This window comes from Eschscholzia californica, unplaced genomic scaffold (assembly GCF_041429995.1).
Source record: "Eschscholzia californica isolate CP2 unplaced genomic scaffold, dmEscCali1.0.p SCAF_2, whole genome shotgun sequence".
NCBI lineage: Eukaryota > Viridiplantae > Streptophyta > Magnoliopsida > Ranunculales > Papaveraceae > Eschscholzia > Eschscholzia californica.
In genome coordinates, this window is record NW_028238309.1 from 36889941 (window position 1) to 36947139 (window position 57199).

A 57199-nucleotide genomic window follows, 5' to 3' on the forward strand; every position below is an offset into this window, starting at 1 on the left:
ATTATCTTTGGGCGTAATTCGCTTGACACTATCAACACTCTGAAAGATATTCTGAAGACCTTCTGCGATGCGTCAGGACAGGTGATTAACTACAACAAATCCAACATCTTTTACTCTAAGAACTCCAATCCCGAGTTTAAGCGTCTCATCATGAGATCCCTTAAAGTCAAATACGCCTCCACCTCGGAAAAATACCTCGGAGCACAACTCTTCATAGGAGCACAGAAAACCAAAGTTTTTAAACATATACTTCAGCAGATTAAAACTAAACTCGAGAAATGGAACAACACTTTCATCTCTCAAGCAGGGCCACTGTGGTCATCTCGGCTCTCGCAGCGACCGTACCCCGATACCAAATGCAATGCTTCGCCATCCCGAAAGGCATAAGCAAAAGCATTAAGACCATTCAACGGTCTTTTTGGTGGGGTAAGTCCAAAGGTATTTGCACTAAATCGTGGGCGACGATTTGCACCCCCAAGAAAATGGGAGGCCTAGGTATACATCTCCTGGAGCTCGACAACACCGCTATGTTAAGTAAATTGGCGTGGAGAATTAAAACTGAACCAAATGCTTTATGGGTTCAATTTCTCAAAGCAAAATATTACCCTCACTCGCAAAATCCAGGTCCGGCAAAAGCATACCACTCTTGGAACTGGAAAACAATCAGAAAGCACCTTAGTGCAATTGAGGATTTAACGACTTGGGAAGTTCACAATGGCGAAGATATTGACATCTGGAAAGATAACTGGATACCAGACATTCACAATCCTGCAAACAACAGTAATGACTCCAATTACACCAAGGTATCACAACTTATAGATAACAACAGATGGGACGAAGGAAAGCTCGCGTTGACTTTCGACGAAGCGACTATCAACTTAATCAAATCTATACCACTGTCCAACAATGGGAAAGACCAAAGAAAATGGATGCATACTAAGGCGGGTAACTTCACAGTGAAATCTATGTACAATTATCTTAGCAGTAGTATGAACACTCCTCTCCCCACCAATTATGATTGGAATTTCATTTGGCATATTTCGACAGTTCCCTGGATACAGCTTTTCCTTTGGAAAATTTGCTCTAAAGCCCTTCCAGTTAGAGAAAAAATAGGAAAATACATCAATAATAATTTAAACTGCCCTAATTGTAATGATATTGAAACTATAGAACATGCTTTGTTTCACTGCCCTTTGGCAAGAAACATCTGGTTCAATTTTAACATCATAGCCGAGAACATCCCATCCGTGGCGGACTGGATTTTCTCCTGGCAGTCTTCACCAGAACAAAACAAAACAGCAAACAACATACACTTCGCAACCATCTTATGGATTATCTGGAAAATTCGTTGTGACCACTGCTTCCAACATGAAATAAACAACTTAGATACGATTATAAAAATGATATTAACTTATCCGGAAACGAAAAATAACATTATGCAAAACAAACAAAAAAAATATAGAAAAGTGGCAACCGCCAAAACAAAATTTCCTGAAAATAAATGTTGATGCATCCTTTAAAAACAACCAAGGTATAGCTGGAATCAGTCTCATTGTTCACAACTCGGAATCGAAATTTATAGCAGCACATATATCAATCATTAGATGCAGAAATAGTGAAGAATGTGAAACTATAGCAATACTTAATGGCCTCATTTGGGCGGAATCCCAGAAATACCAGAATATAATTCTAGAAAGTGATAATATGAATGTAATAAAAAACATCAAAGACAAAAAAACACGAAATACAATGGCAATCCAAAATCCATATCCAAAAAATAAAGGAAATGAAAAACAGGTTTGAAGCAGTTCAATTCCAACACACAAGCAGAAAACTCAATACACAAGCAGACTTATTAGCAAAATGGGCGCGAAAAAAGAACAAATCCAAGACTTGGCAGAACGTCCCTTACTTTCTTGTAAAGATGTACTGTAATAACATTTTATCTTCTTGTAATGACTCTTAGTTTCTAATACAATAATCAGTTAAAAAAATAAAATAAAGTAACCTATACAGGCAAGAATTGCTCTTCAGCGAGGTGGAGTGAGGAAGAGCTTAATGTGCTACAGACACGGGTTCAACACTCGTCATCCCTCTTATTCTTGAGTTTTTTATGACTAAATTTGTTTGTGCCTATATCTTTTGATTAATTATCGTTTGGGTCACTCTCCTTTTTTAATTTCTTTAAGAAAGTAAAAGTGATATTTAGTAAATGTCCCCCACTTATTTAGCAATATTAGGACGTCACCCCTAAAAACATTATCGTTCAGGCGTTAACCCCCATTGCCCGTTTTCCCGTCAAAATCTCGTTATTTAGTGGGCGTGCGAGTCACGCGCTTGCCATCGGACCAAAATACCCCCATCCTAATTTTTAGTATATGCCCCCCATTAATTTAGCTATATTAGGACTACAACCCCGACCAAAATAGCTTGGTTAGTTGTTGGGCGTGCGAGTCACGTGCTTGAATTCCATATTGAGATTTTCGGACGACATGAAATTTCTTTTTATAGTTAAAAGTACCCCCACAGAATAAAATTTTTTGGTCCGCCATTGATTGAACGGATACCCCTTATTGTCGGCCATCGAAGAACCCCATAAAAGAACCAATGCCGAAGACAGAACCAATTCCCACCATCGACGACTTCATCATCGAAATCAGTCTAATGAGAAAAAGTTATTGCCGTTCTAACCGGCCCATAACTGCAACATTGTTAAATCTAAGAATGATTTGATATAAAGTATTTTTCTTGACCGAAAGTTTGGAATAAAATCCTAATTAGAGTAAACCTGAGAAATGAACAAATTGCTCTACAAAACTGTACTAAAAAATTACTGGCGAATAAGTTTGTGATTAAAGATTTTATGGTTTTGGAGAATGAAATTGAACATTTTATATTTAATTCTTTAAGAATTTGGATCAACTCCTATATTTAATTCTGTAAGAATTTGGATCAAATCCTAGAGTATATGACTTGAAGGTGTTGAATCAAATAACGAAATGGGTGCTAGAAAAACATAATTAATCATCCCAAAGAAAACACTTTGAGCATGCTCAATTAAAGCAGTTGTAAGCAAAATAACTCTACTTAATACGAAGAACTCCCACCCCACAACAAAGCATACATTCCTATCATCTTTTTGCTACTTACCTTTCTTCTTCCCCAGTGCTTGTATGTAATCCTTGAAATAAAACTTGACAGAGAAGGTTAACCAGACCAAGACCTCCTTTATATGCTAACTAATTGCACTCTACCAGGACCAGATTTTGTTTCTTCATGAATACTCTAAAAGGTTTTCGTTCTTGCAGGAGTTCCCAGATTTCTCTTCTATTAGTTCAATTTCCGACTGAACAACCGTGAGGGACATTCTTGGACCGAAAATAGAAGTTGTTAGAACTTAGATTGTCAGACATAAGCTTACTAGTAAGTAAACTTAATTTTCTGTTCTTGAATGATAGCTGTCTGAATCCAAACACCTTGTGGGTTTATGTCACCAAATTTAACTCAAGTAAGTAGTTTAGTTTAGGGGGTTTAATTCAATATGCCCATGTCGATCATGTCTTAATAAATTGGGCCCTAGGGCATCAAAATCCAGTTGCAGTGCCAAAGATAGGCTACTAGACCTGAATTTCGGTATACTCGAACCTAATTTCTCTGACATTTTTAGTCTGGTCTAACTGAAATTCACAATAAAATAATTGGAAAACCAGACCGATAGTCCTTCGTGCTCCACAATTTTTTTCTTCATATAACCAAATTATAATTCATCAAACATGTAATAATGTGTTAGGGAATGTTCATGTATCTTTTTAGATACTGAATTATTTCCATAAATCAATCTTGTAGTCTTTTGATATTTTTCAAAAAATTTGAAACTTCCTTCATTGACAGTGGTCTACAGCAAATAAGACACTTTTACCTCTCAGAGTTCAGGAACAACAACAATCTTAGAGATTTGAGCTTTAGAGAGATTTGAGCTTGAGAGAGATAACTTGCTAATGTTGGTGATAAAAAGTCTGAGTGAATTTACACATATTGCAAAGGGGGGCCTATAGCTGAGTTTGGTCAATTAACATTGACCAAGTCAATGCATTTGCGGGTGGACCCTTTGGCAAAAATTGGGGTACAAAACGCCACTTTATAAATTTAATTGGTATATTTAAATTTGGTCCATGACTTAAAAAAAATACTAAAACTAAAAGGTAAAACTAAGTTTAATCCGGATATATAGAAGAAATTGTCACAAAGACAATAAATACTGGTGGCCAATACGCGGACAACCGTTTTTCTTATATGGACAACTATTTCCGGGCCCGATGCGAGTCAACTATACTTGACTTAGTTGACTTTGATTTAATAAGGGGACAATTCCATAAAGTCTTGAATACTATTAATTAGTAACTTGTGGACTACTAACAAAAATAATAGTTAAAGATTGAAAACCTAAACTGTCTTCTTCTTCCTTCTTCGTAGTCTTATTCTTCTTTCTTCACTTCTACTAAAAGTAAACTGTAGTTTCTACCATTTTTTTTTATCAAACCCTAGATAGATGAAGAAGACAAAATCAGTTCTTAGTCTTATTCTTCTTTCTTCACTTCTACTAAAAGTAAACTGTAGTTTCTAACTTTTTTTTTATCAAACCCTAGATGGATGAAGAAGACAAAATCCCTCAATCTGCACCTGAAGAAGTTTTTCCGGGCGTTTCTATAATAGGCATTAATGACATTGATGAGGTAAAACGTAACATAACTTGCGACGAAAATCTGGCAAAATCGGACAATTTTCCAGATTTTTGTCGCAACTTAGCTTCTGTTATGCCATATTTTCGCAGAAAACCGACGAAAATATTGCATAACAGAAGCTAAGTTGCGACGAAAATCTGGCAAGTTTTCTGATTATGCCAGATTTTCGTCGCAAGTGATGTTCTGTTATGCCATATTTATGTAGAACTCGAATTACCAGATTCATCTTCCTCTTCACCATCGTTTTCAGAGTCGGAACCAACAGATCCATCTTTGTCTTCCACATCTTCTCTGATTTTTTCTGCCATCAGTACCATCTTCTTCTTCATGGTTGATTTTAGAGTTTTAGGGTTCTAACCTTTGTCTTTGGGAAGATTCTACAACAACTCCCTTGCCTTTGTTTGATGCCATAACCACCAATGCTTCTCCAAGGAATTTCTCTCTCTAGAAATTTGGGTGATGATGAAGAACAAGTAATAGAAGAGATGAAGACTAAACTAGTCTAGGGTTTATGGAGAAAGAAGGAGGTCATCAAATAATAGATCTGATTCTAAAAGGACTTAAGTGAAAATAATAGAGAGTTGTCCCCTTAGAAACTGATGTCCATATAAAAATTTAATTTTTTTGCGTTGTCCGCATAAGATAGTTGTCCATATAAGAAAACGGTTGTCCGCGTATTGGTCACCTAAATACTTTGTGCAATGATAATCATTATTTAGGTCGGGTTTCCAAAAAAAATCATTATTTAGGTCACATAAACGTCTTTAGTCTATTCAAATTTGTTTGATCCTTGCATTGCTCATAGTTGGTTTGGTAAGTTATTTTTAAAATTTTATCAACTTCAATAAAATTTTCGATTTTTGGTGCTTCAGTCCATTTATCTCATTACGTATCACAAATTTTCCGTTGATTTTATACTCTTATTTTTTTTTTTTGTATTTGTTTAGGCGTTCATAAATAGTTATAAGCACATGCTTATACTTTCTTCTAGACGTATAAAAGATCATGAAAGAAACTGAAAGACAATGACCCAATAACTTCACTTTTATATATAGATTATCGTATCTACCAAGTTAGAAAATCAATTGTACCAAATCTTTTTAACAATATACCGGTGGTTACACCAGTCTTTTCTCGTAGAATGCTTGCCTTATAGAAAAATATATAAATCAACATGAACTCATATTTAAAACAACAATACCAACACAAGAATTCAAAGACTAGATTTTGAGCCTTGGAATCACAGTAACTCAACCCCACAATCAAACCCATAAAATCACAATAGATCTGCGAGACTAATAAATCTCTAGCATCCTTTCTTCTAGATCGATTGACTATAGTAGATCTACACGTCTGAGGCGATCTTACACAAAGCTTCATCAACAACTCAGACATCAACAACACGGATCTATGGAGATTCTCAGGATCTAAACATCGCAGTGAATCTATCTAACCCTATTTCTCTTGTTGAATTTGTTTTTATGTTCTAGCTCTTATTCAGTTCGATTGGATCTCTAATTTTGATTATGCTTCAGATCTAGATCTATCAGTTTAGACTCTAAGATTGATTTAGTCAGATCAGTTAACTCCACCGATCTTCAGGGAGTTTTTTAAGAATCACCTCTTTTCATGTTGTTTTCTGCATGCATGTGTAATCTTGGGATTTTCTTCTTTAGATCTGTCTAGTTTTATTTTATCTCTGTTTCTAGGTTGTCATGTTTAACCTTTACCTAAATTGCATTCTTCGTTCTTCTCTTCGTTGTGAAGAGTTATTTTACAGTCGGCCTACTTCCTCTCTATCTGACAGGGCTACCTTTCAAGTCGCACCCCTCTTTAACCGGTTTCAGTCGTAGAAAATTAGTTGGTCATTTGCTGACTGCTTTGCCCACTTGATTTAGAACAGTCATACAGAGTATTTACCAAAACCTCCCATTCGACCCAGGAGATCACTATCTTTCTTACATCAATCTGAATGGTAGTCACCCATCTTGTGGTCCTTATCTCCCAGCTTACTTTTTGTATTTTACTGTTGCCGATGGTTACCGTATAGATCTAACTTTCTATCCAAATTCCTTAACATTTTCACCTTCACCCTTACTCGCAATTCATTTGCGATTATTTGTTGGTTTAGCTCGGTATTTATACTCATGCTACGACAGCAATCTCAATTACCAGGTGTCTGATCGTTTCTTATCTCTAGGACTCGAACGGGTATGGTCTCTGTGTTTGGAGAATACTGGCGGGATAACCCGGAATCATTTTGTGATTCCTTCTTACAAACATCTACGGCTCCTTTTGGAACTTTAGGTGTCTGTTTAATCCATTTTCAATGTTACAGGATGCTAGGTACAAGTTACATCTCTCATTCAACCATGCGTGTTTCTAAGATAAAAAAGTATACTTTTTTCAAGAAGAGTTGTTGGATTTGCAAGCTACAGAACGGAGAATGCTGGACGGATCGAAGTTATATTACGCAATTCCTCATTTTTGTAATCTTGATTTTTATTTTGTGTCTTGTAAACAGTTTAGTTGTTTAATGCATTCCATTTCAACAGAAAAAAAAAAACAAAAATTCAAAATTCAAATAATTGGATGATACCATAATGGGTATGTCTTGGCCGTCGGGAAATACCTTTACCATGTTTCGTGTTAACATTTGTTTATGGGGTTTCAACCAAATAGATTAAAATACTATTGCAAATAAGTTAAAAAACATAAAATAAAATCTAATATAAAAACAGGTCAGTCGGTTATTTTAAATAAGTCTGACCGTCCATTTTTGTTAGGAGCTTGATAGAGATCACATCCGACGGGTGGTATAAATCCCTCCTTATGTAAATAAACTCAAAAGGGAGGGGTAATAGTGCCCCCACTTTCTTCTCATTCTACTTTTGCCTCTCACGATTTCTTCAACAAATCTTCCCACTAAATTAGCCAAGAAGGATCTGTCGCGTCTGTAGGACGCGGCGGAAACCTAGTATCTCATAATTATTACTCAGGTACAAAAATACTCTTTTGTGTAACTAATTCCTTAATATTTCTTTAAACTTTAAATACATGTAAATTTTTCATAAAATGTCGTATTTCGACAAAACAAATATTTAGAAATGATTTTTCATTAGCTATCTAACAAGATCCAATTTCAATACATTTTTTTACATGGTGTTTTTTTTTCGTTTTTCTGCAAATTAAGTTTGCAAAATCTAAATTGCAAGCTTTGCGGAATGTAATGTGCAAATCTTGCAAACTCGATTTGAGATCTGGCAAACTCGATTTACAAATTTTGAAAACTCGATTTGCAGATTTTGCAAACTCGATTTGCAGATTTTGCAGACTCGATTTGCAAATATATAAGGTCGCGGTTTTGGGGAATAAAGAAAATTCTCCGGGGAATAAATTCTCAAGGGAATCCAGATTTTTTTGAAAATTCTCCGGGGAATAAATTTTAAGGGGAATACAGAATACAATTTTTTGAAAGTTCTCCTCCACCTCATCTGTTCTCTCTGCCACGTCATCTTCTCCGACGAAAGTCGTCGGCCGGCTAATTTTCCGGCCGACGACTTTCAAACATAAAAAAAAAATTAATTAATTTTCTCTCTCCTCTCTCTCTCTCTCTAAATTTTTTTTTCTTTTCTCTGTCTAGAACAGATCTAGAGAGAGAAAATGTTTGTTCGATATGTTCTCACCAAAAGGTGGTTTGTTCGTGAGATGTAGTATGTATATACCCAAAACTATTTAGATCATCCGTTTATGGACTTCTGTTATTGGAATAGAAGAACAAAGAAATGGGTCATTTTGATTTGTTCTTCTTTTGACTTCTTTCAACCATACTGATCATCACCATACAATATCATGCCTTTAGAACTTCTGCCCAAACCGTACCAACTTATTCTCATCATACATGGTTAGATCTAATTTAGATGCTAACATTACATACCAAACTAATCTCAACATCTTTCTTTCTTCTCTATCTGTCTATCATCCTCATTCAACAGTACAACCATAAAAAATGGGTACAAAAACGACACAGTCGGGTAAAACTCAAATACCATTTAGGGCTCGTTTCAGTGTAGAGGTGATATCACATTAAAGGTACTACATCTCACAAACAGACCACCTGTTCGTGACCTTCTCTCTCTAGATCTGTTCTAGAGAGAGAGAGAAAAGAACAAAAAAAATCTAGAGAGAGAAAAATAATTTTTTTTTTTTTAAGTTTGAAGGTCGCCGGCCGGAAAATTGGCCGGCCGGCGACTTTCGCCGGAGAAGATGATGAGGTGTCGAGAAGATGAAGTGGCAGAGAGAGATGATGAGATGGAGGAACCTTTTTTATAGCATCTTCTAAAATTAGAAGCCCCTTAGCAATAAAAAGAAACATAAAAAGTCAATCTTATTTGACTAGTTTTAAGAAAAATCTTTATTCCCCGGAGAATTTTTTTTATTCCCCAAAGCCGCGGCCATATATAAAAACAAATCAGTCGGTTATTGTGGAAAAGTCTTACCGTCCATTTTTGTTGGAAGCTTGATAGAGATCACATCCGACGGGTGGTATAAATCCTTCTTTATGTAAATAAACTCAAAAGGGAAGGGTAATAGTGCCCCACTTTCTTCTCATTCTACTTTTCTCTCTCACAATTTCGCCAACAAATCTTCCCACTAAATTAGTCTGTTGTTGGAATGTTTCCCACTAAAGAGAATGTTACGGCGTTAGCCAAGAGGAACCTGTCGCGTCCGTAGGACGCGGCGGAAACCTAGTATCTCATAATCATTACTCAGGTACAAAAATACTCTTTTCTGTAATTAATTCCTTAATATTTCTTTAAACTTTAAATACATATAAATTTTTCATAAAATGTCGGATTTCGACAAAACAAATATTTAGAAATGATTTTTCATTAGCTTTCTAACAAGATCCCTTTCAATACATTTTTTTTAGATGGTGTTTTTTTTTTCGTTTTTCTGCAAACTAAGTTTGCAAAATCTTAATTGCAAGCTTTGCTAAATGTAATGTGCAAATCTTGCAAACTCGATTTGAGATCTAGCAAACTCGATTTGCAGATTTTGAAAACTCGATTTGGTGATTTTGCAAACTCGATTTGCAGATTTTGTAGACTCGATTTGCAAATCGAGAACAAAAAAACAGAAGTTTCTTCTTCTTCAAATCTGAAAAATGTCTTCCTTATCAATCAATGGTATGCAATTAGATGGAAAAACCACCTGGATCGATTAAACCTATAGAGAAATAAATCTATAATAAAATGACCAACTACAAATAATTCATAAACAACATCATAAAAAATTAAGAGAAAAAAGATTGAAATCGGGTTTGTTCTTAATTTTTTTCATTCCAATCAAATTTTTGTTTGAAGTTCCACAAAATGTAGATCTGCTAAACATTAATTTTTCTTTCATATTTCGTAAGAAAATCTAATGACTTCATCAAATTCAGAACCCCTTGCAGGAGCACAATCCAGACCGAGCAAACTTAGTAGTCTGATTCCATCAAATTCAGAACCCCAAACAAGAGCACAATCCAGACCCTAGCCAACTTAGTTACCTCCGAGCACCATCAGATCCAATATAGGTCCACCCTAAACCTATTTTTTCTCTCTGACATTTTGTCAAACATCTATACATTACTAAAAAACACAACTAATGGGTACCCCTGATCCAAATATATAATTTCTACTTTTTACCATCTTTTACAGGTTTTGGGATAAAATACAACAAATCTTAGAGCATCCCCAATGCAACACTCAATCTTAGAAACTCTGAGTGCCACCTAGGATTTTTTGAGTTTTTTCTTCAAACTCATCTCCAATGCAACACTCTATTTGCATCTCTAAGATGACGTGTCGAGGGTGGAATAGAGATATCTCAAGAGGACACTCTATTTGGATCTCCAATGCAACGGTATTCAGGGAAAGAAGTTATGTCCAAATTTTTGAGAAAAAGTTAATATCTTGAAGAATTCAAGATAAAACTAGGCAAATAAATGATGATGAACATCATATCAATAAATTAAACTTATTAATTAAAAAATTATGGTAAATAATCAAGGCAAACAGTGAATCGGTCTTGAGGGGTTGATTTTAACCCCAAGACCCTACAACTTTACAGATTCTAAAATTCAAATAACCTCACAACTTAAAGAAGCAAAAGAGATAACTAAAGATGATTCACTTACAATGGAATGTCAAAGTTTCATAGCAAAAATTTCTCTTTCTCTCAACAATAAAAAAAGTTTCATAGTAAAAAAGATAGAACAAGGGAAGGATACTTAATAACCAGACGATGATTTGGAAAGAAAAAGGTTAAGAGATGAGAGAACGGAAGGTGGCAGTTGGAATAGAAGGTGGTGGTATTGCCAGAGTTGGAGTTGATGGTAAGATATTGCCGGAGTTGATGGTGGTGAGAGTGGAAGACTTGAAGATGAAAGAAGATAAACAGAAAAGGTAGTAAGAGGTAAGGTCTTAGGGGTGTGTTTGCAGAGTACCAGAAATAAAAAGGTAGTAAGAGGTAAGGTCTTAGGGGTGTGTTTGCAGAGTACCAGATCTTTTTATTTCTACCCCAGAATTTGTACCTAGAAAATTTCTTTATTTCTCCAAAGCACCGACCAATAACATCAGTTAATTTTGAAAAAGAACTGCAAGAATTTGGGAAAGAAGGACAGACGTTTCTTTGCGATTGGGTTTTCAAATTCGTAAAAACATCCACGTGAGATTTCAGCATTTAACTGGCGAGGCGCCCGATTCATTAGAGCAGGGGTTACCGAGTTCACGCGCATCGCAGTAGAGCTGACCGACATATGAAAGTTGATCAACGCGTACGTCTCTTCATCCGTCATATCTTTGCAAGCCACCCTTTTATCTTGCCTCGCGTCCCATGGAGGAAGTAGCTGCAGAAATACCGGGAAGAACCTGCGCTTGCTAGATAGTATACCGCTCATGCCCTACTTCGCGTCATCCCGGTAGATTTGTGCCACGTGTCCTCTTGTTGATTTGGTCAACTGGTCTTGACTCAAACTTTGACCTGTTCTTGTTTTATTATTCGGAATCCGATAACTTCTTTTTTCGCCTACGGGTTTCGACAACAAGCTTGTTATTGACTCAGTATTTAACAAAGCCTTTAACACTAGGCTGCACTGTTTCTATGTCATCTTCTTCTTCTTCTTGACCACTTTTCGGGGTGGTGGCGTTGGTATTACGGAGTTTCATGGCGACAAATCGCATTTCTTCCGTGGTTCGTACAAGACGAGAACAACATAGAGAACTTTTTTGATATTCAATCTGACTTGGGCGAGTCAAGCTTCTGATACAACCGAAGAAGAAGAAGAAGAAAAAAAACCCTAAACATTTCTTAGTTTTTTTTAGAGAGAGTGAGTATTAATGTGTAAGGTCATTTTGGGAACCAAAAAATAAAAAATAACTGAATGCTAATTACCCATATTATTTTAAATTTTATGCATCATTATCCATGATGGTTTGGCAATTCCTAATTAATAGAAAAAATACTTGTTTTTTTGAATAATTTTTTTGATTCAAACCACCAGTTTCCATATATTTTTCCCAATATTGTAATTCTTTAAAATTTCATTTTTGAATGAAATGTGCGGCTTAGGGAACGTGATGTACATTTCTGTAATTGGAAATTAACTATCATGTTGGAAGGTCGCTGATATTAGAAGGTCGCCGATTTTGGAAGGTCACAAATAAGGGAGAAAAATTTAAAAATACCACAACAAAAGATAACTTTAGGAGGATCTATTATTATCCTATTTAAAAAAAAGGTTATTTCTCTAGTAGCCCCCAACTTTGTGACTGGTTTCCTGCCTAGCCCTTACTTTGTCAAAAATACCCAGATGGCCCCTTTTTTTAAGATTCCGTTATAACACCGTTAACTAGTCATCACCTCTTTCTCTCATCCAACTCATTGCCTCTCTCTACCATCTCATCATCTTCACCGGCGACCTTCAAACATTAAACTTTTTTTTTCTAACTCTCCTCTCTCTCTCTCTCTCTGTAAAAAAAATAATTTAAAACTCACCGCTCTCTCTAGATCTGGTGAACCAGAACAGACCTTCAAAGGTATGTTCGCAAACCAGTGAAGGTCTGCGAACAAACCTTCAAGGTCTGTTCGCAGACATGATCTGGTGAACCAGATTTGTTCTGGTGCACCAGATCTAGAGAGAGGGGTGAGTTTTTAAAAAAAAAAAAATTTAAGAGAGAGAAAGAGAGAGGAAAGTTGAAAAAAAAATTAATGTTTGAAGGTCGCCGGCCGAAAAATTGGTCGGTCGGCAACCTTCGCCGGTGAAGATGATGAGGTGGCGAGAAGATGAGGTGGCAGAGAGAGGCGATGAGTTGGATGAGAGAGATGTGATGACTAGTTAATGGTGTTATAACGGAATCTAAAAAAGGGGGCCATCTGGGTATTTTTACAAAGTAGAGGGCTACGCAGGAAACCGTTCACAAATTTGGGGGCTATTCGGGAAATAACCCAAAAAAAATCGCTTTTTATTTCCGATGAAAAACTAAACCGACTTGGTCTCTATAGTACTATTCGTGCCGGAGACACGGGATATACCCTATTTTTTTATATATATATATTTGGGTTATTTTACGAAAGGAGCGTACATAAGTACCGGATTTTGCGAAAGGAGCATGACTATTTGTTATTCTGCGAAGGGGTCGTGGACTAGCATTGACCGTTAAATAAATGTCAGATTTAACATCATATTACATGAACAGTTAACATCGTTATGTAGATGTAACGGGGTCACCCTAGGTGAATCCTGAAGGAGATGTCCTTTGACCAAAGATACAATGCGAGCAATTTGTCGGATAGGACAATTGATGAAGAAGATCATCAAGTCTGGACGATTTAGGGGTCGTAGTGTTTAGCTAGAAACCAACTACGATCGTCAAATTACGAAGTAATTCGGGCTAACTTCGATCGGATCCTACATTGGGTTACACATAAGAATGTCTATTTGATCGGATGATATGACTAGTGGGATGAGACATATAATCATGGGAAAGTCTCATAAACATGTCTCATAGGCCTAAAAGAAGTTTAGGCAAAGATAGCACAAAAGGCTCGAAAGAAGGGATTTTGGGCCCGGGCACAAAAGAGGTGTTTTCGGGCCCAAAAAGGGACGGCCTTGGAAGGTCGGGTGCCCTTATAGGGCCGGTCAGATCTGCCCAAAGGGACCCTCATATGGTCGGCCAAAGCAAGGGAATTAGAAAATTGAAACTAGTTTCTATTTTCGGGTATTTCCTTAAGCTTATTTAAAAGGGACTTCTTAGGAAACCTAATTAGAGTGGAACTCTAATTAGGGTTCTATATAATGTCTCTTAGGGACTTGAATAAGGTGTGGAATTTTTCAAGAAGCTTACTCACTCTACAACATCAAGTAGAGAGGAGAAAGTAAGCTAATTCCCAAGCTATCTAATTAGTCAATAAAGAAGGTGTTCTTCATATCAAACCACCATTGGAGTTCTAGCTAGATACAAGGTAGGGGATGAAGTTGATCATTCGAGTGTATCTAGTAGAGGAGCAACACGTGGGGCTCTTGGTCTTCGCATTCGATTGGAAAGGTTCGAGGGAAAAACTAGCTATGAAGGTAATTTTAAACTCTTAGTTGATTATTAGCTTGTGCATGATGATCTTGCGACCATACTAGTGTTAGACATGAGATGTTTGAGATTCCGCTTAGAATACTAGGTGACACCACAACCCAACAGTGGCATCAGAGCCTCTTGCAAATAGCTAATTTTTGTTAAGTTTCGGACTAATCCGTGATTGATTAGATAGATAGCCATGTCCAAAAGTGTTTGAGGCTTCAATTAATTTGATGACTTTGAATGTGATTTAAAAGTTTTTAAATTGATTTTCAAAGTTGATGATTGAAAAGAGTTTCAAAAGATTCGATTTTGATTGATTTCAATATTGAAAAGTGTTTTCAAAATAATTGTTCTTCATTGACTTTTAGAAATTGTTGAAAAACAAGTTGTGGGTGTTTTTTAAAACTTTCTAAATACATGGGAATGGCTTCTTGAGAAGCAAAAGAAAAAAAAAGGATCGAATCTCAAAAATAGAAGTTGCCTAAGTTCTGGCGGGACGCGTCTCGATCTTCTGACCGAGTAGCGTCTCGGGTTTTGAGGGTGCGTCTAGCACGCGTCCCAGGTAAACCCGAGTGCGTCTCGGAATAGACCGAGACACAATGGGACTTCACCAGTGCGTACAAAGTAGTTTGGTTCCTAGAGAATGAAGAAAATCTTGAAACTCAAGATTTCAAGAAGGTTAGTGGGAGTAACGCTTTTCAGGTCCGGTGTATACTGTACATACCAGAATTGATAACAACATAGAGATGTCGGAATCAGTTAAGGAAGGACCACTAAGGATGAAATGCTTTGGGCGTCAATGGTTTATGGATATAGATCAGAAGATGATAGGACATAGATAAGAAAAACTTTGGATTCTTAAAAGTCTAAATACGAAAGACTCTAGAAGAGATATTCGACCCAAACGCATGGCGCGTAGCTCGGCAAGACTCAGAGTCGGGGGACCCTGATGAGCAAGCACGCATGAGGAAGATTGTTATGCTAGAAGCATAAGATCAGTCATGTGGGACATGATTTAGCATTTGCCCAAGACATCTCGATGATTTTGAGATGTAAACATCCGAACTCAGATAAAACGATCTGAACCCACAACTAACATCCTAAAAGACTTGTAAAATTGCTAGGATGAGTTAAAGTGGAGAAAGTTGAACATGTTAATGCAAACTTCTAGACATGAAAAGAAAGTAAGCAGAAAGTGTTTCTAGCCGGGAACTGTTGCAGACTCTACAAACGAAAGAATGGAAGCTTTAAATCTAGTAAAGGGTTACTAGAAACTATCAATGTAAAATCAAAAGAATTGACCTTCGATTAGTTGATAATTCGCAAGGTTTAACCAGACTACACCCATAGTTAACTAAACTGTCACCTGAGACAAAGTATGAGAGTCATACATAAGTCTAAGGCATAAGGTAATTTCGAAAATAACATTGACTAGTAAATTTAATATGTAAATGGGGTTTTACGGAAGATACTCAAAATTTACAAACTCTCATTATCGGAAATAAATTAGTTATTTCACAGTCGTCTAAATTTGGTTTAGTATTTAAACGACAGTCCGCGGATAATAAAACATTCCAAATTGGTTTGTCAGATACGTGATCTGATGAATGAAACCTTATTAAGTGAACTTGGAATATTTAATTATCATCTCTCTAGTGCAGGTCCTTACATGGACAACAATGACTCGAGAAGACTAGCACGTGAGTCGAAGGTAGCGTTGTTCATGGGTTATAGGAATAGGAATATTCGAATCGACTACGTGGGTGTACTATTAGGTATATACACTGAATAACCCTCAAATCAGAAGTACATCAATCAAGGTGAACGTCAAAACGCTTCTCATTGACAAGGTTGGAGATTCCTCAAAACACGAATGTTTCACTCATCTTATGTAAGGAATGTCCGACTTTGGTTCCGCCAAACACCGCATCGTGAAAGGAAGTTATAAAAGCGGATACTAGGAAAGACATGATAGCATGAAGCTGGGTGGGAGCACAAAGATGGATTGTGTCATCCTAATTACATTAGGAAAATGTGTCCCAGGACCGCTTGATGAGTAGCAACTGAAAATGCGTGGCCGTGCTCAAATAGATTAAAAGTTAATCATTTGTCTTTGACAATTTTACTCGGTATCAAGAAAGTCTGAAAGATGTGACGTATCAGATAGGATACAAATTGACACGAGAATCGAGCATTGCACTTGTTCTAAGTACAAGTGGGAGTCTGAAGGAGATGTCCTTCGACCAAAGATGTAATTCGAGCAATTTTTCGGATAGGACAATTGACGAATAAGATCATCAAGTCCGGACGATTTAGGGGTCGTAATGTTTACCTAGAAACCAACTACGATCGTCGAATTACGAATTAACTCGCGGCTAACTTCGACCGGATCCTATATCGGGTTACACATAAGAATGTCTATTTGATCGGATGATATGACTAGTGGGATGAGACATATAATCATGGGAGAGTCCCATAAACATGTCTCATAGGCCTAAAAGAAGTTTAGACAAAGATAACACAAAAGGTCAGAAAGAAGGGATTTTGGGCCCGGGCACAAAAGAGGTGTTTTGGAGCCCAAAAGGGGGAAGGTCGGGCGCCCTTATAGGGTCGGTTAGATCTGCCCAAAGGGGTCCTCATATGGCCGACCAATGCAAGAGAATTAGAAAATAGAAACTAGTTTCTTTCCTTAATCTTATTCAAAAGAGACTTTTTGGGAAACCTAATTAGGGTGAGACTCTAACTAGGGTTATATATAATGTCTTTTAGGGTCTTGAATAAGGTGTGGAAATTTCTCAAGAAGTTTTCTTACTCTACAACATCAAGTAGAGAGGAGAAAGTGAGCTAATTCCCAAGCTACCTAACTAGTCAATAAAGAAGAAGGTGTTCTTCGTATCAAACCACCATTGGAGTTATAGCTAGCTACAAGGTGGGAGATTAAGTTGATCATTCGGGTGTCTTGAGTAGAGGAGCAACACATGGGGCTCTTGGTGTTCGCATTCGATTGGAAAGGTTCGAGGGAAAAACTAGCGATTGAGGTAATCCTAAACTCTTAGTTGATTATTAGCTTATGCATGATGATCTTGGGACCATACTAGTGTTAGACATTAGATGTCTCAGATTTCTCTGAGAACACTAGGTGACACCACAACCCAACAAATCCGATGGACACTATTCCTTTACGTTGATGGTTAATATCTATTGATCAAACTTATGTCGTCACATTTTTTGCACAAAGAGAGTCCCTTCAATTCATCTTCTTTCTTTTTTTCTTTCTTCCACCTTCCATTTTCATCAAAAATTAAAGAGGTGTTTCTTGATTGAGTTTTACGAAGAGATTGTGCCGACAAGAGAAGAGCTTAGGTTTTTTTTTTGCCAGCTTTCTGGTCTTTTTCTTTTTTAATTTTTTTTTTACAAATCCTCATCACACCTCTTAAATTCATTTTACCTTCTAACTCTTTAAATTGAGTAGACAGAGTAAAGTTTAGGTTTATCTTCATGTGCTTTTAGGTTTTCTCTCTCGTGTTTATGTCAGAGTTGACATTTTGCTTTCTCTTTTATGTTCCACATTAATATATTTTATTTATATCATTTATTCATTATGTATTAGATTATAAAATTCATTATTTAAATGTGTAATGCTAAAAAAATCTGGAAAAATAATACTTTTCAAGGTGGATGTCTTAATTTTCCACCTTTGCGAATTTAGTGTCAAGATCGTATAAGTTTCTTAAATGTAACAATATATTTCTAAGTAATGGAGTTAGATTAACGGTATTCAAATTTAGCGGTGTTAGAATTTAACTAATCAACAGTAGTCCACGGCCCCTTTGCAAAAAAATAAAAGATCGTGCCCCTTTCGTAAAACCCTGTACTTATGTATGACCCATTTGCAGAATAATCCTATATTTTTTTAATACTTGTCTAGTCTAGTAATGCTAGCAATATTACCGTTAATCTGTTGTTGCTTTTATTTATTCGCATTTTAGTTCCATATTTTAAGCTTTGAATTGAACTAGCTTTAAGTTAGTTACTTATTAGCCTTTATTGTTGGTTTTATTTAACCAGTGACTTAGATCTCTTTGTGTGTTCAATAATTTTGTACAACTGTGGTATTTATTAGCCTTTAATATAGGTCCTCCTAAAGTTATCTTTTATTATGGTATTTGTACGATTTTCTCCCTCATTTGTGACCTTCCAATGTCGATTTTGGTTATTTTGCGAAAGCAAACATAAGTACCGGGTGATGAATTTGGGTCATGAATATGTTCTTTTTTCAGTTTGGGGAAGAACTAACTTTGACTAACTTTATCATCGAAAAAGTAACAACGTCTAAAAACTCTTAATATTAGTTGACTTTTGCGTTGGTTAAAAACGTGAACACTAACTTTATAATTCAAATGCTCCTAACACAAGTTTTGCAATTTTTGAGATATATACAAATTAAAAACAAAATAACCTATTTACATCCATTGACCATATTCACATAAAGCTCCACACTCACATAAATCCATAAACCTCGTGTACGAACTTATATATCACAAAAAGTTTGACTACAAAATTTAATTATATACAATCATCTATTCATTCGCACAAAAATTAATCTAAAAATTAACACATCAATAAATATTCATTTGTTCATTAATATTAAAGTATCTTAATGTCAAAAAATAATCTCTATTAATATTCTAAGTAGCTCAGTGTTGTTATAAAAGAATGTTAAATTTACGACAGTGAATTGGAGAATAATATTTTGTATCAGGATAATCCAAATTTTGGAGTGACAAATCTTAGATGTACCATACCAGCGTGTCTCTCTTTATTTTTCCATTGTTCCGACAAAATAAAGAAGGGTGCCCTTATTGGTAACCGGGTGAAGAGTTTTAAGATTTCAAGTGAAACTCTTCTCATCCACGCAACAATTAGAAGAAATGAACTGATTAGAGAGTTGTGGAGTGACATCGGAAGCTTTAGAGTTTTATATGAGACTCTTTCCCTTCGTCGAGATGAAGGAGGATTCCAGCGAAGGAAATTCTTTCTTCGATGAAACAATGAGTGAGAGAGAAGGAGAAGAATAGAGAGAGGGGGAGGGAGAGAGAAAAAAATGGTGGCTGTCAGCAGAGAGAAATGATGAGTATGCAGGTTTATTGAAATAGATATTTTATAGATGTAATTAGGTTTTTATTTTTTATTTTGAATGTTTCTTAAAAAATTGCAATAACAGTGTTACAGACACTTGAATTTGAAAAATTAATGTTTAGGGCATAAAAAGTTAAATAAAACTAGTTTTTGGGGCATCTCACGTTTTTTGACTAACGAGAGTTAACTAATGTTAATTATTTTTTGATGTCGTTACCTTTTGGATGATAAAGTTAGTCAAAGTTGGTTCATGTTCCAAACTAAAAAAAAAAAAAAAAAAAAATTTCAGGTCCCAAACCTTATTACTCGATACTTATGTATGGCCCTTTTGCAAAATAACTTTTATTTAAGTGGTGATCTAAATCTCATTATGAAAAGTCCATACAATCATGCATTAAATCTAATTTACCTTGTGGTAATTATTTCACTGGGAAACATCCAATATCTCTTGTTAACAATAAGAGGCATGCCATCTAATTATCTCACTGGGAAACATCTAATATTTCTTGACCTCTAGGGTGGAAGAGTAAACCGCTTACCACTCCAACCAAGAGTTGTTGACATTAAATTTCTATCTTTATCGATCGTATTAATAGAGCTGGAGGTTTAGCAAAGTATTCGAAGAAAAAATTGTTGGATATAGTTATCTTCCAAGAAAATAATCTTATTAACGTAATTATTTAATTGTATTACTACAAAAAATTCGCAATCCCTCTTCTTTAATGGCCTTTATGCTACATGTCATAGGACCTCGGGGAAAATGTCGAACACGTGAGTATTTTCTTGGATGGTCCTTGGACAGTTATGGGAGACTTAATTTGCACTCTCCATCCTAATGAAAAAGAGGGGGGAAAATATGTCTCTCCATTTAATTCTTCTAAAATATTATCTTCCTTGTATAAAACATGTCTTAATGACCTAGGTTTTAGTGGATCGCCATACACTTGGTCTAAAAAAACAATTTGGTGGTAACCAGATCAACGAAAGATTGGACAGAGCTCTGGTCAATAACAATTGGATGATTGAATACTCCAACTCATCTCTCTCAATAAGAGAAATATGCTCCGATCACTAACCCATATATCTAAATATGATTAAGGAGACTAATCCTCGACCTAAACCCTTCAGATTCATTATAACTTGGATGATTCATTCAAACTGCCACCATTTCATAGAAGAAAAATGGATGGCCAATGGTGGTTAGATAAATCCTAGCTCTATTCAACATAAACTCAAAATCTTGAGCAGGAAAATCTCGACTTGGAATAAGCAAGGATTTGGCAATATCGCAGAAACAAATAAAAACTATTATTAGTCTTATTCAAATTCCTTCTAATAGAGACAACTTTATTAGCCTTTCTTATCAACTAGAAGGTCTTTATAGGAAACAAGTGAGCATTTGAAAAGAAAAGTCGAGGAATTTGTTCATCAAACTATGAGATAAAAATATGAAATATTTCCATTCACAAGCTATTAAGAGAAATAATAAAAATAAAATTCAATCTTTGAAATAAGAAAATGGAGAATGGACTTCGAAGGAAGGAATAAATTTATAGGATTCTTACTTCTCACTTTTATAATATTTCCACCACTTCTCACCTCACAACCTCTCCTACTATACTTAATCTTTTTAACCTAGCATTACGAATTATCAAAATTTTAGTGTTACTACAATTTCATCAGTAGACGAAATTAACCAGATTGTTCATTGACTAAAACAAGAGGTGCCGCCAGGTCTGGATGGTTATCCAACGAGAGATTTATGAGGTGGTTTGCTAATTCTTTGAAACAACCAACTAATAATAATCACACGCATACTTGACTCGGCGGGTTTAGCCACCCCGATCCTAGGCTGGATTGGGATATATGGCTAAACGGGTAAGTTCGACCCAACCCGATAAGCTCCACTACTCTAAATTTTGAGTGTCTCCTAAAATAAGTTCCTCCATGTCATCACGAAGTTTCTAATAGAGTGTCTTTTTCGAGCATCTCCGCTGAGACACTCAAGAAAAACTCTTGAAGTCCTAGTGTCACAGATCAAAAAAGTTTCGCTTTTCTAAGTGGCAAAATAGAGACACTCTAATCTTTTTGTGTCTTCAGTAAAAATCTGTAAATTGTAAAATTATAAATCCAGCACTATTAGAGATGAATCAAAGGTGTATTATTGATTAATTGTTCATGTAGTTATAGCTTTACAAAGGAAGAAATTAGCATAATGGAACAAACAAGAATTAGGAAATCTAATCACAAATAAAGGAAACTAATATATTTTATTTACAAAGAGGGTTGATGAATTTGGAAGGAGATTTTCCTTGTGCTGGATACGGTTGTTGATGATGGGAGGTGCCATTTGCTATGCGCACCTCCAATATTACTTCATTACCCCCCCGCAAGTTGGAGCTGGGGAAGAAATCTGAGTCAAGCCTAACTTGGAAGTTAACCGGTGAAATTGGTCAGAACCAAGGGGCTTCGTAAGAACATCAGCGACCTGATCTGCAGAGCGGACATGAGATAGCTGGATAAGACCACTTTCAAGTTTCTCACGGACAAAGTGGCAATCGAGTTCAATGTGTTTTGTTCGTTCGTGAAAAACTGGATTAACAGCGATATGCATAGCCGCCTTATTGTCACAGAAAACCTGAAAAGGTTCTGGAATAGAAATCCGAAGGTCCTGAAAAAGGTATTTTAACCATTGGAGCTCGGCTGTAAGGAAGGCAAGAGCACGATATTCTGCCTCAGCAGATGATCGGGAAACAGTCGGTTGTTTCTTGGATTTCCAAGACAACGGACTCGCACCAAGCATTGTGAAGTAGCCGGTGGTGGAACGACGTGTGATGGGGCAGCTAGCCCAATCAGAGTCAGCAAAACCCGAAAGTGTCAAAGAACTAGAAGATGAAAGGAGGATCCCATGATCGAGAGTCCCCTTCAAATATCTGAGCACTCGAGTCGCAGCATCCATATGTGTAGAACGGGGATGCTGCATAAATTGACTTAAATAATTCACCGAAAAAGCGATATCGGGTCTTGTTACAGTGACGTAGAGAAGTCGACCAATGAGACGTCGGAATGAAGTTGGATCGTCTAAAGGTGTACCGTCTGTAGGTAACAATTTCAAATGTTGTTCCATAGGAAATAAACTCGGTTTGGCTCCGAGAAGTCCAGAATCACGGATAATGTCTAAAGTGTATTTCCGTTGACAGAGGAAAATACCCTTCGGGGACCTAGATACTTCTAGACCTAAAAAATATTGAAGTCGTCCGAGATTTTTAAGAGAAAATCGTTTCTCAAGACGTTGTCGAAGGGAGTTAATTTCCTTGTTGTCATTGCCTGTAATGAGGATGTCATCTACGTAGACAAGAATATAGATAACAGTCGGACCATTAAAATAACTGAAAAGAGAATGGTCTGACGAAGATTGAGAAAAACCTTCGGCTTTTAAACCGGATGAAAATTTAGCAAACCATTGCCTAGAAGCTTGTTTCAAACCATATAATGATTTGTTCAAGCGACAAACTCTAGTGTCACCTTTGCTGCTAAAACCTGGAGGAATGGTCATATAGACTTCTTCTTCCAAGTCTCCTTGGAGGAAAGCATTATTGACATCTAATTGATGCAATGGCCATCCTTGGATAGACGCAAGGGATAAGAGGACTCGAACAGTTACCAATTTGGCAACTGGAGCAAAAGTATCATGATAGTCGACACCTTCAACCTGGGTATACCCTTTGGCGACGAGGCGTGCCTTATAACGTTCGATTGATCCATCCGAACGATATTTAATTTTGTAAACCCATTTACAACCAATTGGTTTCTTGCCAGGTGGTAAAGAAGTCATAGACCAAGTATTATTAGTCTCGAGGGCTGAAATCTCTTTAGTCATCGCCTCTCGCCATTCTGGAGAAGCAGAGGCGATTTTGTAAGATTTGGGTTCTTCCGTGGTGATGACGGAAGTGAGAAAAGCCTGATGAGAAGGGCTAAAACGATCGAAACTGATATAGTCGACCAGTGGATAAGGAGTGCGCGAAGATGTCGTTTCTGAACTAGAAAGAATATAGTCAGCCAAATAAGCAGGCGGATTCCTAGTATGAATGGGTCGTGTAGGATTATCAGATTCCTCTGCTAGAGAGTCAAGCGGTGAAGTGTCACTGGTGGCAGAAGGTAGAGGAGAAGCGGAAGCAGGAAAGTCTGGGGAAGATGCGTTATCAGAAGAAGCTATAGGCACCTCTACAGAAGATGGTGAAGATAAATCCTCGTTAGAATCCGAGTGAGTTAGAGGCTCAACCAAAGTAGGAGGTGACGACTCTATAAAAGGCAAACAAGGGGAATCAGCTGAAGACGAGGGCAAAGACTCGACCAAAGGTGAAGGCGGAAAAATATTTGGTCGCGGTGGAGACCGGGAAGTATGGGGAAAAGGCACAGGGTCATCCATAATATTCAAAGGAGTAAAAGTTTGTGAGTCAGAAGAAACGTCAGTAATCGACTCAAAAGGGAATTTATTTTCAAAAAAAGTGACATTTCGAGAGTCATAGAGGGTTTTAGTCTCTAGGTCATAAATGGTGTAACCCTTCTTTCCATAAGGGTATCCGATGAATATCCCTGGTTTAGCTCTCATATCAAATTTAGTGGTAGCTTTGACATTATGAGCAAAGCACAGACACCCGAAAACACGAAGGGTCGAGTAGTCTGGTGGAGTATTATATAAAACCTCATAAGGTGACTTAAGAGATAAGATCGGAGTTGGCATCTGATTAATTAAGAAAGTTGCCGTTTTTAAACATTCACCCCAAAAACTAAGGGGGAGGTTAGCTTGAAATCGCAAGGCACGAGCGACATCCAACAAGTGTCTATGTTTGCGTTCAACGACCCCATTTTGTTGTGGAGTATGAATACAACTGCGTTGGTGGATAATGCCATTAGCATGAAACCAGGACTGTAAGTCCTTAGTGAGAAGTTCAGTTCCGTTGTCAGAACGAAAAGTCTGAAGAGGGCAGGTATAACCTGTTGCCGAATTAGAAGAGATAGACTTAATGGTCTTTTGATATTGTTTAATTGTGAAATTAAAGAAAAATTCCAAATAATTCTTAGTCTCGGACTTCGCGTGCATCAGAAATGTCCAAGTATATCTAGAGTAGTCATCAACTATTGTGAGGAAGTATCGCTTATTTGTAAGCGAAGGAACTGAAAAAGGTCCCCAAATGTCAGCATGAACTAATTGGAAAGGAAAAGTACTAACGGTGGTACTTTTATGAAAAGGTAATTTAGACTGCTTCGCCATAGGACAAATTGTACAGTCATGCGTGGAGTCGAAGCGAATAAAATCGAAGCGTTGAGATAAGTGTTTGAGGCGATTCAAACTTGGATGACCTAGTCGGCGGTGCCAAATGTCAAGCGACTTATGTAGAGTAAGTGCTTTAGAGTTACGACGTAAAATATAGAGGTCGCCAACCTCATCAGCCTGTCCAATCAGGCGGGTTGTCAAAACTTCCGTAAAGACACATTGTGTCGGTGAGAAAGTCGCAAGACAATTTAAAGATTTACATAATTGTCGTACAGAAATCAAGTTAAACTTGAAATTAGGAATGTGATAAACATTTTCGATATGTAAAGAGTCAGAAAAAACTACTTTACCGATATGTTTAACAAGAAAGGTACTCCCATCAGGAATTTGAACGTAAAGTGATGGAGGAACGGGTTCGTACGAGCTAAAACATTGTAAAGAAAAACAGACGTGATTCGAAGCACCACTATCGATAATCCATGAAGCAGGATGAATAGAGAGAATAGTTCCCGAAAAAAGTGTCCTAGTTGTAGGAATAATGTCACCAGGTATTGAACCGGGAAAAAAATCATTCTTAATGAAGGAGAAGGAATAGAAATCAGGGGTTGGCAAAAATTAGTTGAAAAACTCGAGAGAGTAATTTGTAAAAAAATTGTGATGAGATTGCGAGATACTGTAAAAGTGTTCCTAAAAAGAGATTTGAGGTTGGTAAAGCCAAAAAAAACTAAAATTGGATAAAAATTGTGACATCAAAAGTGATGTTGTAGTCATGTTTAACAGGAAATGCATTGTTGAAAACAGATGAAATGAGAAAATACCGAAAAAAAATTGAAGGGACAACTCGGATAATGTTGTCGTTATAGTCGACAAAGAAGTCTTTGTGGAAAATATGTCAAATATTGATTGAATGTGCAACAACAAAAATAATGTTGTTGTTTCGAAAGTCGACAATAAAATCATTGTCGGGATGCTAAAATATTGAATGATAAGTAACAACCACAATGATGGTGTCATAGTGATGGTTGACAAATGATGCATTGTCGGAAAGAATGTGCCAAGAATTCTCACATAAAAGAACAACAAATTTGATGTCCGGAGTATACTTGGAAAGATATTCATTGTCAAATGTTTAATGGATATTAGAGTAATAAACACAACAATGTTGTGCAAAACAGAAACCGTTGCAAATAAGGGAAAATATATTCCCCAACAATAACAACAACGTCGCAAACACACAAAACAGGAACTTAAGAGAAACTGTCACGGATGTTTGCAAGAATATTGTAGTTCAATCGAACTGTCTCTCTCTAAATGGCAATGGAAGTGAAAACAATTGAAACACTGATGAACAATGTAAATATCCTCAAACAAAATATTGTTACATCACTTACAAGATAATGGTGAGAAGTAAGGATTTTAGAGATAGAAAATCAGTAGGTGATGGTGCAATGAGTCTACTAATGGGATTAATCTAGTGAGAGAAAGTGATGTTAATAGTCTAAAACAGGTCAGTCCATGGGCGTGGGAACAGTTGTCGGCACCGAGAGGACAATGAATCGTTGACTGTGTAAACAGTGATTTCAGAAGATGGCGACGAATATTCCGAGATGATGGCCGACCGAGAGGTTCAAACCCTATAGGTTGTGGCAATGTCGTTTCTTCTCTCAGGAAGAAGAAAGAAAGTTGGGTTGTTTAGGCGTGATTGGCCTCACATGTGAAGTAAACAAAGTATAAAGAGATTTAAATGTAAAGGCAGCCTTCTTAATGTATACTGTATTATATTATGAAACAGGATTGGACGATGAAGGCAGGGGAAAAAAATTGTTGTGAGGATCGTGCCTCTCACCTATTGTCAGATCCGAAAAAAAATTCAAATAAGAAAACACAATCTAATCTAACTAACAAATATTGTTCGAACGCTAGACGAAAGGACAACAATAAATCAAAATACTGACCTTTGAGTGCCGAGGGAGAAATGGATAATGGTAATAATAAAGAAGGAGGATCCGCAATAACTTCAAAGATAAAACCTAAGCTGTGATACCATGTAAAATTATAAATCCAGCACTATTAGAGATGAATCAAAGGTGTATTATTGATTAATTGTTCATGTAGTTATAGCTTTACAAAGGAAGAAATTAGCATAATGGAACAAACAAGAATTAGGAAATCTAATCACAAATAAAGGAAACTAATATATTTTATTTACAAAGAGGGTTGATGAATTTGGAAGGAGATTTTCCTTGTGCTGGATACGGTTGTTGATGATGGGAGGTGCCATTTGCTATGCGCACCTCCAATATTACTTCATTATAAATTAACTCTATTTAATGCATATATCACTCTCAATCTTAATAGGAAAAAAGTACTTGAAAAATATATTTTTTTGTATTGGTTTAAATTTTAAAGTTTGATGAGTTGGCTAGAGACACTTAGGAGCATCTTCAACGCAAGACTCAAAAAAAACTGTATAAAATCCTAGGTGTTAAGTGTGAAAGTGAATATCTAAATTGTCTCTTTCTTACTTGGTCATTTACAAATAATCTATCAGTAAAACTTCTTCAATGCAACACTCAAGAAAAACTCTAAGGTTGTGTTTGATAGCAATTTGGGGAAAGAAAAAAAAATAGGGTAAATTTTACTCGGAGAAACTTTTTCTCCGAGAATCAATTTCTCCGTAAATATTTTCATATTTTCCAACGTCTGGTTCGCCAAGGGAATAATTTTTTAAAACTTTCTTTTTGAAGTACCGAACCCAGATTACCAATTATTAAATGAAGTTTTGGTTATAGTGATTAACACCAAAAATCCATTTCAGAAAATTCATAAATAATCAGATTTTACATAAACAAACAAGATTATTATATTTATATCATTCTTGTCGACTAACTTCATTTTTGTTGTTGTTATGGAAAATTTCTATTATAGTAGCCATGAAAGGATGCAATGAAACATGACATAAGAGTCCAGACAGAGAAAGGGAAAGAGAAAAGAATGAATAAGAAGAGGAATACAAGATGAAAGATGGGTACTTAACGGTTCGATTTGATTTATCAGAGATCATAATATCCAATAAAGAATGTTTAGAACCAAGTAGAGATGTTTTTGAAATCCAGGAAGTTTTGTCTTTAAACTAGTTATTTATCTTCTTTGCTCTTTGTTCAAGCAAAACAAGAAAAATCTAGAGAGAGAATAAAAAACAAATGTATGTAGAGAGAGAAATCATCAGTATCTTCATCTGCAAGCATCACCAACTCACAACATATTTCTCTCTCTAACTTTGCTTCTAAATCTAAACTAAGCTGAATAACTAAGGCTACTTCTTTTGAGTCATTGGTTTGATCCATTTTTTTTATAGAGATGAAGATATATGAATTATGTAGATGAAGAAGCTTGAGGTTTTTTTCTTCTTGCAAGAGGAAGCTTGAGGTTGGCCTTTGAAGATAAGCTTTTCAGTTTCTTTTCTCTCTCTCTCTCTAAACTTTTGTTGATACAAGGGGTAGAGAGAGATTTAGAAAGTGTAAAGACTGAGTGAGAGAGAGAGAGATCGTTTTTATCGAGGGGGAAATTTTTACTCTAATAATAGGAGGATCACAGATTCCACCTATTTCAGGGAAAATTGAGAAATATGGGTCACGTGACACAAAAAAAAAAATTCCCCTCTATTTGCCACCAAACACTGGAAAAATTAAGTTTTTGAGTAAATTTTTCTGTTTTCTCCGGAAAAAACAGTTTTCAAACACAACCTAAATCTTATATTTTGACTATAAAATTTACTTAATTGCTTAGGTGACACTTAAAGATCCTCACAAGGACACTCTAAATTTATGTGTTTACTTAAGGATCTCAATAACAAATGCTACCATACTATTTTAGAGACTTAAGCTGAGTTTTGCACTTTTGATAAATTCTCAAGAAACACCATTAAAAATTCCTATTTGGCACTTTAAGTTCTAGGGTTTGGGTTGTGCATTCAAAATACTCTAAGAGTAAATTCTAACTTCAGAGTGGATTTTTAAGAGTCTCTGAAATAATTACTTCCACATCATTACTGAGTGTCTAATAGAATGTTCCATTGGAGATGTATTTTTTACAAAAACTATAAAAATTCTGTGGGAGATTTGCTGTTTGGACCCCCTTTCTTATAATTGACTTGCTGTTTGGACTCCCTTTTTCCAGTGTTGCATTTTGGACTCCCTTTTTAAAAACTAGGTTAAATATAACTACATGAGAGAGGAAAAGACTATTTTACCCTCTACTTAGAGCTAACACATCCTAAACAGTTAACCCCATAGTTTATTCCCAAATTTTCTCTATCTTTCTCTTTACTTATTTTCATTTCATGATTATCCAAGTGTATTATTTTCTTTAGTTTATGACAGAAGGAATAATCTCTCCCTTCACTTTCTCTCTACTCTGTTTCTTCATCTCTCCTTTATTTTCTATCTCTACTCTATTTCTTTACCAAAGTTTACTTGGGTTAATTTATAGGTTTAAACTTTTTTCCTCGTTAGATAAGTTAAAGATAAAATCACAAAATGATATAGGGTAAACAAATGACCTTGTTCAGGATGAGATTCTACATAATCCCCAATTGTCATGCCCATTCTTTTCCGAAAAGCAGCACCTCCTTCACCCAATCCTTCCTTCGTATAATGAAATTGGAATTATAAAATCTTTCCAGGTCAATCCTAAAATAATGAGTACCATATTTCTGTATGCATCTTTTAATAGTAAAGTATCAGCTGGTTCAAGTGAGTAAAGCTTCTTAATTTCTCCTCCATTAATGGCCGATTTGTGTTCTTTGAAGATACCCATTTGTACTAAGCAGTATCTTAAAACTCGATTTTTGATGATATGTGTAATTTCCAAGTTCCTGAAATTAAATACACAAATCTCCTACTTGAGGTCATTTAACTACTTGATTTAAATAAATTAGGGGGGTCCAAACAATATTAATTATGCAAGGATAAAGTGGGATTTCTTTAAAGTATAACTTTAGAAACGGAATATTCTCAGGTGATTCTACCAAAAGGGAGTCCAAAATGCAACACTGAAAAAAAGGAGTCCAAACAGCAAGTCAATTATACGAAAGGGAGTCCAAACAACAAATCTCCCAAATTCTGTGGTAATTTTAAAGTTGAGTGTCCTAAAGCTCTTCCCAGTGCAAACATCAAACACCCTTTCAGCTGGTTTACGGCAGGCTCATATCTAACCAGAAGTGCCGATAAAATTTACCCATTTCTTTTCCCAATATGCGTCTTCGCCGACTCAAATAGATATAGGGCAGGCAGACGGGTTCTTACCCTTCATCTTCTCTCTTCTCTCTTCTCTCTTTATTTTCGTTTCTCTCTCTCCATGTAGTTCTTGTGATCGTGAAGGTCCTGTGATCGTCGAGGTTTTTCCTGTAGGTTTTTCTTCAGTCATAGATTAGGGCACAACAAAATGCCGCTCTTCCTCTCCGATGAGGAGTTCGAGAGGTGTTCTAACAATGGGTCTTTGGTAGCAGAGAAGGCAGATTCCTTCATCAGAGACCTCCATCATCAACTTGAGACTTTTAAAGCTCAAGCTGATGCTTCCTCCATTACTGCTGAACAAACTTGTTCACTTCTTGAACAGAAATATCTTTCTCTTTCTTCTGATTTTGAGAAATTAGAGTCTCAAAATTCTCAGCTTAATGCTACCCTAGAACAACATATTTCTGAACTTGCTCAAGTTCAGTCCGAGAAGCACCAACTTCATCTTAAAGCTGTAAGCATTCCTTTTACTTTTATTTTCGTTAGGGTTTTTTTGTGTGATTTATTTTTTTTGTTGCATTTTCATGATTAAATGCTTTGTAACTTGTTATGTTTTTGGATGATTAGATTGGTAAAGATGGTGAAGTTGAGCGTTTGTCTATTGAAGTTTCTGAGCTTCACAAATCCAAACGACAGTTACTTGAATTGGTGGAACAAAAAGATACAGAAATCAGTGAGAAAAATTCAACTATGAAGACCTATCTCGACAAAATCGTAAGTCACTATCTCTTTAATGACTTGATATTAGTGTTCTGTGCTGTACTTTTGTTTTTTCGTTCATATTTTACTGTCTGAAACTTGCAAAAGTTAGTGTGTACTAGTTTGTTACAAAAGATGAAAGTGGATCATGGCATGTGAATCTGTTAGGTAATGAAAAATACGATATGGGTACCACTAGCAACAGATAGATACGTTAGTATAAATGTTTGACCAAAGGATTTTGATCTATAGAATTGGGATGTGGGACAGGAAATGAGGAATTAGAGTAGGTAAATTGTTGCATGGGCTTACAAAGGAAATTATTAAAAGTAAACTCAAGCTGTTCAACAATAAATTACAAGTTCTTAGTGTTGAGGGAGATGTTCTGATGATGCTGGTGTGAGTCTGATAGATGTAAAATTTTGTATAAGATGTCGTCTCCTGTAATTTCGATTGATCTGATGTGTTGAATGGTTTTGTGGATGTCATAAATTGGTAAAAGAGGAGAAGAAGGCCTCGTTTCAGCCTTTAGGGAGCTTCATGATTAAATGGGGATATATTGTATTTAGGGTACATTGTATTGGGAAGCTTGGGAATAAGTAAGAAAAAAAAATGCTAAGGTGTTATTTTTTGGGCAGCCATCTTGTCCCCTTAATAAAGTGATTTCAAAAGAATATTTTATGATTAAGCAAAGACGGCCTGTTACAAAGACTAACCATCTCAACTCATAATTGCCTAAAGACCGAAGAAAATGTTCTGAATTACTTATTTTCCAATTGATAACCCTCATGAGTCAGAAACTAGGACACATCATCTCTAATATTAGACAAATTAAATTATCTCTTCACGTGGTGTGGACTGCAGAGGCCTCCACCATTCGCATCCTCTGGCCCAGAGAACAAAGTAAAAGGGAGAAGAGGGTGACCTGAATGACGTTGCAGAACCACATATCTACTTACTGTTTTCCTCATAGAAGTGCCATTCAAGCTCTCGTATTATGTTTTTCTACATGATCTGTCTGGTCTAAATATGAATTACCTATCAGTTTATTTACAATGATTTTCTTGTATCACCATGAAGGTTAACCTGACAGACAACTTTGGTCTTAAAGAAGCTCGCTTGCATGATATTGAAGCAGAAATGGCACGTAGTCAAGCTGCATTAGCTCGTATCTCACAGGTCACTTGCTTTCCTTTTGCTGTTTAGTCTCATTTCCAAAGTTGAAATTATGTGGACATACTTTTTCTTTTGTGATGCTAGTTGTAAAGATTATGCGCTTTAGGTGTTTTTGTTCAGTGTGAAAATTTATTTGGACCAACGATATCATAACAGATTAACAAATCAAGCAAAAGATGGACTGTGAAGAAATTTGATATTGTAGTTAAACTAATATTAGGTATCTATGGCGTTATTAATAATGATAATGATGCCGAGTTGTTGACGAATTACGCTTGCAAGGTCTGAAAAAAATGGGAGTTGAAATTATTCTTTGGTAATTAATAAGTTCTATTTTGTTAGAGCAACTGTGATGGTAAAATATGTTAACCTTTTCAAGACATTTGATTGGCTCCTAAAATGGATCTGCAGAAAATATCAAATCATATTACTTGTATATTTTTTTTTGAAAACTTTGAATTAATATAGGAGGGAAAAAGAATACAAAGAACCATACAAGACGAAACAGGTGGACTAAAATGTCCCCCCAATTCGACACAAAATCTAAGAAAGAGTAAGCCCTAGCATATTACTTGTATATCAATTAATCGAAGGCTTCAAATACCCGTTATTGCACATATATTGTATGGAGAAGAGTTTAGCGTGCCTAGTTTTATGAGGTTCACATTTTTGGTCACCTTATGCGAGAAAAATCCTGGGTAACCCAAAGTAAGAAGGATATCTTTTAGAGGGAGTATTGCAGAAGTTTTCTGGATAATATGCAGTGTTGTGATTAAAAATTTAGTAGTAGATTGAGAGGGTTAAATCGTGAAACGATACTGACGTTACTGAATTGCTTACTCAAATGTTTGAGGCATAAATCCGTCAGTGCCATGCAAAAGCTGCTGTGGGTAACTGCTATTTTTTCTTTCAAATGTGTGTAAACCATGAGAGGATTTGCAACCTGTAATCTTCGATTAAAAAGAACTGATGTATTTGCAATTTTGTACATGGTAGATACTTTGAATTGTAAATGCAACACCTCTTTCAGAAACATATGGTTTTTGTTCTTATACTATTTTAGAGTAGAGTAAAATTGTTTCTGCTAGATGGGGTCATGTGTCTGCTTTCACTGTTCTACCAATCATGAAACTGTGGTTGATGCTTTCAGCAAGGTGATTGTTGTTTTAGGGCAACGGGCTCTGACCTTATTTTATGTTGCGCTATAACCATTTCATCTTGTATTGACATATTCCGCATGAGCAGGAGAAAGAACTCATTGAGAGGCATAATGCTTGGCTTAATGATGAGTTAACAACCAAAGTAGCCAGTCTCATAGAGTTACGCAGACAACATACTGAACTGGATGCTGATATGACCGCTAAGGTTGCGGAAGTAAGTGACTTCTCGACTTCTGTAAGAAAACTTGTCAGATAGCTAGTGTTGCCTACATAGTATTCCCTTCCTGTTTCAGGTTCAGAGAGATTTTGATGAATGTTCAAGATCGTTAAAGTGGAACAAAGAAAGAGTTGGCAAGCTGGAAAGTAGTCTAACATCTTTGCAGCAGGTATGTTTATTCCTACATGTTAGTTTTAAATCAATCTCACTCCTTTTGGTGTTATTTGTTCATCACTTCTATTTCCCTTTCTTGTGAAGGAATTATGTTCATTCAAAGAGGCTGCTGCTGCAAGTGAAGAGCGCTACTCTGCTGAAAATTCAACTGTGAGTACAGTGGGATGCATGTCCATGTCTATTGGCCCTACCATGTTTCCTTGATTTATATCGTGTATTTATATGGAAGGTGATTATGGAACTGTATGTTTTCGAAACTGTTGACTTAGCACCTAAAGCTAAATTCTAAAAACCGTGGTACTCTAGGTAAGTAGGCGATCAAGGTGTGCACAACATCGAAGACATAGTTATTCTCTGTTGAATCTTGAATATTGTGTTGTATAATTGAATGTTTTATAAACTAAGTAGATATGGGTATGGAAGTAAAAGTCATTAATATTTAGAAAAGACATGTCACATGTGTGGATCAGTGGATGTAAATGGTTATAGGTTACCCGTCCAAGAACCAACACCAACCGAGGCGAGGCGGTAGACTTGTAGCCTTACTTTGCCTACTAGCCTAGCGCCTAAAACGAGATAAGATCGAACTAGACTACTAGAGTGGGTATTTTTAATTGCAGTGTGCTTCTTTTTATACTTCTTCTGTATGGGTACTGTCATTTCTTTTGTGAAGGCATTGAATTTTCAGTAGTTCTTTGCATTGTGTGGACTGTTAGCAGAGGTGAAAATTGGAGGAAGCAGGAGTATAACATTATTGGGAACTGGGGTTGCACAAAGCCAAGCGTGGATAGTAATATATATATATATATATATATATATATATATATATATTTGAATGATTAGATTTAGAAGCCAAAGCTTAGTTTTGATACGCTCATACGCAAAGAGGCGCTAAACCAGAAAGCCAGAGAGTTAACATATAAACTAGACTTACAGAGACGGTGCGTCAAAGGCGGGGCCTTTGACAACATTGATCTTTAGGCCAGATGAGGAGTCGTGCCAATTTGATCTGAGTATAATATTGCTGAAATATCTCAAGGAGTTGTGGTAGTAGTGGGCATGGGTATATTTTTTTTTTTTTTTGAAACTTTGAATTAATATTAAAAAGGAAAACTATACAAGGGGGGGAGGTTAGTGGATATGTTGACCAATCCACGCCTCCCAATTGAAAACAACATCATTAAAGTGTGCATGGGTATATTGAATAATTAAAGGGAAAACTGAGTCTTCAGGACCAACCTTAGGTCTCAAATAGGAACTAGATGGTGAAAACTTTGACATGCCACCTGAGTATTGAAACCCCATTTGACAAGGATTTGTAGTCTATGCAGCCGAGGGAACCAACCATTAATTATTTTTCTGTAGTAATGCACAGAGAGACGTGAATAAAATTCATTCCTTGATTGAAGGAGTTAGAAGATATCATTTCCGTCGGCTTCGAAAAGAAAATAAACCCCTGAACAAGAGTCCAGACAGACCGCTAGTTTTAGAGTTACAAATACTCATGATATGCGGATACATTGTTTGCTCAGCATTTGGTTGGATTTTAGGGTCTTGATAGAAGTTGTTAATCATGTGATGCAAAATATATTAGTGTCGAGTTACAATGGTGAAGACGAGGTTAGACTTATGAATAACATAACTAAGAAGCAGAAAGTAAACTAGAAAGCAACAAAGAAAATAAAGAATAGAGGTAAACTTAGAAGCATTACTTGTTAATATCCAAATGAAAAGAACTACATGGAAAGGCCTTCTGTTGTGGGCTCAACGTCGTTGATATCTAAGAAGGTTATTAGCTGGTGATGTATTTCAACTTATCGTATTTAATTTTGTTTTATGAAGGTTACTAAGCTTGTTGAGCTGTACAAGGAGAGTTCCGAGGAATGGTCCAAAAAGGCAGGAGAGCTTGAGGGTGTGATAAAGGCATTAGAGGTAATATCTGATTAACTAGTCGCATACTAAATTACTATTAACATTTCTATTTCTAAAATTAGGTTATTCTGCAGACTCATCTCAGCCAAGTGGAAGGTGATTACAAAGAGAAGCTTGAAAAGGAAACAGCTTCAAGAAAAAGTTTCGAAATGGTGCTCATTGCTCTCTCTCTCTCTCTTTGACTTTCTGTCTTTCGTTGTCAAGTCGAACTCAAGCCGCTGGTTTTACCTTACACATGCTCTTCTCTAGGACATCGCTTACGTAATTTTTTCATGGTCATTCTTGCAGTAGATGGGTGCTGTAAAATGTGATCCATTTGGTCTTTTGTTTATAATCATTGACATTCTGACTCTTGTATTTGTAGGAGGCGAAGAACTTGAAAGAGAAACTTGAGAAATGCGAAGCTGAAATAGAGAATAATAGAAAGGCTACTGAATTGAGCCTTCTTCCTCTTAGCAGTTTTACTCAAGAAAGGTACTGTAGATTATGCATAAAGGATTACTCTATCTAGTTGATAGGGTGTTGTTGCATATCTGTGTGGGTTCATGAGACATGCGCTGTGATGAACAATGATAACCTGATATGATATACGACAAGGATATTAGTATGGATATTGTTCAATGCACCAACTATTCCCTTTGGGTGGTGATCGATTTTTCTGTCTAGTTCTTGTGGGATAATTAGCAGTTAAATACTTCGATATCAATATCTAGCTAAATGGTTTTTTGGTTGCTGTACTCTGCTATATAGAGGGTTATCAAAGCCAGGTCCGTTCTTCCCTACCTTCCCCTAGAATGCTCAAAGAGTCTAGGGTATCCTCAGGGATATGTCAAGCATGCCTGATGCCCCTGAGTTGGTCGTTCTGCTTGTTCTTATACTTTTCGCCTGAGTTTCTATTAATTTAAGTGAATGGGGCCATTGAACGTGCCAGTGGGTTGTAGTCAAATCAGTTTAGAGTAATAGTTAATAACTGCGTCAGGCATGGTAAACAAAATATCGTATATTATGTTTTTATGTTTAATTAAACTAAGGTAAAACGCTTATGAACATTGAATAAAACTTGAACCGAACCTCCATGTTCAGCAAAGGACTGTTTGGCCCTTGAGTCACAGGTTTGCCCCTCGTTTAGGATTCAGGTCTCATGTTTGTCCAAATTTAGTTTTTGGCTCGGAATTTAACCGCTGAATGCTGACACTGATAGACTGTGGACTCAGTACTGGTAATGTCTTTGACGTTATTTTGTTGTAAAACCTAGTTGGGCATCTTAACTAACTGTTCCTCATTGATAAAATTTGTGGTTGATCATTGTACTTCATATCCTAGTTTCGAAGGCCAATTGTGTTTTTGGCTCAATCCTTTTGATCTAATGTATTAGTTACTACTAGTTTCTTGCCTAGGAATGCCTGTAAAGTTGATTTCTGGGGTTCTTTTCTATTTTGATTTCATTTGCAGACTGCTTTGCGGACCAGAGGATGAGGACACAAACATGGATAATCGTATGATTATCCCCAAGATCCCAGCTGGTGTTTCAGGCACAGCATTAGCGGCTTCTCTTCTCCGTGATGGATGGAGTGTAATGGATTTCTTTTCTTTTGTACATATAATTTTGATTTGGTTTTATTTAATCTAAAATATCTTTGTCGAATCTATCATACAGTTGGCAAAAATGTACGAGAAATATCACGAAGCCGTTGATGCATTACGCCATGAACGATTAGGCCGAAAGCAATCTGAAGCTATTTTACAGAGGGTGATGCTTAAATCTTTTTCTTATCAAGTCAAGTTTACTCTAATTGTTTGTATTTATCATCTTTTTGGCAATGCATGGTCCATTTGCACTTTAGAGATACATTTGATTTTTGGAAGAGCATAGAGGTGTTTAACAAGGACTCTTGGCTAATGACTTGTTGACCATAATTATGTCTTCTTATTTCTGCTCTGTGAATTGCGGCATAAAATATTTTGTAGTGAACCGTAATTTGTAACATTTCATCCTTCCATTACAGTATGAACCTTGTCAATTTATAATGTAGTTACTTATATTTTTTTTGCTGTTGCAGGTTTTATTTGAAATAGAGGAGAAAGCTGAAGTCATTTTAGATGAACGAGGTACACAATATTCTATAAGAGTGTTAAGAAACTCTGCTTAGATTTAGGGCTCGGGGATCGGCTTCCACCTGATCCCCACCTTGAAACTGCGTAGCTTGGAAACTGGCATGCTTAATAAATGTATAAATTATAAAATTTTGATCTTGTATAATTTATATATATATATATATATATATATATATATATATATATATATATATACATACATAGTTACATACACAATAGTAGTATAAATTTATAATAGTTGTACAGCATATTCGTTTTGTGCGATTTAAATTTTGATCTTGGAATTACAAATGCAATACATACAAATGAGATGGAGTGACATTTTACTTAGATAAGGAATTTTGTGTATAACTGTTGTACTGTTGTTATATGAATATTTTAATGGTCGTTGTGTTAGCTTAAACTTAACTACAAGATATCGTCATTTTGGTATGCTGAAATTTAAAGCGTTTCAGAATATCAGTAGATTGGATTCGTTATCAAGATATAGCTCTCTATTCACTGCTTAAATAAATTCAATCAATAGATAGAAGAAGCCCTTCAACTATTTAACCAATTTTATATAACCTTCTGTGGTCATTCACTTGGTGCTCCTAGTTTTGTAAAGAACTTAGTATCTATCTTTTGCTTACATTTTGTCGAAAGTCACACCTTAGAATATCAGTACTCGAAGTTTCTCTCTGATCAATTCTGAATAGTTGCTGTGGACTTGTGATCTACCTAGAGACTAGTAAGTAACCACATCCATTTTTATCACAGCGGAGCACGAAAGAATGGCTGAAGCGTATTCTCTGATGAATGAAAAGCTACAGGACTCACTCTCAGAGCAGGTTAATTTAGAGAACTGCATCAAGGAATTAAAGGTATGCAACCTTCAAAACATCTGTTTGAAACAGTGTTCATTCGGGGTATACTCAACTTTTTCTCTTGCAGGCCGACTTAAGGAGGCACGAGCGTGAAAATGGGATGGCACAGAAGGATATATCTGACCTCCAGAAGCAGGTAACAACTTTCATTTGTCCCATAATCTTTTCTATGATCTACTGCCTACATACTGAATTTCATTTTATTGCTTGTGTCTCTGTTAGCATGACTAAGGGTGTGGCATACTGACATATACATTATGAATAGTGCATTAGTAGTGGCAGTGCAGAGTAGTTGCCGGCGTATTCTGTGTCAATTACAATAATTCGAAATCTTTTTGTTGCTTATCTAGGTGACTGTTCTTCTTAAGGAATGCCGAGATGTCCAACTTCGTTGTGGAATAATCAGTCATGTAGATCCTGATGAATGTACTTCTAACAAAGCTATTGAGATGACGTATGAGTCTGATGTCGAAAAAGTTATTTCAGAACGCTTGGTGAGGAAAACTTCTATAACATCAAAAAACTCCTATAACCTCTATTTTGTTATTTTTCTTAAATATGCACTATGTGGTACAAGTCCTTGTAATTACCGTCCATTTTCTACTATTGCTGCAGTTAACTTTTAAGGATATAAACGGACTAGTCGAACAAAATGTACAACTCCGAGGTCTTGTGCGCAGCCTGTCTGATCAGAATGACAAAAGAGATGAAGAGTTGAAGGTTACATCCTTTTCCTTAGTTTTCATATCATAAATTTTGTTTTCTTGTTTGACGAGAAATCGGGAATAGTAATACTTCGGTTTCATCAAAGCTTTAATTTAGCTCTAGAGCAATGTCTAGAATCTCCTCTGCTAATGGTAGTTATAGTAACAGTTGAAATTCTAATAAAATGTCAATCCGACAAGTTTTGAAAAACTGAAACGCCCAACGTAAATGTTTTGGTATAAATTTCAGTTCTCTTGGAACCCGAAATATTTCTTGGAGATGTTGTGTGAATGATGAAAATGAATTTTTTCACTTAAAATAAAAGCATACATACTAAAAGAATCGGCAAACAACAAGAGAAGCATAAAAAAATATTGCCAAGTTTTGACAACATACGTGGAGTGTATAAGTAAAAATTAATGGATTTTGTTGGGTGCTCGTGTGGGACTGTAGGAGGTTGCTTAGGAAATACTTCAAGTTTTCTTGCTCTATTCACTTGCAGACTTAATATCATTTTGTTAGCCTCACAAAGAGAAGATCCAAAATTAACTAAATAATATATTCTCCCAATTCTTGGGATTAAAATATGGCCGCTAGAATAAACATCGACTCCACCAAACTATTTACGAACTCGTAGGTTTGGTTCTTTCCGTTTTCTTCTTTTTTTGCGATTTCCTCTGATACGAGTTTATGCCCAATTGAGCAGTGATTTCCACTGAAAGATCACAAAACGCCAGTGGATGCTAGTAAATTGTTTCGATATTTAATACATGAAATGCTTTATTGATGCGCAGAGTGATACCATTACTCTTATTTAGTCGTTAAAAATGAAAAAGAACAACAATTTTTTCTCTTTAGACATGCCTTTGATTTTGCCTTGTCCTTGCAGGAGAGTTTTGAAATGGAGCTACGTCAGCGAACTGATGAGGCTGCTTCAAAGGTTGCAGCTGTTTTAAATAGAGCGGAGGAACAAGCACGCATGATAGAATCACTTCACAGCTCTGTAGGCCTTCTATGAAGCTAATCTTTTCTTCTATATACTTTAAGCAGTATTTGATCTGGTTTAAACATATAATGTTATACACTTTTTCCTTTCCCCCTTTCTGGTAGGTTGCTATGTACAAGAGGTTGTACGAAGAGGAACTTAAACAGCATAACTCGCATTCTGATTCCACCGAATTGGTTCCAGGTATAGTTAACATCTAAAAAAGAAATTCAGCTTTAGGATACTCTGCTTCACATCTTTATCTCTCTATGCAACAATCAGTCTTGGTCCATATATTTTGTTGATATCTGATTCTTCTAGTTGGTTTGTTTTAGCACATGGAAGGAAAGACCTTATGCTGCTTTTAGAAGGTTCTCAGGTATTCTTTCGTTATAACAACTGAAAGGTAACAATTTCGTTATTGTGGCTTCTGTTGAGATTTCTGCAAATGCATAAATGCAGGAGGCTAGCAAACACGCTCATGAACAAGCAACTGAACGTACTAAACAGCTTGAAGAGGAATTGGCCAAATCTAGGTAAGAGGAACCTAGGTTTGCATAAAGTCATTTTAGACTTCTAGACTTTTCATATTGTTTGATGTTCAAAATAGATGTCTTCAAATTATGAACTTGATAGAGGTGGTTTAGAAATTGTAAACAAATTATTTTTTTTCATAAAATACGAATTGATGCCTTCATTAAGAAAAATTGTATATGAAAGATGACACACCAAACGAAAATGACAAGCAAAAGGCTTGAAAAATATCAGTTTTTTGTCTATGTAGCCGAAGAATTTTCGTAGCGCTGAAACACACTAGCATCCCTACATTTTCTTGTATGTACTAATTTCATAACTAGAGGTACAAAAGTGAACATTAAGGTTTTTTTTATAGCTATGTAAAAATACAAGGGGATGGTGTTTGTGTGTGGTGGGGGAAATGGCATTTCTGGTGCCTTACGCATAGTATGAGGTGCTTGCCTGGGCGAGTGAAGTGATAAGAACGACACATAACCTTCCTCATGCCTAAACAAACATAGATTCCTGTAGGAGGTTGGTTGGTATATGATTCAACCTAGGTATTGATGTGTTTAAGATGATCAACCTAGGTATTGGTGTGTTTAAGATGATCATAAGGGCATATCTTTTTATGGATGACAATTTGATGCCTTCTAACGTAATGTCAATTTCTATTTGTCTGTAATGTACTAAAGGGCCATTGTCTTAAGGACCAAAACCGTATTGTTGAAAGCATGCTTCAATTTTCTTATGAGGTACTCAGAACTGAGCCCCTCTTCTGAAGTTTCCTTCGAAAAAAGCATGCTTCAATGTACTCCCTTGGTTTAGTTTTCTTATTTACATGTTTTTCAGTTTTTCTTTTTCAGTCATGGCATAAAGTCATTCTTTATATATTCGGTATATTGTTTATGTAACTCCTGTATGATAAATTTGAGTCGTTGTTCTTATGGAAAGCACTATTTTCATGTTTTGTTCCAAGCGTTTATCTAAAGTTCTTAACTCAATGTTTTGGTTCCAGGAGCGAGATTGTATCTATACGGTCAGATCGTGATAAGCTGGCTTTAGAAGCAAGTTTTGCACGAGAAAAACTTGATCGCTTTATGGAGCAATTTGAGCATGAGGTAATTGGATATGCCTACACTGCTCCCAAGTTCTCCCTTTTCCTCTAGTAATAGAATTCCAGAGGGTAAAAACTATCAGATTTTTTTGTTGTTGTAATGAACTACTTGGTGATGGGGTAATATTCGCAAAGAGTAATTTCATCAATTGTTGCCACGTTTCTTGTGTCAAAACAATATGGTGTCAAACGTTTCTCCTTCTCACAATCTTTATGTATGTAATATTTGTAAACAACATGTCAACTATATCTGTTATTTTGTTGTTTTAACGATGATGTGGATGGTCTGCTAGAGAGACGAGGCCAGTGGCGTAAAAGCAAGAAATGTGGAGTTCACTAAGCTGATTGTTGATTATCAACGCAAGGTCCGGGAAAGTTCTGATTCTTTGCAAGCCGCTGAGGAGATTTCAAGAAAGTTAACAATGGAGGTTGGTACTATCTTGAGTGAGTTTCTGGCACTATATTCTCTTTGTTTTACTCATTGGTTGTTGTTGTACAGATGTCTGTTTTGAAGCATGAGAAAGAAATGCTAGTGAATTCAGAGAACAGAGCTTCTGAGGAAGTTCGTAGGTTATCAGAAAGAGTTCATAGGCTTCAGGTGATGAACGTTCTTAAACGGTCTTATTTCTACTTGAGTATCATCTAATCTTGTGTTATGTCATACAGGCAAGCTTGGACACAATTCACAGCGCAGAAGAAATTCGTGAGGCACGACTCTTTTATTGTTATTATTATTATTATTTTATTTTTCTGAACTTCTAGTGAATCTTTATTAAAAAAATAATAAATGATACAAAACAGGTGACTATCTTATAGCATCATAGCTTCCCAATGGTTTACAAAAATCAGGGTATAATTTAGATTTGGCCCATCCCATATTTCTACTTAAGCTAAACAATAAGTCTTTAATGTCTTCTGCCCCTAGGATACTATAGGAATTGCTGTCTTTAATGATTTTGTGATTTCGCTTTAATTTTTTTCTCGTGTCCTTGTTTTCTTAATATTTCTAGTACTTTCTTGTGTGGTCAACTTCCAATTAATTCTGAAATGCAGGAAGCAAGAAACATGGAAAGGAGAAAAGAAGAAGAGTATGTTAAACGAGTAGAGGTATGTTATTTCCTTAATTCAATTGAATTTTGTTCGATTAAAATCGTAATTTAATTAAAGTTCCAAAAGTCATAATAAAAAAGTTTCATATGGTTAGGTTCCATCTCGTGTCAATTGTGGATTGTGAAGCTTGGTAAATATGATTAACTTTCCATTTGGATATGTATGTGGCGTATTACTTGATTAAAGTTGTGAATAAAGATTTGGCAATAAAGGGAAAGAGGTAATACCTGACATGTATGTTAGGGACCCGTTTCTTTTTATCCGTGGCGGATACCGTGATGATCCTTTCAGAATCTCTAGTCAAATTGATGTGTATTGCATAAAATTTGTATGTTATTCAGTTTCAACTTGCACCTAGCCATGGCGGGATTTACAACCATTGAAGTAGTACTTTTGGTTAGCGTCTTTTCTGTAATGTAACAGTGGTTGATTGAAATGTGAGATACTACAAGTGAAAATAGGGGACTTAATGCCTAAGAAAGGATATAAAGTTATGCATGTCTGAGGCCGTACCTTATTGGCTCTTTTCACTTGTCGTATCCGTCACCTCAAATCCTGGTCGGATATAGGTACACATACGATGTCCATGTTGCTCCAATGTGTCTTCGAAATTAACTTCTTTCGTGATTGAAACATGTCAAGTTACATGTGCCTATTCCATTGTTGCTTTTGTTACGACACTGAGTTAGGCTTTTGTTATATTTCATCAAATTATGTTTTCTAAGCTACCTAGCTGTTTTAATGCAGAGGGAATGGGCTGAAGCTAAAAAGGAACTACAGGAAGAGAGGGATAATGTTAAAAATCTTACTCGTGATAGGGATGAGACAATAAAGGGTGCAATGAGACAAGTAGAGGAAATAGGAAAACAATTAGCCAATGCATTGCACGATCTTGCTGCAGCTGAGGCTAGGGCAGCAGTAGCTGAGGTGAGTTTTCATACTGCGACTTTGTTTCAGCAGTTAAATTTTGGTTTCCGATATTACCTAACTATGCTTGCTTATTGTTTATACTTTATAATAGAAAAGTAGGTTCCTTTTACATATGTTATGTGGACGTTTTACAATGTTTTGATAAAGTGGTCAGATAATATTAAAATGAATTTGGTTTTTTTCAGTCACGATGCTCTAATTTGGAGGCAAAATTTAAATCTCCCCAAGACCAGGTACTCCGTTATATAATCTTTTCTTCTGTTTAACTACTGGAAGATATGCTACATCTTCTGACCGTCTCATTCGTTTTACATATGCTTGTTCAAATTGTTGATGCATGGTTGCTATGTAATTTAGAAAGCATTCCTATAGTAACTATCTTTTGAACAAGCTCATAATATTTGGTATCTATCTGTTCATCCGAAGCCTTGTCATATTCTCCCACTTGAGTGGTCCGTATTTTACTGATTTTTCAAGTTTCCGCTAACAGGTTCTTGGAGTGGATAATATTTGCTCAACAACTGAGGTATGTTCTTTGTTAACTGGTATATTCAATGTATTTGGCATGTTCTCATTCTAAATAACAAGACTCAGTCATCCACAAAAACAAATTAGTGTTTGTTAGTATCTGTACAAAAAATTACTTCGCTGAATATTAATACGAGTTATGTGTGGAGGTGGTTAGTTAGTATAGTATTAAGCTAACTTGAATTAATATTCAGCTAGTCGATTTTGTAATTTTACTTCAATGTTTAATGCATTTGTTACTAGTGGTTCTAAGAGCATCTCCAATGCAAGACTCAATCTTAGAAACTCTATTGAGGCAGCTTTTTTCTTTAAAACTCACTCCAATGCAAAGCACAATTTGGATATCTAAGATGATGTGACGGTGGTTAAATAGAGATGTCTCAAGAGGACACTCTATTTCTGGAGCGTTCTCTTTAGATATCTCTAATTGACCAACTCATAATTTATAAATTTAGACCTTTAGAAATTAAGTCTTTTTAAAATAAGTAAATATTTCTTTACAAAAATTATCATGCCACATAAGTAAACAAAACAATTTTAGAGATTTGCATTGGAGATATACAAAAATTAGAGGATCTCCATAGTTGCATCTAGGAAAGAGAATCTCAATCGGGACTTCACACATAGGACAAGTAGATTTTTTTTTTAAGTTTTGCATTGGAGATGCTCTAGGACTTGTTACAAGTTACATTTTCTACAATGTAATTCTTATAAAACAGTCGAGCTAACTTGCACAAAATTTGAAAAGGTTGCTGTGGATGTCCTCAAAACAAACGAGGAAATGGAGAAATTAAGGGAAGAAGCACAGGCTAACAGAGATCACATGCTTCAGGTGCCGTATTTTTTGGTGGTTTTTGACATTTTTTTCCAAGGTAAATATAACTTATATGTTGTAGTACATTTTTTATTGCAGTATAAAAACATAGCACAAGTAAATGAAGCAGCATTGAAGCAGATGGAATCTGCACATGAGAGGTTCAAGAACGAGGTGATTTTCTCTGACAAATTGGTACCTAAATTTTTTCTTTATCATGGTAACTAATCAGAGTTCTTTTCTGTTGTTGCAATATTCTTGTCTTTCACAGGCAGACAAACTTAAAATGTCTTTAGAAGCTGAAATTCTTTCAATGCGTGAGAGGATTTCTGAGCTTGAAGATGCTTGTATCTTGAAGTCAAATGAAGCTGCTTCTGCCATTACCTCGAAAGAAGATGCTCTTGAATCTGCATTAGCAGAAATCACTAATCTCAAGGAAGATATAACTACAAAAACGTAAGACATTTCTGTTGTTTTGTTGCTAAATTTAATAGAGATTGATTGGGTTGTAGGTTGTCATGTACGTTCTTATAAAGAATTCCTTGTTCAGGTCGAAAATGATGGGTATGGAGATCCAAATTTCTTCTTTGAAAGAAGATCTTGGAAAAGAAAATGAACGCTGGCGCACTGCTCAAACCAACTATGAGAGACAGGTTACATTCTGTCACACTGTATATCTCGTTTATCTTTTTCATCTGATTGAACATGTACCACTAACTAATTGTCCTATCCTTTTAATCTTTTTAATATTTTATGTTTCTATATCTTCCTCAATCACGGTAAGAAAAATTATTTACTGTAGAAATGTACAATGTTTTTGTGTTCACCATTGTTTATGTAGACTACTTGTAAATTTTAATTTTTTGCTTGTGCTGATTATTGTTAGCTAGACGATACTTAAGAATTGGTTTGGCTTGGAGGATTCTGACGTATCCGTTCGTCATAATTGGATGATTTTATATTTGTGATATTGTGACAACATACTGATTTTGGAGGTTTGTTTTATGTACATCTTGTGCAGGTTATCCTACAGTCCGAGACAATTCAGGAATTAACAAAAACGTCTAAGGCCTTGGCTGACCTGCAAGCAGATGCATCGTCGTTGCGCAAATTGGTAGATGAACAAAAGAGTGCAAATGTAATTTCTTTTTCGTTGTTGAAACTATTTCGTCATCTCATGCTTCTACTTCTTCTCGATGTGGAAATGAAATGACTACATTTGAGCATATGAATTGCTCACTCTTGTTCACTTTACTTATCTCATACTTGAGCAAGAGTAATAGATGAATTTAGTTAGCGTTGCATCGATTGGTGATCTATTCTATTATTGTGACACATTGTAGGACATACTCAAAGCAGAATGGGAAAACGAGAAGTCTGTGTTAGAGCAATCTAAGAATGACAGTGAAAGGAAGTATAATGAAATTAATGAACAGGTAGCGATCATTTCATATTCCATTACATGATGTCACATTTATTTTACCAATAAATTAGTTATTATATAATACTTTTTGCACATATTATATTATAGAGATTTTCCTAGATAAAGGTTACACCTTGTATGGCCTCAATGCTATGGCTCATCAAGGGAAACTGCCTTGGCTAAAAAAATGGTTATTCTTTTAAACATTGAGAAGGTTGTCTGTAGTTATTGTTTTTTTTATGCACGGAGATAAAAGGAACCACGTATTATGTTAGTTATATATGATGTTTCCTAAGAAGTTCATAATATATTGATATGCAACTGTACTTCAAATTAAACTTTTTACGCTTCACTACATACATGCTGAGTATTGTACTTGGTCAGTGGTTGTGCTTTTTATTGAGGAGATATCCTCGTTCACTTCTTTGTCTATGGTTTTCGTAATGTTTCATCTTCTAATTGGACGATCCTAAGGTCTTCTTTTTGGGGATACTCTTACTCCTAAACATGAAGATCGTTCTCCCAAAAAGTAGTTATATTTGGTAAAGAAAGAAGGTTTTATGAAGAGATAATTTGAGGACAACTTTTGTGAGATGTGCTTTTAATGGGATGATTTATAAATGACAAATCAACGTGCATTGACCCTGCTGTTCAAAAATGTGATTCTATCCTAAAGCATTATGTTCAAATATAATTGAATTCATTGTCTAAACTGCTTTTGTGGAATTATTCTGCGCTTAACCTTCTATGTTCCTCTTCAGAACAAGATATTGCACAATCACCTGGAGGCTTTGCACATTAAATTGGCTGAAAGGGAACGTAATTATGGTGGTACTTCTTCTGGAAGTACTGTTTTAGATCAACATGAACTTGATCTGCAAAATGTCGTTCAGTATCTACGACGATCGAAGGAAATTGTAGGTTTCTTTTCCATCTCATGTAGTTGTAAGGTGTAAGTTTGCCATCTATGATTGAAAATCATCTTTTATTGTGTAGGGAGAAACCGAGATATCCCTGTTAAAGCAAGAAAAACTAAGGTTGCAATCTCAGGTATGTCATGCTTCCTTATTCTGAGTCTAAGTGTTTTCTTATCTCATTTCCCTTTCTGGTTTTTTTCTTGAAAAGAGATTGATAATATTATACGTGACAAGCGTACATACAAGCATGAAGAGCCTATCCCAAATCTGCGAAAGCTAAAAAGTATAACCACCTACAGGCTCATTAGTAGAATCTTAGTATATTACTGAACGGAAAGCCTTCCCATTAAGAGTGGAGTCCCTACACATTACGGAGACACTCCAATTCTTCCTGTTACACCAAAACAATAACAAGGATATCGTCACCATCATAAGCATCTTGAAGTCTAAATCTGTCTCAATGTTACCTGGTATATGTGTCGCTCCAGTAGATGATACGGGTAGCCGGCTATGGTACGCGATAAGCTACCATGTCAGGATCGGGTACACTAGGGGTATACTTCTTCCGCATGCCATTTTTGGTTGCGGTACATTTTGGACTATTTTCTTAGACAACATATACTCTTATGATGCATTTATAATAGATACACTACTCTGAGACATCCTACCGCCATAAACTTTAAAATCTTACAAGATAATTAACAAATCAACCCCAACAATGTCCCTATTTCCATTTGGTTTTAATGGAACTTTTGTGTGAATGTTTATGAATTTCTCATGCAGCTTGAGGCGGCACTGAAATCAGCTGAAACAGCTCAATCCTTACTTCACCATGAACGTGCAAACGCCAGATCATTAGTTTTCTCAGATGAGGAGTTTAAATCCCTGCAGATTCAGGTAATTGGAGTAAATCAGAGTTTGTTTGGCATGTAAATTTGTTTCGGTGATAAGTGCATAAAGCCATAAACAACTTCTAGTTGAAAAAATTAACTTCTGAAGTGTGACGTTGCTATACTTGCCATCATTATGTTCAATCTCTGGGAATATGGGTACAGGTCAGGGAAATAAATCTACTCCGGGAAAGCAATATGCAAATCAGGGAAGAAAACAAGCACAACTTTGAGGAATGCCAGGTTTGTCTCCAGGAAACTTGATGGCCTTTTAAACATGGTTTGAGCCTTTTGTTTGCTGTGTACTTAAATCCAATTATAAGACCAGCATTGCATTTGTATAACAGAAATTGCGTGATGTGGCTCGGAAGGCTAAAATTGAGACTGAGCATTTAGATGCACTATTGAGGGAAAAACAAGTTGTGGTGGAAGGTTATCATAAAGAAATCGAAGAGCTGAAGAGGGATAAACTGGATCTAGAAAGTCGGATATCGGAGGTATTGTTTAATCTAGCTCTCATGACTGTGTCATTGAGCATCATGTTATTTTAAATTATCTGTCAAATATTTGATTTTACTTCTATTCGTAGTTACTTGAGAGAGGGAAAGGTATCGATGTGCAAGACTATGAGCGCGTGAAGGATGAACTTCAACAGCTGCAGGTAATCTGATTTTTCCTGCTACACAAGTGCCTGTTAGATATTGAGTGATACCATTTTCCTCGCCTCGTGCATCATTATATCCTACCATCAAATCATCCCTTAAAAGGTCGAAATAAACCTTTTTTTTTGGGCTTTAATATGAAAATCTTTTATTTAGAGTTAAGAAAGTTAGAAGAAGCTGAAGTTCCAATATGCTGATTGCATACTGTGTAAACAATCAAAACATCCTTGCTAAATGTTATTTTTTTGGCCATCTTCACGTGAAATTCTCTAGAGGCGACTAAATAAGGTGGGCCGAAGTGCCGAACACCCTCATCTGTGTGTCTGTGCCTCTGCGTTGCACCTCTTATCTGGTTATTCATTGAGGTTTTTGTTTTTACTCGCTTGGACCAGGTGAAAATTAAAGAAAAAGAAGCGGAGATGGAGGAAACAAAACGCCTTGTTTCTGAGAAGCAAGATACAATATCATGCTTGGAGCAAGATCTAGCCAACACCAAATCAGAACTAGCTGAAAGGGAAAAGAGAATTAATGATTTGCTTCAAACTGAGGTACTTGGACAAACTTGTTTCACATTATAAAATCATAATATAATATTTGCTCATCAGCCGTTAATTGGAATGACCAATGACAACTTTAAATTGAACATGTGCAGACATCGCACAAGTTGGAGGGTGAGAAGCTTAAAAGGTCACTGGCTCACGTGAATATGTTGAAGGTTGGAGTTCTCTATCTTGTGAACTGGATACAATTCAGATATGATTTCCTGATCATGCAGTTGTTTTTAATTCTAGAGTAAATTAAGTAACTAATAACAGCCAATATGTGTATTTTAATTATTTATTCTTTCTCTTTGTCATACCACAACAGAGGAAGATCGAGGCATTGCAAAAGGAAAAAGAGGAACTGAATAAAGAGAATCAATCTCATAAACAAATAGAAGAAGCACTGACCAAGGAAAGAGAGGACTTGAGCAAAGAGAAGCAATCTCTTTTGAAACAGTTAGAAGAGGCTAAAAGTAAACTATACATTTTATGTAAATTAATAGTTTATTGAATGGTATGATGCTTTTGCTGATATGTACTTGGGTTTACCTAGGTAAGCGGCCTATAGGAGATACTGTTAATGATCAGGCCTTGAAGGTCGTGAAGGAAAGGGATACAAAGATACAGGTTTTTATAGCAATACCTTGGTCTGATTTTCTTCTACTTTAGATTTTTCAGTGTGTCATTTTAATTTTACCTCGACCCAGCTCCTCGAGAGAATGCTGGAAAGGGAAAGGAAGGAAGTGGAGAAAGAGAAAGCGAAGCGTGTTAAGAATGAAAAAGCAGTTGTGGATCTTCTTTCGAATGTTAATCAGGTTATATGTTTGGTTTTTGTTTTTCTGTACAAGTACCGTATAAATGTTCTTTGAGGAGAGAAAAACGCAAAGCAAGTACCACCATGTGGCCAATTTCATTACAAAGAAAGAAACCAACTTCAGACATCATATTTTTTGAGATTCTAGCTTTGTTTTAGGAATTGTTAAGTTTATCAAATATTCTGGGGATATTGAATATTGATACATCTTTTTGTTGGATACTTCAGGAGAAGAAAAAGTTGATTGATGGAATTGAGAGGCAAAAGCATAGACAGCAGCTCATTGAGGTATATTTTTTACTTAATGTTGCTAATCGTTTACTACTTTTATTTTGTAGATAGATATATCGCTGAAGGATCCCACATCCTAACTGTCTGGGTCCTATTTTACTTTTCTTTCTATGAAAAGCTGATCCTTAAAATCATCAAATGTCGCAGTTCAATTCCTTTAAAAAAAAATTGATAACTGAACGTGGAATAGTTTGTTCCTTATTCTTTCTCTTTGTTAATGTCGTGTAGAGTGGAGTTTCGGTGTCCCAACTTCCTCCTGAAGTTGCCTTAGATGACCAGGTGTCTGCTTATACATCAGCCTTGGACAATTTAGAAGAGGGAACTAATGTTAATCTCGGTGAAACTTCAGCTCTCGATCCTTCATCTGCCAAAGCCCCAGGTTTTTTTTAACACAACCGAAAGTTATTATTTAAAAAAAGTAATATGCTAGTGCTCACATGAAATCAAATGTATTTTATGTTAAGAAATTCTTTCGTTGTCTTCATTGTCCTTGAAAAGATTGAAGATTTTTCATATCTGATCAGTTTGAACTTGTTATTTGCTGGCAGCTAAGCAAGTTCACATTCAACCTACTAGTGCAGTGGCGAGCAGCGTAGTACCTTCACAATCTAAAACTACAGATGAGAAAGAGAAGTCTGTCATTCCGAGACCCAATGTTGAAGCTCGTAAAGTAGGAAGGAGGTTGGTCCGCCCTCGTTTGGGACGCCCAGAACCGACAACTATTGACGTTGAAATGCCTGAAGTCGAAGTCCCATCTAACACCGAGGGAAAAGCTAGTCCATCTAACACCGAAGTCAAGGTTGGCGTGTCACATGGTAGTGAACCTCAAGCTGACCTTGGTTTACAAACTACTCAACCTTCAATTCGTAAAAGGCTAGCATCCTCAGTGGCGCCTGATGTAAAAGACGAAGGGAACGTTCAACAAGATACCAGTTCGCTGAAGAAGTTCAAAAGTTCAGATTCTCTCCCTGAGGGTTCTGAAGGACAACCTTCTATTCCTATTGAGACTATTGAATCACAACCTCCTGTTGATGAACCTAGTGATGCTTATGCTGAAGAAGCAATGGATGCTGAAAAGGACGAGGTAGATGCAACTGAAGAAATAATTGGGGAACCACCTGAAGAGTCAAAGGATCTACCAGAAACTGAAACACAGACCGAGTTAAATGCTGTTTCGGAAGAGTTGTTGGATAGCAAGGCAAAAGAAACAGAGGGTGCAGACGATGATAAAATGAGGGACGAGGAAGAGCAAGATCCCGATCAGCAGTTCACTTTAGATGAGAAAGAGGATGGTGAATTACCATCGGATCTGGCAGAACAACAAGACGAGGGACTTGCTGAGGATGCAACTCCACCCATAGAAGAGGATGACGTTTCTCAAACTGTTGGTGAAGCAGCATCTCCTGAATTTCTGAATGACGACAAGAATGAAATGGGTGAAATAGTAGAGAGAGCTGAAGATTCAGAAAAGTCAAACAGCGGAAATGACCAAGGAGGAGCTACAGATAATACCGAGCAGAGTCCTAAAGCTGCATTTGGTGTCTCAGGAAACATAGAGCGGAGTCCTAAAGCTTCTTTTGGTGCTGGTGGTGAAGGCACTTCCGCTTCGCCTACAAATAATCCCACTAGTGAATCAGACAACAGTAGCCTAAATGTACCGCCAGAGATTGAGGATGGAGGGAAGGAGAGTTCAGAAGGTGGCGGGACGAGTGGCACAGCTGGAACAATTAACTTAATGGAGAGAGCTCGACAGAGAGCTCAGTTAAGACAGGCTGGAGTTGTGACAACCCCACCTACAACTAGAGGCCGTGGCAGAGCAGTTCGTGGTCGAGGGCGAGGGATAAGAGGACGTGGGCGGGGTGGGCAATCATCAGGCAACCAGAATCAAAGCTGAGCATCCAGCCTACACAATTAAAAAGAAAGAGGAACGAACATGAGAAGAATGAGTCTTTATAACTTTTCTTGGCAGCCTGATCTTTTGGGGGCGAAAAAAATCTGCTTAACCCTCGGATAATTCGCTGCTTAAGAGTCATTTTTTTGACTTCTTTATCTTGGCTCTTTTTCTTGTCATAGACTCATAGTACATGTTTTTAACATCTGAACCTTTATAGACTTGGAGAAATCCCATGTGTTTACTGTCGAAACTAGTTACAACTTCCATGATAGTGTGGTAGTTGCAACATATTTGATCTTGGCTGGGGCTGATGCTATCTACATTTTTAGATAAATTTTGTGTCTATAAGGAGAAGAAACTTTACATAGTAATCATTTTAATTTCTCTTTCTTTATTTTTTTTTATACCCACTTCCTATAGAAGATTAAAAGGTGGAAATTTCTAGTTATATTTTTAACTATACCCAGTTCCTTTCAACAAAAAAAAAATTCAGATTTAAAAAAACAAACATCAAACTTACAAAATAATTCAGCAAATTCGAATTCAGTTAATTCAGTTCAGTCAGTTCAGATTCAGACGTATAAAAAAAACAAACAACACCTAATTTAGAAAAAACAGAAAAGGATTGCTTTTTTAGAAAGAGTATATATAGTGTTGGAAACATAATGAAAAACCCATTCTGAATATTTAAGTTTTGTCGAAATTAACGAAGTAGTTACACAAGGGGGTGGTTTAGTCTTTATAAATAGTTTATCGTGATTTCTTTTTTACTGATTTTTAATGTTGTTAAGACTCCAATATCTAAAATCCGGGCTTGATCTGTCTCGGAAACAGTCTAAGGTGCTGTTTGTTTTTTCAAATTTTCAGATCTGAAATCTGAATTCGCCCTAATTCAGATTTCAGATGTTTGTTTTTTTTATTTTAACAAAATCTGAAATTTGGGCTGAATCACTATATGTCTGAATTGGCTGAATAAGAGCCCAATAATTTCAGACTTTATAACAAGTCTGAAATGGGCTTCCACCATCTGAAAACTTCCAAAAGACATTTGTACCCCTGTAAAATTTAGGGAAATACTTCCATATCCCCATCTTCATCTTCACCACCACCATCACTACCACCACCACCACAAAATCAGCACCACCACAGAATCATCACCATTAAACAATCAGTCAACCGCCACCAAACAACCACCACAAATACACCACCACCACCATAGAAAACACCACGAGGGGTTTAGTTTTTGAGAGAGAAAATTACAGCGTTCCATACTCGAATCAGAATTTGCATTGGCTAAAGCAGTCTCTAATATCTTCTTCCACCACGGAATCTAACCCAGAGTTTTCTTTCTCTTTTTCTAAACTCATGACTATCATTTTTAGTAGTGCCAAATGAATCTTTCTGGTTTGATTCACAAATCTCAACTGATTCTGTTGATGCTTTACAAACCCTAAAGTGTTTAAGCTTAACGAAGGGATTAACAGTACAAAATCCAGAAAGGGAATCAGACCTTGAATTAAGAAAGTGAAATACACTGATGGTGGATCCGTTCTTCATCGCCGATCTAGAGAGAGACCTCCACCGCCGTCTCTTCATCGCCGGAGCACCATTTGTTAGAGAGAGGAGGGAGTCTGGGAGAGAGAGAGGAGGGAGTCTGGGAGAGAGAGAGAAGGTAGAGAGATAGCAATTAGGTTTAGGTTTTGATTTTCACTCAAGGGAGGAGTGAGAAATTAGGGTTTAGGGCTTTAGGCTATGTTTGGCTAGAATATGAAATAGGGATATAAATGTCAAAGTCTTAATTCAGACTTTATAATTCAGATTTTAAAAACAAACATCCAGCTTATAATATAATTCAGTCAATTCAGATTCAACCAATTCAGTTCAGCCAATTCAGATTCAGCCAATTCAGATTCAGACGCAAAAGAAAAAACAAACAGCACCTAAGTCTGTCGTTTAGACGAGTTAGATATCATGAACAGAACAAAAGTAATCCCAAAATCCGGAAGGAATCAATTTAGACTCCAAATTGTGTCCTCCGACTTCTTTAGCCACTTGCGGCATCCCCCTTTTTGCATTTGCTGTATTTGGGAGAGCTTGATTCATGGCGGAGATTCAGATACTAGAACCAAGATCTAATTGGAGACCTATATTGACTTCGTTTTAACTTGAAAATATTTGTTTGATGTCCTACAATCCAAATTTGGAGTGAGAAAAAAAAGACCGCCTTAGTCTTTCCTCCTATGACAACCTAAAGATTTTTTTTTCATAAAATATAGGACAATCAAAAGACACATTGATGTTGTGGTTGAAGAATCACACCGACAATAATAAAGTCATAAAATATCACACATTTTCATTTTCCAATTAAAATAAGTAGAATGATAACAACTTAAAAGATTCCTAGGTGAGATACCCAAGCATTCAACAACGAAAAAAATTACTAGTACTCAAGCCAATACTTGCAACAAAAAAAAAAAAATCCTAAGCCAATACGTAAGGTACCATCTATCAAAAGCCCCCTCTCCTTTTCGCATTCGATTGTAATTGTGGGTCTCAAAAATTGACTCAACTTTTGAAATAAGCCGCATGTCTAGGGACACAATCACTTGGTATAGAAGGACCGGGCGTGGGGCACCTAAAAGTTTTAGCTTTCGTTTTAGATGTCCTTTACCAATTGGAAGACCGAGTGACCGACGTATCTAATAAGCTCAAAACTTCTTATTCACCATAATACTTTCACAAATCCACCATTCTCAGTACCACCACTTTTTCTATTTTCTCTCTCTCTATTTCATCTTCATTTTCTTTACCATCTTTTATTTTCTCCTTCTTCTTTTTCTTCTATTGACAAATGAAAAGACTCTCGTCTTCAACAATGATTTCGTTTCAGATGAAAAATTATCGACGACAAAAAAATTCATATATTTCCACCGAATAGGTAGAACATCTAATTTTAAAATTTAACGGAGTCTAAGAAAATAATTTTATATAGATCCTTAAAGTAATATAGAAAAGTGTTTATGTACAAGAGGGTTTGATGTCCTCATAGAGGTGGTGACCCTGTACACCAACCTGAGGTCCCCATACAACCCATCTTGAAAATACTGTTAAACTATGAAGGCTATGTATACCTTCTTTTCTCTCATCACTTTTCTCTCTCTCTCTCTCTCTCCAGAGTGTCCTGTTCCAATAAAACACATGTGTGGCAGCCAGGGAAGACTCACACTGTTTCTCATCCTTCCTGGTGTCTTCTTCATACTCTCTGCCCATCACCCTACTCTATCATATTACCTTAGGTCATGTTTGTTGTTCTCTAATAGTCTTAATGTGACAATCTAGCTTGTCTTGAATTAGGAAATAATACAACCGACTCTTTATTTATATTATATCTGACTAAATTGAGTCGGTTATTCTGAGTTTAATTCAAATAGATATGAAATCAAACATCCAGACGAGTATTACTTCAAGGATAAAAAGAAAGTAACTTGATATCCGAGTAGATTTGTCAAATTACCTTAGAATATAAAACTTTCTCTAATACCCATAAAATTAATTCAAAAATACAAAATTTCATGTTACCTTAGCACTTTTTCTTTTTTGAAATTTAAAATTATATGTTCCTTTTTTAACGCTAAAGAATCCAATTCATTATTAGTCAAAAAGAAACCCTTTAATTATTGTTTAAGTAGGAATTTGATCTAATTAATAAATTAATAATCTCACACCTCTCTTTTTCTCTCTCATAGAGGAAAAGGGTAAAGAAAATAGTAGCTAGCTTGAATTCCAACATCAATAATAGAAAGTTAGTACTATTTTACATCATAAATACATCAAATTTTATTCCCATTTCTATTGAAATGAAACACAGATAACAGAGTTTCCTTTTATAGAGAGAGTAGAGAGAGTAAAGAGAGAGTAGAGAGAGAATCACTCTTGTTCTTCTTCATTCTAGGAGAGAAAATCTTACTCTTCTTAATCTTCTGTTTTTTTGGCAGTCCAATATTTGGTTTGTTGATAAGGTATATGGATAGATAGAGAGATAGAGAGAGAAACAGAGTCCTCCCATCGTCTACTACTTTCTTAGAGAGAGAAAGAGTGAAACCCAATTCATAATCAGATTCCTCTTTCTTCCTTCTTTAGAGAGAGAAAGAGAGAGACTGAGTTTTCTTATCTTCTGCTTTTCTAGAGAGAGAAAGAGTGAATCAGATTCACTATCAGAGTCATCTACTTGTTCTTTCTTTAGAGAGAGAAAGAGAGAGAAAGTGAAAAATACCCAGAAAAGGAAAGCATTAATGGCGAAAGAATCAGGAGAGAAGAAGATGTTCGTTGGAGTAATTAACTGGAACTACGCAGCTGAACTAAAGATCTTCTTAACTGCACTTCTTTTACTCTGTTCTTTAGCTACTCTTCTTCAATTCATTCCTTCTCGTTTCTCTCTTTCATCTTCAGATCTTCGTCTCTGCATCTCCAAACTCCCATCATCCCCTTCCATCTCTGAAACAACCCAAATCACCACATCCCCACCACCACCACCATCACTAAAACCAGATGAAACCCTAGATAATGGAATCATAAAACGTTCTTTTAACCCTTTTGGTTCTGCCGCTTATAACTTTATCCAAATGGGTTCTTATAGAGGTGGTATA

At 36.1% G+C, this 57199-nt stretch overlaps 1 protein-coding gene across 1 annotated transcript; it reads left to right on the top strand.

The window, feature by feature from the left end:
* The first annotated feature begins 29897 nt into the window (after positions 1–29897).
* Positions 29898–52887, top strand: NUA (nuclear pore anchor). Its single transcript, XM_086658792.1, has 48 exons — positions 29898–30530; positions 30644–30790; positions 31856–31954; positions 33197–33325; positions 33405–33497; positions 33587–33652; positions 35345–35434; positions 35509–35586; positions 35799–35908; positions 36887–37007; positions 37092–37184; positions 37495–37543; positions 38309–38412; positions 38483–38551; positions 38766–38909; positions 39031–39135; positions 40010–40123; positions 40231–40309; positions 40441–40484; positions 40568–40641; positions 41640–41742; positions 42032–42166; positions 42238–42336; positions 42405–42446; positions 42792–42845; positions 43596–43775; positions 43964–44011; positions 44269–44304; positions 45055–45138; positions 45220–45294; positions 45392–45576; positions 45671–45773; positions 46142–46258; positions 46464–46556; positions 47305–47460; positions 47540–47593; positions 48244–48357; positions 48516–48593; positions 48698–48847; positions 48940–49011; positions 49405–49560; positions 49665–49727; positions 49880–50027; positions 50108–50181; positions 50262–50369; positions 50597–50656; positions 50888–51038; positions 51208–52887. Exons 1-48 carry the CDS (start codon positions 30225–30227, stop codon positions 52551–52553), a joined length of 6198 nt encoding a protein of 2065 aa, XP_086514918.1. The 5' UTR covers positions 29898–30224; the 3' UTR covers positions 52554–52887.
* Positions 52888–57199: the final 4312 nt, after the last annotated feature.

Coding starts and splice junctions, on each gene's coding strand:
- NUA (XM_086658792.1), top strand. CDS start 30,225: ATGCCGCTCTTCCTCTCCGATGAGGAGTTCGAGAGGTGTTCTAACAAT. Junction 37,185..37,494: donor CTGAAGCTATTTTACAGAGG/GTGATGCTTAAA, acceptor TTGCTGTTGCAG/GTTTTATTTGAAATAGAGGA. Junction 48,848..48,939: donor TAGAAAGTCGGATATCGGAG/GTATTGTTTAAT, acceptor TTCTATTCGTAG/TTACTTGAGAGAGGGAAAGG.